At 37.0% G+C, this 64,410-nt stretch overlaps 4 protein-coding genes across 5 annotated transcripts; 3 read left to right on the top strand and 1 right to left on the bottom strand.

The window, feature by feature from the left end:
• The first annotated feature begins 10,874 nt into the window (after positions 1 to 10,874).
• LOC113307658 (multiple myeloma tumor-associated protein 2 homolog) lies at positions 10,875 to 13,942 on the top strand. The gene is made up of 4 exons (XM_026556107.1): positions 10,875 to 11,061; positions 11,836 to 11,925; positions 12,663 to 12,930; positions 13,341 to 13,942. The coding sequence occupies exons 1-4, from the start codon at positions 11,019 to 11,021 to the stop codon at positions 13,654 to 13,656; spliced, it is 717 nt and encodes a 238-aa protein (XP_026411892.1). The 5' UTR covers positions 10,875 to 11,018; the 3' UTR covers positions 13,657 to 13,942.
• Positions 13,943 to 16,866: 2,924 nt separating this feature from the next.
• On the top strand, positions 16,867 to 20,011 carry LOC113313493 (uncharacterized protein At2g38710-like). Its single transcript, XM_026562275.1, has 5 exons — positions 16,867 to 17,165; positions 17,528 to 17,647; positions 18,355 to 18,469; positions 18,954 to 19,047; positions 19,508 to 20,011. The coding sequence occupies exons 1-5, from the start codon at positions 17,059 to 17,061 to the stop codon at positions 19,702 to 19,704; spliced, it is 633 nt and encodes a 210-aa protein (XP_026418060.1). The 5' UTR covers positions 16,867 to 17,058; the 3' UTR covers positions 19,705 to 20,011.
• A 24,578-nt stretch (positions 20,012 to 44,589) lies between these two features.
• LOC113310390 (vesicle-associated membrane protein 727-like) lies at positions 44,590 to 49,108 on the top strand. 2 transcript variants are annotated; one of them, XM_026559053.1, is made up of 6 exons: positions 44,590 to 44,745; positions 45,571 to 45,827; positions 45,919 to 46,114; positions 46,205 to 46,325; positions 48,593 to 48,655; positions 48,784 to 49,108. In XM_026559053.1, exons 2-6 carry the CDS (start codon positions 45,638 to 45,640, stop codon positions 48,925 to 48,927), a joined length of 714 nt encoding a protein of 237 aa, XP_026414838.1. In that variant the 5' UTR covers positions 44,590 to 44,745; positions 45,571 to 45,637; the 3' UTR covers positions 48,928 to 49,108. The 2 variants fall into 2 exon arrangements, with proteins under 2 accessions (XP_026414838.1, XP_026414839.1); XM_026559054.1 differs by lacking the exon at positions 44,590 to 44,745 and adding an exon at positions 44,782 to 44,801.
• A 183-nt stretch (positions 49,109 to 49,291) lies between these two features.
• LOC113310389 (origin of replication complex subunit 2-like) lies at positions 49,292 to 52,012 on the bottom strand. Its single transcript, XM_026559052.1, has 6 exons — positions 51,876 to 52,012; positions 51,679 to 51,785; positions 51,270 to 51,402; positions 50,883 to 51,177; positions 50,114 to 50,341; positions 49,292 to 50,007 (listed from the first exon to the last, which is right to left on the bottom strand). Exons 1-6 carry the CDS (start codon positions 52,008 to 52,010, stop codon positions 49,811 to 49,813), a joined length of 1,095 nt encoding a protein of 364 aa, XP_026414837.1. The 5' UTR covers positions 52,011 to 52,012; the 3' UTR covers positions 49,292 to 49,810.
• Between the last annotated feature and the right edge of the window lie 12,398 nt (positions 52,013 to 64,410).

Genomic DNA, 64,410 nt, shown 5'->3' with positions numbered 1-64,410 from the left:
CCCCACCCCCCGCAAATAACCCTACATGTGATTTTCGTTTTGATCAAAGATCAAGGTGAGGTAAGAAATGGATTGAAATAGACAAAGTCTAGCAAACCTCAAAACCCAGTCTTATGGTTCCTGAAGAACAACCTAGATTATCATTCACCTCACAAGTCGAAACTTGTGGAATCATAAAGTCTGAGACGAAGATACTTTGTGATTGCTACCTATCTTTTTTTTGGAGCAAGCTCAACAAATAAAACAAGATCAGGATACACGAATTATCAAGATAAAGATAATTGGACCTAGCTTCACAAATCCCTAGGTGAAGTCTTTTTAGTAACTAAACCTTATAATGGTTTTAAGGAGAGGATGACTCTAGTTTACAACTGGGACACACAAGAATAATGTTAGGGATTCAAAAATCCCAATTGTTTGAGGTTCTCCTTATATAGACTTTCAATATCAAGGTTGGTTTAGGTTTAAGCTAAGATAGATTTGGAACCAAGCAATTAACAATTACCTTTAGATGAAAAACTTGACTTGAGATTAACATGGTAGAATATACACTCTGGTTAGGATGGACCATAACCGAACCGTGTATAATGACATGTTCATGAAGGTTAGCCGAAACTAGCCAATTGAACGATAAGCTTAACCATTTACGTATAACACTTTAAGAATTTTCTTGAGTCACACATATGATCAAAATTGTCTAGATAGTGTTTTTAGAGAGTTGTTCAAATGCAGATTATCTCATAGAAATAATTCTGATGCATCTGGAAATATTCGACAGGGAAAGTGTGTGTACCTGGTACGTGCACTGTACCTGTTCGTGAATATTTTTGTCATAGTACGTGTACCGGGTATGGATACTCTTAAGAAAAAACCTAGTTCAAGAACTCACAGATCTTTTATGATTTGCATATTGGATATGTGTATCTAATTCGGTTTTGAAACCAACAAATCTTTTCCGGTTTGCATACTAGGTATGTGTACCTTTCCTGGCTCATGATCAACAGACTTTTTATGGTATATATATCGGGTATGCGTACCAAAAAGTCGAAGTCGAACTATAGCTATGCTGGTACATGTGTTGGGTACATGTACTGCGACTTTGGACTTATAACAGTTCTCCTAGTATGTGAACTGGTATGCATACTGTCATGTATCCAAATAATTGTAGTTATGTCTCTCTAATAATCAATATGAAACATTCTCGGATAACATTAATGACACATATCACTGTTCCAAGCTATTTTCAAATGATTAAATCTTGAATCATGATTAGGTCATAAACAATAAATTGTTCTAAACCAAATTCATCAAGTATGAACGAATGTTCTTAAGCCTAGTCATATTTCGAGAATGATATTCAAGATAAACTTGACTCGAAATTTCTACTCCCTCCGTTTCAAAAAGGCAGTCCACTTTGATGTTGGTTCAGTCTTCACTTACCTTTTGATGTTGAAGTTCTCCAAAGCTCCTGTTGGTCTTCTCCTTCAAACGGTAGAATGCAGTGATATCTGATTCTCAACTACACACTTATATCCTAATCCGAGACCTGACTAAATGTAGACTAGAAATCAAGATATAGTTTTGACAACAATCTTGAGATAGCAACACTTGTGAGTTCGACCGAGCAATGCTCTAACAACTTCTCCAAGCTCAATCCAGCACCCTTGCTAATGCTTCTAGTCAGCCGAATAGTGCAGAGGAGATGACCGACAATGCATCTGAATAATCTATTCTGTAAACACAATTGGATATGCATCTGAAGAATTGTTTGCACCAAGAAATATTTACAGGCACTAAACACGATTGATGAAGATGATTTATGTGTAATTAGGGTTAAGTTACTAATGAAGAAAAATAAAGAAGACAGATTTAACGTGGTTCGGCGATTGATGCCTACATCCACGGACGAAATCCCCTTAGGGAGAAATATTTTATTAATAAGTATTACAATGTTTTTCTCTGATTCTGAAAACCACCCTCCCTTTCCTTCTACCAGGGTGTCCCTATTTATACAGGTGAATAATTAATTTCAAGATAAACTTAAATGGCATTAATCTCCCCGCATGCCTCCTGGAATTAAATGTGCATGAAACTGCCTGCATGCCTCCTTGAATTAACTCTGCATGAAACTTCCTACATGCCTATTGACGTACCCTGCATGCCTCCTGACATTAATCTGTCCTGCATGCCTCCTTGTATTGATTTGCAGGCCTCCCGTGTATTTTATACACGGTACAAACATCGCCCCCTCTTAACCTCCAACTTGTTGGGGGTTAAGAATTTTGTTTTTCCTTCGCGTCGATCGTCGATGACGTAACTCGCTAGTCGCCCCCAAGCGTGAGTAGAGATATTACAAAGACGCCCCAAACTGTGATAACCTGCAATAAAATTTGCTCACGTGCTAGGCGAGACTTTTTGCCACGTGGTGGACTTGTGATGCTCGATAGTTAGTCGAGTCTTGAGTAGAATGTAGTGTGTACTTGCGGCTGGGGCAAGGATTTTTGCTCACAACGTAACAAGGCTAGCGCTTGCTGCTCGAGCAGGATGGCTGTTGCTTGTGTTAAGTACGAGTCTTTGGACCAATATCAGGCATTAGGATCGTGGTTCAGACGAGACTTTATGCTTGCCAAGATGCAAGTCTTTCATACTCGCGTGCAAGATGAGATTTTATGCTTGCGATAAAAGAAAGACTTATATGCTCACGTGCAAGGTGAGGCTTTAGGTGCTTGCGAAGTGATGCAAGGCTAAATATTGAAGGGTCTATGCAATACTCATCTCCAACTTGATCATGTCGCCATCCACGAACCTCGAACTCGATCATATTGCTGCTCCAAGTGCACATAAAAGTTTTTCGAACACAGAAAATTTTGCTTCCATGTTGTAGGGAATTTAAAGACGATTCTAACAAGCCAAAAATCACCCGAAGTTATTGACGAAACAAGTTTTTCATAAAACACGCGTGCTGATGCTGACGTGGCTACTGGTTTGACTCGAACGATCGGGACCAGATTGGACCGAAACCGAACCTGTTTAACTGAACCGAATGGACCGGATCTGAATCCGATTGGACCAAAACAGAACCGAACTGGTTGGACCAGTAAGTGAACCGGGTTCTTGGCTTGACTCAGCTGCTGGCTTGGATGAAGATAGCGGCTCAAACATCTCAGCTCAGATGAAGCATCTTGAACAGATCGGCTTGGATTTGTGAGTTGAGTCAGTTGGCGGCTTGGATGGTGGTGTGAAAATGAGAAGCACACAAAACACTTGCAAGTATACAAGGTCAAGATTTATAATATAGTGATGAGTGGGGGTTTGTCCACAGGGAGAGGAGCATACAAGAAGTCTACCTAGCTAAAGTGTGTAGTGATGATGCAAGGCAAAGCAATATGGCATACAGACAAGAACCACAGCAGCAAGGAACCACAGCAAGGAAAGAAAAACAGACAAGAACCAAGGCTTGGAAGCCAAGGGCAGAGGTGAGTTTGTGCACTGACTTCAGTGCACAAAAGGCTTCAAAGTGCAAGAAAAAAAAGGCAAGAAAATAAACTGAATTTCAAGCACACAGGACTGAAAATGTAAGTGACTGAGAGGGAATTGGTGGGTAAGCCAAGGCTTAGGATCCACCTTGTGTCCTAATCAAATGACATGTTTCTAGGTTGTGTTTGATCCTATGCATACATCTAGAAATAGAAGAATACTAAATTGCTCACTAGCTTGCCCCTAGCATTGGCTGTCTTTTGACAGTACAGCCAATCACAGGCTCTATGAGCATTGGTATCTCCCATTTGCTCAATCAAAACATACAAGGAAATAACTATCCTAGCAACCTGTCAAAAGACAATACACAAGGCTTCAACTGAGCCTTAGCTTAGTGCTATTTAGCTCATGCTAAACATGGATAAAGCAATAACATTCATCATAAGTGATAATTCAAACACAACTAGCAACATTTGAGATAACTAAAAACATATGCAATTTTCAACTGTTAACTGATAAGCACTGAAATTGAAATTCATTAAAATTTTGTGACAAATTCTCTACTGGCTAGTCCAGAGAGATATACAGTGTCCTTCACACACTCCACATAACACCAATTTATACCCAATTACACATTTAGGGTTTTCCCCCAATTTTCCCCAAAATCAGAAAATCAGGTGAAATTGATTTACCTAATGTTGATGAGATACTCGCTCCATCTCGTCGACCCACTCTTCTTCTGCTTCTTCTCGTTCCTCTCATGCTCCAATTGTTGCTTTAATCATCACTTATATCCCCAATTTCTCACCTAGGGTTTCAGTGAGCAGAGAGATGAGAAATTGGAGAAATTAGTGATGTTAAAGAGATAGTACGTGATGGTGATGATGGGCTTAGGTAGAGTAGATTTGGGGAGAAGATAGTGGAGTGATTTGGGGGAAGGTAGTGGTGATGGAGACGGACATGGTGGTACTGTTGCAGAGAGGGGGGGGAAGATGGTGGAGAGGGGCTCGACTGTTTTGGGAAGAAGGGGGTGTTTGGCTAATGGGTGTAGGGTTCGGGTACTAGGGTGTTGAGCAGGTGTAGAGGATTTTGATGTTTCGCGCAGCTGGACCGATGGATGGGAAGATGGTAGGTGGATCTGACGGCGATGCGGAGGCAGGCGATGAGCGACCGTCGGATGAAGAGATACAACGAAACGAACGGTACTTGATGGAGTTAGGTACTGTAGTGTAGGGCGGAGATATCAAACTTCGATGCACAGCAAGGGAGCGACCGTCGGATGCTTCTGAGAACTGATCTGACGGCTGAAGACGCAAGCGGGTATGGATTTGGGTTTTAGGCTTTTGGGTATAGAATATGGGTTTGGGAAATGAGTTTGGGATTGGAAAACCTTGAGCCCACTTCTTCTTTAAGAACAACTTTCTTCTTCTTGAGCCCATTTCCAGCTTTTTGGACGTGCGCTCCATTCTTTGCGGCCTCCTTGCGTAATTTCTCCCGGCTTTTCACCACTTTTCTGCTCTTTTTGCTCCGCAACTCATCCAATCTTTATTTATTACCTAAAAATGCAAAATTAAGTAAGAAAAATATTTATTCTTGAAAACAATGAAAATACAGAATATGGGATAAAATGTAGAATTAATGCACAAAGGATGAGTTAAAATGCCAACGAAAAGGGATAGATATATACATTATTTGGCACTCATCAGATGGATAACAAAAACTTTTGGTAACAGTTTCTTTAAAGTTTTCGCCACGCTTTGTTCAACCCTCACAACGCTTTCTTCAACATCTTGTCACGGTTTCTTCAAGCTTCGCAACGGTTTCTCCAACCTTGTAACGGTTTCTTCAACCCTCGCAACGGTTTCTTCAACCCAAACTTTTATTCTCTTTTTTTCTTTTCTTTTTTGCTGCTGAATTTCGCATGGAACTCGTGCATGATTTCTTCCGCGCTTTTCTCAGTGGTAAAACACGATTGTTTTCACGAATCCCCTTAGTCGGCGCCAATGTTTGCACCAAGAAATATTTCCATGCAGTAAACACGATTGATGATGATGATTTATGTGTAATTAGGGTTAAGTTACTAATGAAGAAAAATAAAGAAGACAGATTTAACGTGGTTCGGCGATTGATGCCTACATCCACGGACGAAATCCCCTTAGGGAGAGATATTTTATTAATAAGTATTACAATGTTTTTCTCTGATTCTGAAAACCACCCTCCCTTTCCTTCTACCAGGGTGTCCCTATTTATACAGGTGAATAATTAATTTCAAGATAAACTTAAATGGCATTAATCTCCCTGCATGCCTCCTGGAATTAAACGTGCATGAAACTGCCTGCATGCCTCCTTGAATTAACTCTGCATGAAACTTCCTACATGCCTATTGACTTGCCCTGCATACCTCCTGGCATTAATCTGCCCTGCATTCCTCCTTGTATTGATTTGCGGGTCTCCCGTGTATTTTATACACGGTACAAACAAGAATCTATTCCAGAAACACAATTGGATAATGGGAGGAATGCTAATGTTAGTAAGATTCAATATGGAGAGACCCATATTTATTAAGCAAATTCTGGAAAATTTGGAATGGGATAGTCATGTTTGATTTAGCTAATGTGAAGGTTGATTCTAGCAAACAAATGGAAACCATATAAAATACAATTGAACTGCTTATGGAAGTGAGTTTCAATTTTAGGACTCAAAATTTAAGTAAAGACCAACAAGTTCAGAGGATTTTTACAGAAATTATTGTGAGGCATAAAAGGATCATGATCAATGTAAGGGAAGATCAGGTAGTGGAAACTACAGTTGCAGTCTTGTAGGGGGCTAACAGGTTAATGAATTCCCTAGTCATAACATGGAATTCTAGCGGTTTGAATGCAATAGAGAAACTTAAATATTTGAAGGAGATAGCGAAGAAATCCATGCTAGTGGTTGTGGTGATTCTGAAAACAGGGGGTACCAAGTACACCACCAACTTTTTCGTTCGACAAACTATATGGACAAAACCTAATATAATTGCAACTAGACCAACTTAATGATCCTTGACATTTGAGTTTATGTCTCTATATGTTCTCAATCAGAAAGTCTTGACAACGGAGTATGTGAGCCTAATTATTAAGAAGAGTACTTGCACATTCTCAAAAATCAATATCCATATTAATCTAGTCGTATTCAAATAATCCAATCGGTTTTGGAGTCAAGTGGAGCTCTTGGATTCATTGGAGTATCTCCTCAGCTCAATCTTCAGTACTAGTCAATGAAAGCTCCACATCAAAATTCAAGCACCTAAAAGGCTTGAGGCAAGGTGATTCTAAATCACCATTCCTATTCATTCTAGTAACAGAAAGTTTTACAAAGTTGCTAAAAAGAAGTGAGGAGTTGAACATGATTAGTGGATTCAACATTCATCCTCAAATATCAGTGTCACATCTATAATTTACAGATGACACTTTAAATTTTATGGATGTTAAGGAAGAGGTGGTATAAAATTTTAATTAATGACTTTGCAAGTCTATGAAGCTATTACTGGTCCAATAGTTAACTTTGAGAAAAACTTTGTGATCAACACATATATGCCACTAGGAGCATCTTTTAGGCAAAACAACATTTGGGATCCAATACTGTATAAGTTTAGCAAGAAGTCAGCTCCTTGGAGAAGGACATTTCTATCTAAAGCTCAAAGAGTAATTCTCATTATAAGTGCCCTCTCCAGCTTGCATATCTACTTTATGTTACTACTTCAACTTCCAACAACAATTGAAAATAAGATGACTCAACTCATGAGAAATTTTCTCTGGGGATCTTCAACTGTTTACAGAAAAAATTAACTAGGTTGCACGGGATAAAATTATCAAACCAAAGGAAATGGGAGGTTTAACTATAAGAAGTCTCAGAGGCACAATTAAAACTCTTATGGTAAATGGAGTTGGAGATATGCCAAAGAAAAAGAATCTCCGTGGAGGAAGATCATTCAACTGAAATCAAAGTCAGATGCAGTAGATTTATGTCTAGAAAATTACAAATCAGTTCATGAAAGAGGTTTTTGGAAAGGCATCCAACAGGCAAAAGACTTGATACAAGGAAATGCTAATTTTCAGCTGGGAATGAAAGAGATATCAAGTTCTGGCTTGACTCTTGGAAAGGTAATACACCTCCTTGTCTTGCTTTCCTAACGCTGACAAAGCAGCTATTGCAAAAGGGCCAAATAGCTGATTTAGTTTTTCAAGGGAGATGGAGGATAAGTCTGAAAGGACATCCAAACACTAAAATGCTTGATGATTTCAACAGGTTCATTACTTTCTTACGTGATCCAACAGTTCTAAAATATGATGAAGAAGATGCAATTAGCTTCATTAATTCCGTATACACTGCAAGATAGTGTTATCTATGCTGGTTATCACGTTCTCACCTCAACAGCTTATTGTATGACTTCAAATATGTGTGGAAGAAAAATGTGCCCCCCAAAGCTCAATTTTTGTTCGGCTAGCTGTGCAGAATGCCATTCCTATACATTCAAGAAGTGTAGTGCTGCTTCTGTGATAGCTCCGAGGAGTCTGTGAACCACACTTTACTCAAATGCTCTTTCTCTTATGATATCTGAAGATATTTCACTTCCATAATGGATACCTCGTAGAACAATCAACTCACAGTTATATGGCAATTTCAGCTCTGGCATATAAGCAATGACTATTCTCTCCTTAGGAAAGTGTGGTAAGGCCAAAGAAGAGATCATCAGTGTGATCAATAGATGGATCTATCATTGGGGGACCATTAGGAATTGGTTTAGTTTTAGTTCTTTTAATGATTTAATCCTAAACCGGAAAGTCGTTTTTGGGTGGTAACCGTTTAGCGTGACTGTTGTATTGGCCTGACGTCGGGCTTTAATTTTTCTTTTCCTTAATAAAATCTTATAGGTTGTTTGGATAGAACATCAGAAATAGCTTTTGAACTTTTAGAAATCAAAAAGTCAGAAGTTAGTTTATCTGTCAGATTTCAAAACGACTTCTAGAAAGTCGAAAAGTTAACTTTTTGTGAAGCAAAATAGTTTTGCTTTTGACTTCGATTTCTGGAAAGGCAGAAGTTAGAAACAGATTTGTATCCAAACGTGCTATTAACCTTTGTTGATCGCAAAAAAAAAGTAAAATATTTCCTATGCAGCCTTGGACAAATATCGTATGATTTTTGTTAAAGGGAGAGCAAATAGGGATCTGAGAAGAGCGAAAATTGTAACCAACTCGCTGACTAGGTTAATTTAATAAATTTATTTTGACTCAGAACAAAATAACCTCATTGGGACACGCTCCCTTCACACATTTACAACCGAAACACATTTGTTAACCTAAAATGAAATTTCATAAATCAAATTCACAACAAACCTCCATTAGAATTCCTACTGTTAAATTTCTACAAGGATGAGAATTCCATCTCCTTAATTTGTTGATGACTTGATGCACTCCTAAGAAAAACGATGTGAGATGATCTGGTATACAAAGAATAATAAGATCAATAGAGTTCATCGATGCAAACCTAGTAGTATGTTGTAACATAATAAAATTTTAGCAATCAGTACGGGTAATTTGGCATTCCTCAAATGACGTAAGGGAAATTATGCCCTACATAAGTTTCCTTCCATGATAAAATCAACACAAGGTTTATTCCCTAAGAGAAAAAACGTCAGGACAGAACAAAAGCCGTACACAGCCAATAATAATTATTGATTCTAACATGCCCTAATATTTCCATTTCATACTAAGTCTTCATTGCAATTGGAGCTTTCAAGGTGGATAAAGATGTTCATGTCTATTTAACAGGAAAAGTAAAACACGTTCTTTTCACCTTTTTTGATCAGAACGTCAAACTGGTTCTTAGAGCAAGTCTTATGGTGGAATCCATCCATCTTCCATCTTCCATGTCACCTCAGCACTCGGAACTGTGGATGAAAGCGCAAGTGTAATGGTGGAATAGTAGAAACGCTATTCTTAATGGAGCTAAAAAAACGCAATTAAGAATGGAGCTAAAAAAACACTATTAAGAATGGAGCTTTTTTCTCAGCCGTTAGATTTCAACAACTCATGTTAAATCTACGGATAAAAAAAACGCAATTCTTAATGGCGTTTTTTTAGCTCTATTCTTATTAGCGTTTAACGCTATTTTTATTGGCGTTCAGATGGATTCCACGAACCTTTCCACGAAATCGTGGAACCTTGCTTGGATTTTCTGCGGAAGACCCCAACTTGGAAGCCACTAGACTTGACATTCCATGGTTTTTCCACACTTGGAATAGTTTGGATTCCACCATAAGACTTGCTCTTACAATAAAATACACAGATTCAAAATTCAGGAGATAGGGATATTTTAGGAAGGCTGTTATTGGAGCGTCACCATCCAATAGAGGGGCTTCACTTGGATATTTAGTGACCAAAAATCTGGTTATGGGGTACTTTTGATTCCAAACTACCCTTCAATTAAAATTAAAACTTAAAAACAGAAACAAAACCTAATTTATATTCTTCATTCTTCACACTTCAATTGCTCTTCTTCTTCCTCTCCTCTTTCTCTTCATCCTTTTCATCGTAAATCCATTTGAATTCATTTCATCGAACAAACCCATGGTGTATGTAAGGTACTAATCGAACATACCCATCTTTGTTTACTTGTTTTTGTGCTTAAAATAGGTTAGATCGAATGAAATCGAAGTAAAATTAGGGTTTTAGTTACTTTTTGCTAGTGTTACGTCTGGGTACGTTACTAGATTTTTCAACCGTAATTTAGTTTTTGAAGAACTTACGTCTAGGTTTAGTTCAATTCAACCGTAAACTTTGATTTGCATGTTGTATTACGTCTAGGTTTAGTTGAATTCCAACCGTAATTTTCAATTTTACGTCTAGGTTTAGTTGAATTCCAACCGTAATTTTCAATTTTACGTCTAGGTTTAGTTTACTGAATTTTCCTTTCGTCAACCTAGCCGTAAATTTCAATTTTACGTCCAGGTTCCTTTTAATTCCAGCCGTAGAAATTGATTTTACGTCCAGGTTTGGGTTGATTCCAACCGTAGAAATTGGTTTTACGTCCAGGTTTGGATTGATTCCAACCGTAGAATTAATTATTATCTAATGAAATTAAAATTAACTAAAGGGTTGTTCGGTCATTACAAAATTATTTGAGATAAGGGGTTTTTGATATTACTTTTGGGTGATCCGTTTTTGTCCTATTAGGTGACGCCCCTCTAATAAAATGTGACGTCCCAATAATAACCTTCTATTTTAATCTCATGAAAACAAAAAACTGACTCACCTTATGAATCAACCTGGTCAGCGAGTTGACTATGATTTTGCGATCCTCGGATCCATTATTACTCTCACTATAACAAAAATCATATCGTATAAAACGTTCCATTTACACTAGAAGTACGCGAACTTACAAAGTAAAGTGTATACAACCGGATGAGCATGACACATCCCCCTGATTTAAACTGAGAGAGGAGACTTAAAATTCTGTTCTATCTCCCCAAATTCTCAATTTCGCAATTGCAGTGAAGCATGTATCATCCTTCAAGAGGAGGTGTTCGTGGTGGCAGAGATCGTAAGTCCTCTCTTTCTAGGGTTTATTTTATATTTTATCTCCCCATGTTTGTTAATTTTGTTAAATCAGTAAAGAGTTTTTTGATTTCTCTACCTTTGATGATGCTATGTGAAACCCTAATTTTAGTTCATGATTAATTTATAAGATCGTCTTTTGATGAACAAGATTAGGGCGTTGTCTATTGGATGCAAAATTAGGGTTTGTTAAATGGCTCAGATTCTATATGTAAATCTTTATTCTTTTCTTTTCTTTGCACTTGCGTAGTTTGCACTTGTACCTTTAGAAATAGTTTCTCTATCATATGAAATGATCATTCGTACTGTTTCAAGATCCGAGGAATGATAAGTTTGGAATTGAAGTATAGTGTAGGAGAAGGAAACAATCCGACCAGAAATTTAGATACCTTGCAGTGTTGTACTGTTCACAGAATGTTTAGGCTATGACTAATTCGAAGCTCCTTCACTTCTCGTTGTTGTTTCCCTACTGTTTTCCTTTTTATGAAAAAAGTAGAACTGACGCCGGTATTACAGTAATGAGTGGATATTAAGAAGCAATAATGGAAGTTCTTGTTATCGATAAAATAAGGATAAGGGAAATTCTGACTTGCTTTTGGGCCCCTAAAGGTCAATGGGTTAGGGTGTTTTTTCTCCTGTTGCCGCTAATAGAAATCTACATTGTTTGAGATATGAAAGTGTGTTCCTGTGGTTTATTCTTGCTTGTTTTTCTTTTCTTCTGCGTTCTAATTTTTGTTTGTCTCTAATTGTGGTTTTGCAGAGTTTAAATGGGATGACGTGAAGGTCGACAAGCATCGTGAGAACTATCTTGGTCATAGTATCAAGGCCCCAGTTGGGAGATGGCAGAAAGGTAGTATACTGAATCCTGACTTTACTCTCATGCAATTGACGCAGTGGCACAAAGATTTTGTGCAGTTTTTTTTTTTGTGATAATATATCCAGGTTCCGCTTTTAAAATTGTACCAGGAACTGGAAATATTCAAGTGTATTTACTTCGATATTGCCGGGATTGAGATTTTAGCTCTCCTACAGTTGCATCTTGTGTGCCACAACCTACAAGTAGGCAGTAGATATGATACCTGCCTCAAAATAGAAAATCTTGTCTCTGGAGGCCCTTGAGGGGTTTAGCAGTAGTATTTGATATGAACTACACAATTCAATGCTATTTCTTTTTAATAAGAAGTCTAGTTAGCTTGTGCACATTTAATGTTTTACTCTTCTAAAAGTATTTTTTTTTAAATGAGTTAGAGACACCAATGAACATGAGTTTATATGTGATTTTTCCACAAGAAATCTAGTTGGGTTTTTTATATGTAATGTTGTACTTATTGAGAGGATCTGTTCTCCTTTTACCACAAAATCACACAAATTAGTATACTGTTACGTTAAATAGGAGCGACGAAGGTTTCCACAAAACCTTTTTCCCTGACTTTTGATTATCGGAGCAACGAAGGTTTCCGTAACCACACATGAACTCTTAGTATAATATTGCCACCAGGATTCAGGTTACAGTTCTAGTCACATATGACTTATCAAAAATTCGTTGAAGTTGGCTAATTTGTATTCTGTTTCATTTATTGATAACAGGCAAAGACCTACACTGGTATGCCAAGGACAAGAAATCCCAGGAGGCAGATATGGAAGCTGCAAAAGCCGAGATACAAAGGATCAAAGAAGAAGAAGAACAGGCAATGCGTGAGGCTCTTGGTTTAGCCCCTAAGCGTAGTAATAGACCTCAGGGTAACCGATTAGACAAGCATGAATTCTCCGAGCTCGTGAAGAGAGGGTCTACTGCAGAAGATTTGGGTGCTGGTCATGCTGAAGCAGCTCAGGTTCAAGGTCTTGGCTTTGCAAGGTATGGCTCTGAAAGAAAACTACCCTCGTATTAGTGAGTAAAGTTTAGTTGTTTATCTTCAAACTCATGGCAAATTGGCAATCCTAAAAACTGGTGGTTCAGTGTGGTGGTACCCCAACTTGGGCCGCAATGGTGCATGAAAATCTTTCAGTGTTGCTTCAGATAACTATTTCTGATTGAGGGTTATGGACCTTATGGTTATCCTTTATCAACCGGATCGATCAATCATTTCAATTTGAAGTAGCTCTAAGCATCACTGTAGATTTTTTTCCTTCTAATTTTCATACCAACATATCAGTAGTTGCCAAGGACTTAAAAATGTGATTGGCCTTTAGATCAACACCTGATGATCAGGTTTGTTTCTTCATCTCACCGTGTTTTAACTGATGTTATTTCTCTGTTAATTACAGACCTCCAAAAGGCACTTTGGAAGAGTCAAGCTCTCTTCCACCCAGTCAAAAAGTGGTTCCCACTGAAGTGGTGAATGAAACAATGCAAAAACCACCTGCCCAAGAAAGTGAAGATGAAGATGAAAGCCGAAAGAAAAGGAAACGAGAAGAGAAGAGACAAGAAAAGCACGAGAGGAGACATGAAAGACACGAGAAAAGACATGATAAACATGAGAAAAGACACGATAAACATGAGAAGCGAAGGTCTCGTGATTCCGATGACAAAAACAGTTACAGAGGAGACAAGGAAAAGAGGAGGAGGCATGATTCTGACTGATAAGAAATTGTACCAATCTCCTCCACCCAGTTCACCACTGTATTGTTCATGTCATTCTGTCTTCTTCAAGAATCTTCCAATTGTTGATCTGAACTAAATTTTCGAATCTGTTCCTGTACTCCTCAAAGTTTAGGTCTTGTTTAACAATCCAAATTGGGGGAGTCTGAAGCCATGTTCTGGTTCACAACTTTGCTCTGTAAGTTTGTTTACACAAGAACATAAGCAAAATATCGACTTTGTATAGTAGGTTGATCATTTATGACATTTGAAAATTTTGGGAGACCTATAAGCTAGTTTTGGCTGAACTGATGAACATATTTTTATCTCTGATTATAATCAGTCATCCTCTGATTCGAGGTCTGCTGCGGCGGGTACTTCTGGTTTTGCATAGTAGTACCTGTACAAGTCTTTAGTCTTCGAATCCTCGAGTTCATTATAAAACCATCCCTTTTCTTCGTAGAACTTCCCCGGGGAATCTGCTCTCCACACTTAAAGCGTGGAATCCCAGTCTAAATCTTCTTTACAGTTCTCAAAATACTTCACACTCCCACCCTTAAAGCGTTTTTTTATGGGATCGAGCGAGTCTAAGGGAATCGAGTTGATTTGAACTGGATCACGCTTGAAGTCCCGAAAAACGACAATCATATCTACTTCCCCAGTTTTAAGCTTTGTCAGATTAACAAGCTCAATGTCGAATAAGTGAACCACAAGGTAAGGTTCATCTACAATCCCAACTAGCGAAAAACAATTCAATGCGAAGACGGTTGATGCCTTGGAGGGAAGCTTTCCATGAAATTCTTCCTCCTTGCGAAGCTCAGCACCAGCAAATGGATAACAACAACTGAATCATCATCGTAACATCTCCTCTCCAAGAAATGGAATTGGATATCCTGTCTCTCTTCTGCACCAACCTTGGTGGGGTGATGCAAGTGGAAGTGCAAGAGAGGTGGCATCTTCTTGTCTTGAACTCGAAAGAACGCTTTCTTTATTACATTCGTGTATAAGAAATGGAAATGGAAATCGGGACTGGAGGTTGCATAGAAGTAGAACCCGTTTGCCAACAATGCCTTGTTCCCCTACTTTGGGATAGAAGATTTTGAGGCCAGTTAAAGTTATAACATTGGCCTGTTTATCCATCTGCAGGTTTTTGCTTTTTGATACTACATGTTTTGTCTCAGACTGAAGAAGATACTCTTCCAAGAATCTCCATTTAGCGTTTCTATCTAATTTGACACCGAGTCTTGCCTGAATAAGCCTGCGCGAAACATCCTGTACAGACCTGGAGATATCCTCCTGCACTTCCTCCTCAGTACGTTTATCCCCGGGTACCTTTCTCCGGCTTCCTTTCTGGCCTTGGCAAAACATTCGGTTTCAATTGGGCATTCAGGCAATGTCATCGACAAGTTATGTAAAGCTAATTCTGAGTCTTCTGGATTTTCATCCAACTCAAACCAATTCCAATCCTTAGTGTAATCAGAAAGCATTCCGATACTGTTTTTATTTATTTTTGAAGGCATTCTGATAATTATTAACGTACTGAAAACGTAAAGATCCAAATATCTAGTGAATAATAAAAACTAGTGCGAAATCAATAGATTCGTAAAAACAATATAACAAAACTAAAAGAATAAATAAATAAATCAAATAATAGTGGTTGTAGAATTCTATAATTCTAGGCGATCTATATAGGCTTCACTGTTTCCTAAAAGTATTATAACTGGAAAAAAGAAAAGCAACTTAAACTAAGAAATAAACCAGGAAAAAATAAAGTCAGGAGTTCAATTCCCACATCAAAAATTTGTATTAGGGCCTATTCATATGCATATGGCAAACATCATGTTTTGCCATATATGCACCCACTATGGGTATGCCAAATTGCCAAACTCATATGCCTATATGTCAGGAATAACATATAGGCATACACGACAGAGTTTCCAGCGAGCGATAGAGTGTCCATCGCTCGATGGTTAAGTCAGCGCTCGCTGGTCTTTAAATCGCCAGCGCTAGTCAAGCTACCGCTCGGCTCTCTGATCATCGCTTATCAGATCTTCATCCAACGGCTATTATTTCTCCCCCCCTATAAATACCTAATTTCAATCTCATTTCAACTCAGACTAGAATTTCTAAATCTCTCTAGAATTTCTCAATCTTCTTCTTCAAATCTAAAACAATCACACCTTCTCTATAATTCTTTATTTCTTGAAATATGGATTCACAATCTCAAAGTCAAGACAAAGGCAATGCTAGAAAAAACAAAGTCCATGGTGCAAAATACAACCTGATATAGGATGAATGCATTTGTCGTACTTATGCAAGTGAGCATTATCTTGTGCATTTCACGAGGACTCAACCCACGATATGGGTCACAAATGATAGCGAACTTGCTCTTCAATTATCTTTCTCACCAGATGCCGAGGCATACGGGATCGACCTTGGAAATCTCGATCAGAGTACACACAATTGGGAAGAAAATAATCGTGCATCAGCTTCTAATGGTAAAATTCCCTCCCTCGTACGTACACCTTCTTGAGAATACTTCTTGTGGCTCTGGAACTCTAGATATTTGGCCCGTATGTACTAGCATCAAAATGTCCATGAGTTTATTATCTTCAGCTTCCTCATCGTCAAGTTCTTGCAACCTCCTTCGATGCATTTCTTGTTGTAATCTAAACCGATTCATAATAATATTCCTCTCTTCATTGGATCTCACCATTGATGATTATGAAATTTAAAATGAGAATAGGGATAGAGAAATTGGTGAAATATAGGTTGAAGTAGGTGTGAGTACCTTGGAGAAATACGATGGCGTATATATAGGAACCAGTAGGGGGCAAATAGCCGTTGCAAAATATCCAGTGGTCGATATAATTAATATCGCCGGTGATACTATTTATATCACTTGTTTTAATGTATGACACAAGCGATAATCTCAATATCGCCAGCGTTATTCACAATATCGTTCGTTAGAATGTCTATCGCTTATTGATTTTCCCATAATGATGCAATTGGTTTGTCATGCCATCTAGTATGCCAAACAGCCTTTTTTTGGCATGTGCATGGAAATAGGCCTTAGTCTAGTTATAGTTAGTGGCAGGTTTGGCCTAACAGTACAGCCAGTCCGACCGCCTGGATTCAGGTAGAAGCCTGGGTCCAGCTTCTGCATTAAACAAAGAAGCGAAAAGAATATTTAAATTAAAAAAACAGATTAGAAATTTAGAACTAGAAAATAGGAAAGAAATAGAAAAAGAAAGAAAAAAAAATATAGAAGTCTCTTATATCCGGACTAGATTGCTTTAATTCTCGTCAGTCTCTTCAGTTTCTCCGTCCATACCAAAAAACAAAACCCTAGTTCCCTTGATCAATTTCAGTCTTTCAGAGAGCGTGTTTAAAGCTAATTCAAAAATGGTGTCTGCAAATAAGGAAATGGCTGTTTTTTGCTTCGACACTCTGCTTGCACATTTCAACAACAGTGAAGAAGCTCCTGTACCAGCTTTTCAGGACGGCCAACAGTAAGCAACTAATCAATTTTTCAAAATTTCGTTTCATTTTGGGTTTTCTTTTTTAATTTTTTTTTTAGTATTTGATACTTGATTCTCAAATTGCATGTCTTTGTTTCAACTCAAACTGGTATGAAAAAAATTAGTACCTATATTATTTTTGATTGGTTCTCTAATGTGATTACGTTATGGTATTGTTTGAACATGAAACTGCAAATCATAAATTTTATGGGTTTTGCTGGATTTGGGTCTTTTTAAATTCATATTTTCTGTTGTGGGGTTTGTTCAAAATTTATAATGCTGAAACTTTAGATTCATGATTTTGTTCTTGTGAGGTGACTGGTTATCTGTAACGTTGCTTCACACTTTCACAGCCCATTGTTTGTCACTTGGAAGAAACTGGTTAATGGCGGGGAGCCTCGTCTTCGAGGGTGTATTGGAACTTTAGAACCACATGCATTGATCGATGGGTTCAGGGACTATGCTTTGACTAGGTAATTTCTTGAAGAACTGTTTTCTTGTTTTGTTTGAATTATTTTGTGCATGTTAAGGTAAGCAAGAAAAGTTCCATCCCCTTCGTAGCTGGTTTTCTTGATGGCTGTGTTATGTATTCTTTTAGCTTCCTCTTATACTTTTGATTTAATGTTGCGTTGCAATTTGAAAAGGATGTCAGGTACTAGTGACTAGTCTAATCATGGCCGAGTTTCTTTTACAATCCCGTCCTGTATTATCACCATATCTTCAGTGCCTAGGCACATCCGTACATGTTAAAAAGTGCTGCATGCTGCAAATATTTTTCTCCAGGATTTTTACATGAGATTCAATCTTTTCTGTCAAACTTCGTTATATCTGTGCAAAATTCTCCATAATAGGAGAGGAAATCTTTTAGAGAAAAATGCTGGTTATAAGGAATCCCATAACCATCTATCATTTGCTAAATTTTCTTGCCTTGGATTCTATTTCAAGAGAGAGTTAGGACAATTTCTCGTCTTATTTTGCCAAAACTAGGCTGGGCACTTCGTTTCTTCGAGAATTTGGCTAGTATCATACATTTCCTTTATTGCTTGTACTGAAAATAGGTAGTCTCTTAAATTCCTTCCATTGAGGTTGTATGTGATTGAAAACATTTGGTCACCATTTTCATAACCTTTGCTATTTACATTATCAGCTTGTGAGTGATATTGTCTGTCGTCTCTTGCAGTGCTCTTAGGGATCGCCGATTCTCCCCGATACAGCCGGAAGAATTACCTGTTTTGGAATGTACAGTTTCTGTTTTGACGGACTATGAAACTGCTTCAGACTATCTTGATTGGGAGGTCTGTTATTCTACCCTTAGAATTTAATTCCTTTTACTAGTACCAAATCCCTGTACGTTACGTACAATTACTCGCACAACTGGCAAAAAATAAATAATCCCTGATCGTTTTTATTTGATTTTCAGGGTTAGTTATGCTTTTACTACGGTTAAACCTCGTAGGTTCAGCTATTTGTGGCCTGGGCTAATTCTATATGCTTGGCGCTATGTTCTACCTTACCCTAGTTGCATCTAAACATAAAGAAAGACTTGGTATATGCGCCTGGTGCAACCAAGATTAAGTGTTAATAGCTACAATGGTTATTATGAAAATTTTCATTTTCTCATTAGTGTGATTGAAAATCTACAAAACATCACAGAAAATGACGTGGAGCTGTTATAATTTTGAAAATGAGTTGACTATGTACTGGAAAGTTGGAGTCCCTGATTGATGTTTTGTTTATTCAACCTAGTTAGTTTCTAATATCAGTTGTTTTTTGGTTTAGGTTGGAACCCATGGTATTATTATTAAGTTTGTCGATGCTGATTATAACGTGAGACGAAGCGGTACATACTTGCCTGAAGTAGCAGAGCAACAAGGTATGTGTTTCCTTCCTTAAAAGCTCATGTCTGTTCATTTGATCTGGTAAATTTATCCAAACAAAGTGCATGTTAGTTCGTGGTAGCATTATGAATCACTGTTTGTGAAAACAAGTTACATATGCAGAACATCTGATAATGTCCTTGCTATTAGGTTGTCAAATACAGTTCTGGAACATCCCAAACAGTGGTGTAAGAAATAAAATTTTGTCGGTATTCTAGTGATGCTATGCTTGTTTTTAGAATTCGTTTACGTCCAGAATTACGTTGTTAGATTCAACAGTCAACATCTGAATTTGAATATAAGCCATTGAAACTTGAAAGTAAAATTCCTATCTTTTTTAATTGATCTGAATCTTGAATAGAAGACGCTGAAAATGAAGTTCAATCTTTTTAAATTGACTGGTATTGGGATCTCCTTTTTAATTAATTTTTCATGTATGGCCATTTATGATTTCAGGATGGACACAAACTGAGGCAATCGATTCTCTGATGCGTAAAGCTGGCTATAACGGTGCAATCACGGAGCCATTGAGGAAGCAAATTCAGCTGACTCGTTACAAGAGCACGATTTACACCATGAGCTACAATGACTACATGTCCTACATTAAGACAACCAGAGGTGAGACCCCTTCAGCAGTCGGGTCTCAAACCTAGTAACCGTTGATCTTTCCCTACAGCTGCATAAATTCTCAGCTGTTTAGGTTATTTAAACTAATCAATCCGATAGTTGGGTCGGCAGAGGATTTTAGTTTCTCTCCTTCCAACTGCTTTAGTGCTTTAACCATTGTTAAACTATTTCTTCATCCATCACTCGTCCCAGTCGAAACTCACAGGGATGAAACTGGTTAGTGAGATAGACCTCTTTGATTTGTAGTTTAATAATTGATTCTTACCCGATGTTATCATTTCTTGTCAGCATCATGTTATATGAATTGTGGCTTAAGAGGCCGCCTTACCTGCAGGGTTGTGGTTCTTATGTCACTAGTTGAAATCCAAGTTAGGTGCTAACTGGAACCAGAAAAATGTGCATTCTAGTTTGCTTTTCCCAAGTAGGTTGAGCCGTTATGGTGTAAAAGTTGGCGAGGATACTTCCTTTTGCCTACGTGCCAACATCACATTTCCTTAAATGTCCGGCCCTAACTGCAACTTGGAAGTTGGTTTGGAAAGCTCTTTTTAACTACCGAATGGTCAAAGTTCCTAGATCCGTCTTCCCCACGTTGTACCCACATTTTTTTGTACTATATTCCCGAAACACCCCTTGATACTTTCTCTTTTTCCACCCCAACTTTAGTTGACGCATCCCCCACTGTCACTTGACTGGGGTCTCCAGAGGAAAGTCTGATTTTGCTCGTCCACACAGGGGATGATACAAGTGTATCCATACTCCTTTAAAGAATTTAGTTAATCTCAAGCTAAGTTGAGGGAAGAATCCTATTCTAGGCAGGAATTCTTGTTTAGGCAGAATTCCTAGTTAGGGAAGAGTTTGTTTTAGGTAATACTCTTAGTTTAGGAAATAGATTCCTAATAAAAGTCGTTGGTCGGCTGAGTACGATGAAGACTATAAATAGAGGGCTTTGGCTAATAGCTAAGGACATATACTAGATATAGAAACCTAGAGAAAGCTTGGAATAATACTTGTGCAAGCTTAACAAACAGTTTAAGGTTGATCCACTGTTTAGAGAAGATTGTGAGCGTAACAAAGAGAGAATTGTAATCGTTTTCTTGTTCATAATCTATAAAAGATATTTTTCTTCGAATTACTTTCTTGTGTCTCTATTTTCTAAGTGTTTTTGTCTATTATTATTATGAATTCCGCCTCTATAATAATAGCCACCAAGGTACAGAGATCAAAACGTATCAAGTTGGTACCAAGAGCAAGGTTCGTTTCTAGGGTAGATCCATGTGGTTTATGGTTTTCAATAGATCTCTCTACATAAAGGTTGGTGAGGTACTCGAGAAGCTAGAAAACGTTAGGAGAACAAAGGGATCAAGGATGACAAAGTCAGATGATGAGGATCCTAAGCAAAGTGAACCACAAACTATGAAAGAAAAGGTGGCTACGGTACAAAAAGACATGAGGTCGATTCAAACCACCTTGAAGTATTGACTGAATGTATTCGTTCTCATACACCCAAGCCAAAGATGAAGAAAAAGATTACACTTTCACCTGAAGTTTCAGAAGAAGAAGAAGAAGAAGATGAGGATGAAGAAAAGAAGAAAAGCGAGTTTCTTAAAAGTCCTACATCAACTAAACTTCATGGTAAGAATCTGAAAATTGATTTCCGTGTTGATATTCCACTTTATGATAGAAGTGTTGACGTAGAAAAAATTGGATGATTGGATTGAACGTCTAGAGACCTATTTTTCTTTGTTTGAATACGATTCAAAGGAAAAGCTTTCTTTCGCGGCATTGAAGCTACAAAAGCATGTTCTAACCTGGTGGAAAGCTTATCAAAGACAAAACCTAGGTAAGGAGTATTGTCGTGGAAAAGATTCAAGGCAGTTGTAAGAAAACTGTTTTATCCGGTTGGCTACCTTGAGGAGAGATGGTTCAAATGGTACAACTTGAAGCAATCATACAACCAAACCGTGCAAGAATATACTTCGGAATTTCAGAATCAAGCTATGGTTTTGGATTTAAACTTGGAAGATCATGCTATCTATATGAAGTATATTTCTGGGTTCCATGAGTATATACGAAAGGAGTTGTCTTCAGTTGATAATATTGCTGAAGCAAGTATAAAAGCTAATGCTACTGAAGGCATGCTTAAGAAATCTGACTCAAAGGGAAATACTAAGGGAAAATCTGGAGGTACCACTAAGAAAGGAGGTGAAAGGAGCAAAGAGGATGGGAAGTCTAGTGACAAGGAAGGTTTAACTTGCACCCATTGCAAACAAACGGGTCATGTTATCGACAAGTGTTGGGTAAAGAACCCTCATCTAAAACCCAAGGGGTTGCAGAGAAAAGAAGCCAAGAAGGCAGCACTAGTCGCTCAAACTCCAAAAGAGGTCCAAGGACTAACTGAACCCAACTCAAAGCTCTCTATGCAACGCCAAAAGAGTGACTAAAACACGACAAAGAGAGAAAGAATCTTTTCTAATTGGATGTAAAGGTCAAGTTCCTAGCAAGGCCAAGTGGTTTAAAAAGGAAAAAGGGACTCTCGAGTTCCCTAACATTCATTTTTAACTCTCACAGGAGTTCAAGTTCTTAAAAGGGGTACCCATGATACAGGTGTATCCGTACTCCTTTAAGAAACTTAGTTAACCTCACGCTAAGTTGAGGGAAGAATCTTATTCTAGGCAAGAATCCTTGTTTAGGCAGAATTCCTAGTTAGGGAAGAGTTTTGTTTTAGGCAATACTCTTAGTTCAGGAAATAGATTCCTAATAGAAGTCCTTGGTCGGCTGAGTACAATGAAGGCTATAAATAGAGGGCTTTGGCTAATAGCTAAGGACATATACTAGATACAGAAAACCTAGAGAAATCTTGGAATAATACTTGTGCAAGCTTAGCAAACAGTTTAAGGTTGATCCATTGTTTGAATTGTAATAATACTTGTGCAAGCTTAGAAATCTTAGAGAAGATTGTGAGCGTAACAAAGAGAGAATTGTAATCATTTTCTTGTTCATAATCTAGAGAAGATATTTTTCTTCGAATTACTTTATTTTGTCTCTGTTTCTAAGTGTTTTCGTTTGTTATTATTATTAATTTCGCTTCTATAATAATAGCTACCAGGGTACAGAGATCAAAACGTATCAGGGGAGCATGATGCATTTGTAGAAATGTCAGGAGTTTGTTTAAGCACATAGTTTTAGAATTGGTGTAATGGTTCAGACAGGGACGGGCTTTTTTAATATTGCTCTCGTATGGACGTGCCATTTCATATTGCTGAAATAAGGAACTCTGTACTGTTAGGGGTTAAAAGAAACTTTGTAATGACCCGTAAGTCCTTTTGGTGTACAGGACAACAATGAGAATATCAACCATTAGTCATAGACTCATGGCAGGAATATCAGCGATAAGAAAATCCTTCTAGAAAATACAACCATGTGCGTAGACACCTGAACCCCGAAAAGTATAAGGAGTCTCCCTTATGTTCCTCCATCCACTCTCGTCTCCTAGAGTGTATATTTGAACTATACCATCCCTGTAAATGCGAACTACCTTGTACGAATTGGTACGTTGGCAGTAGCCGAAACCCCCAATTACGTTGTACCGCAGATACCATGAAAGTATTGGATCTCGTGCAATTGGGATGCTTAGTTGTGGAAGATGGATGTGCTCCTTCGTTGTTGGATTCATAATGTAAACAAGATCTTGTATGCCGTGGTGTGAAATGTAAAAACATACAAGACCATTGCAGGATCCAACTATTGCGTGTGAATTTTTCCTGAAGAAGTTCATGATGAGATCTTTCTGAAGTTACCAGCGAAATCCATCTTGGCATCGAGGTGTGTATGTAAGTTTTTTAATAATCTACTTTCCAAACCTAGTATCATCAAAAATCATGTCAAATCGCACCAATCAAAGCAAGAACAACAACCCTAAACTCCTGATTGTTCATCACCCTTTATGTAAGCACCCAATGATTTACTCCATAGGTATTGATTACGATGTTTTATTATTACCAGCACCATCATCCTCATCCACAACAACAACATCAGCTGAATTTGATGGAGCTGGTATGATAAATTACCCATTTGAATCTACCATACATTATGTTCTTGATTATATGTGTTCATCTAATGGCTTGATTTGCTCAAGAATAATGAGGATTAGTAGACCTAGTTGTGAACAGGAATTTACTGCGGAGATTAGATTCTGTGTTCTGAACCCATTGACAAGAGAATTTAAGGAATTCAAATATCCTGGAAAGTATTACGGCGAAGTTACCTGTGGATTTGGTTATGATAGCAGCATTAGTGATTATAAAATGATATCAGACTATGAATATACTTGCTGTAAAATTGATATTTATACAGTGAAATCAGATTCATGGAGTAGTAGTATTCAGGGTACCTTCTTATTCCGCAGTGGTAAAGGATATCGTGGTGTGTTTTTCAATGGACGTCTTCGTTGGTTGGGAGGTGTAACCTAGCATAAAATGATGCATTAGGCCAGTTGGGTAGATGGCCTAGAGCCTTGCGGCGCATCCTTTGCGCATTATGAAGGCTACTGGCCTAGAGCCAATATTGCAAAATGATTGTGCAATATCCAGAAAGAGTACTCCGCAACCATTGTGCATTACAGAATAAAACTCATCAATCATTGCCAATTATTCAGGGATACATGGCAACGTCCATGAAAAATGAAGCAATCATGTCAATCCTCTCCCCTTTTCTAAGTTGTAGAAATGGTAAGTTAACATATATAGGGAGGGATAGTTGGTTGAAAGTGTATATCCGGTAAAGGATATCGTGGTGTGTTTTTCAGTATCTACGAAGACGTCTTCATTGGTTGAAAGTGCATAGAGGGCATAACTCACTTTCAATATCTACGCATATGTGAAGCAACATGTATCTAGTTGGAGGTGAGTTACGAAAAGAGCTCTTGAAAATTGAATATATTGATTATTTTTCCACACATAGATCGTGCAGATGATCAACTATATATATTGATAACAAAGAAGACTCTAGAACTTTACTTGATGTCCAAGTATTGAACTATGTTTAAGTTTTCTTAATACGCCCCCTCAAATTAAGCGGCCATTGGTGGACGGTTAACTTGCTCCGAAAATCCGCATGACGAGCAGGTCCAAGACTATGGGTGAAAATGTCAGCGAGCTGATCTTTTGTATTGATAAAACGAACATCAAGTTGACGACGTGTGACCCTTTCTCGAACAAAATGATAATCGATCTCAATGTGCTTAGTGCGCGCATGGAAAACTGGATTAACTGTGAGGTATGTCGCTCCAAGATTGTCGCACCATAGGGTGGGTATGGCTGTAGAGATTCCTAATTCATGCAAAAGATATTGAATCCAAATAAGTTCTGCGGTAGTAGTAGCAAGGGTTTTATATTCGGCTTCGGTACTGGAACGTGATATCGTAGGTTGTTTGCGAGCACTCTCGATGCTGACAGAAGATTACCTCTTAAGAAGTAGCAACGAAACCATTCGGATACGTAAACGATATGAAGAAATGTCCAGAGTGCCAGTACGCAAGAAGCTATCAAACCGGGTGAGCAGTAGTCTGCAAAGCAACATGAACCAATAATCGTATACCTCAGCGCAGACATATAAAAGCAACAGGGAATTGCTCACCAACGCACACGATTTTTCTCCATCTGAGAAAAATAATTTTAACCGTGTGGTGTAATGTCATTTTCTATTTTCTTATATTTAAGGTCTGTGGTGTAAAGTGAATCACAATACGAGTTGTCGATGTTGTAAAACCATTAAAATAATAATATATGTTTGGTGTACAGACTGTTGTAAACTTTGTTGTGCTAGTGTAAGAGAGAGCACGTGGACCTAAGAACATAAGGACGGGTCGTGCCAACCGGAACTTACAATTCCAGAATATAGACTAGATAGTTGTATACTTGGTTGTGACAATATTGTGGATGTTGTGTATACGTCCTATCTACGGTGTATGGCGTAATGTCCAGGAAAATAAGTATTGTAAACGTTGTCATACAGCGTACTGTCCAGGACAGTAAATATTGTAAACTCTGTCATATACCGTATTGTGTCGTTGTCCAATAAAATTCGGGAAAACGAGTCCAACGACGAAACGCAAAGGAAATTTAGGACACGCGTGGTATTTACGAATTTGTCCGAGAGCGTAATGACCGAAGTCCCTTAATTCGGAAATTTAATATTTCCGCCCCTTATTTTGTCAATCGAAATATAAGTGTCCCCCAACACGGTATTACCCCTTTAGAATTGCTTCAAGAGTGAAAATTTTAATGTTTTACAGCATTTTGCTTCACATTGTATAATATGGATTTTTCTGCTTTTGGAAATAATTCTTCTTTACTCAATCTTTCTCTTATTATTTAAGGGTCGAAAATCTTAGTAAATTAGGTTCGTAAGAACCATGAAGTCCTGGCTTTTCGATATGGGATTTTCTTTAGAGCAGTGTTATCCCACACAATTTTGCGGGATGGCTTCTCGTTCAAGCGGCTTCGAAAATGTAAGATCATATTTTTCCCACATCTAATAAAAACCAGATTCGGAAGCTTTGAACCCTTTGGGGTTCGTGGTAGGTTCTGGACTGAATGCGAACAACCAGTGGGTGAGCGACGTGTTGTGCACACAATATATTATTCAAATTTAGAAAAGATATAAAACTTTTAGTCCAACCGTTTATTTGATGATCCAACGTCTTAGAAGCCGTTTGAGCGGGAAACCATCCCATAAAGTCATGCGAGATGATATTTGTCTTTTATTACGGCGGATTATTCGGTTACAAAATTTCTTTATTTTCAGAATTTATCCATTTTAGTTATAAGGTGTCTAAGTTCATCTCGAGAAATTGTTTTTCGAATTAACTAAATCGAAAATACGAGAAGTAAGTATTAGGGGCGGAACTACAGCTAGGCTTCCCCTGGCTGAAGCCACCCCCAAAAATTCAAAAGCCCACATTTTTGTTACCTAAGTTGATTTGGGTCAAAAATCAAATGTCAAGTTTACGCTTAAGCCAGGGGTTAAAAATTGTCCAAGCCCGGGGTAAGGGAGATGTCTAGCTCCGCCACTAGTAAGTATGACTTCAGAACAATTTATAGATAAATTTTTTTTACCAAATTTGGTATATAAATTTTATTCCCAACCATCATAGTGGGCTAAGGATTGTCTAATGTGTATAAAGTTACCTAATTATCCATCTCATAATAATAACTAAAATTACTCTCTTTCCTCTGAGATGGATTCAAAATAATAAAAAAAAAATACTCTCTTTTTAGTTTTATATCCAAACACCAAACCTTACTCAATTGCTTTTATTTTTTTATCAAAATCAATTCTTTTTCCCTTCTATATTTTTCATCGTCTTGAAATGGAAGAAAATTTTCGATTAGATTTTTTTATTGTCGATTTATTTTTTCAAACTCTATCCAGTACTTTTTTTTGTTGTTTAAATGGAATATTAGGTCATAAAATTTGAAATTGTTGAATTGCAGATATATGGTCGTCATGGTATTTCTTGGTCGAGCATGACGACTTTTTATATTTATTTTTAGTCGTCAAGATTGTAGGATAAATTACGTGACGATTTTTCAAATAGTTTTATTTCTGAAAGTAATATTCACAGAGTTGTCATGGTCTTCATCCCTAAACTTTGACGACTAGTAATGTAGCATGACTAGTCGTCAAGTTCTGAAAGGCTAAACCTTGACGATTAATAACTCCCAGAAATAAGTTTTCCAGCAAACAATTTTGTTATTGCTTGTCATGGTCTTATAAAAAAATAAGATGACGACTAATAGACAATCGTCAGTGTGATGCATTTTCGACCATGACGATTGTAAATGCAGAAAACCAACGTATAATCAGCATGTTTTATTTTGATCAATCATGTCTGCTAAACTTGGTCGGCGTGCTTTGTTTTAGTTGAGCATGCCGACTAAGCTTGGTCAGCTTGCTTTGTTTTAGTGGAGCATGCCGAGTTTTCATGGACTGAATTCTGAAAGTGAAAACGCAGCGGGTACCAAAATACACCACCAACTTTTTCTTAGGAAACTTGTATGGACTAAACTCGAATACAATTCCGAGAGTTCAACCTAATTAATGAATCTCAATCAAGGAATTATATGAAGAGCTTATATCTCTTTCTCTCACAATTAGAATGTTTATAGAACCAAGTCCGTGAACCTAATTATGTGAGAGAGTACTTAGACGATTCCAAAGATCAATATCCAAGAATCAATCAAGTTGTATCCAATAAATAGGATAGATATATCTACTTTGATCGATTTACGTACAACCTATGATATTTCAATTACAAAGATAAACAATATAATGCGGAAAAAGAAATAACACATATACTAGAAATTTTTTTAACGAGGAAATCGCTGCAGAAAAACCCCGGGACTTAGTCCAGACTTGAACACCAAACTGTATTAAGCCGCTACAGACACTAGCCTACTTTCAGAACTTCAGAATGGAATGTAGTTGAGACCGGATTAAATCGCCACAGCAATTCAGTTACTGTCACGCTCCTTACGCCTCTTGAATTCCAGCAGGACTCTGCGCAATTGATTCCCTTAGCTGACGTCCTTTACAGCCTAAGTGTTGCTTCAACTCAATTGAAGACTTTAAACCAATCTTTCTCCCACAGATAATCCTATATGTGATTTCCGTTCTGATCAAAGATCAAGGTGAGGTAAGAAATCGATAACAATAGACAAAGTCTAGCTAACCTCAAAATCCGGTCTTATGACTCCCGAAGAATAGCCTAAATTATTATTCACCTCACAAGTAAAAACTTGTGGAATCACAAAGTCTGAGACGAAGATACTTTGTGATTTTTATCTATCTTGTTTGAGTGAGAAGCTCAACAATCAAAACAAGATCAGGATACTCGAACTATCAAGATGAAGATAGTTGGACCTGGCTTCATGAATCCGTTGGTAAAATATTTTTAGTTGCTAAACCCTATAATGGTTTTAAGGAGAGGACGACTCTAGTTTACAACTAGTACACACAAGAATAGTGTCATGGATTCAAAGATCCCAGTTGTTTGGGGGTTCTCCTTATATAGACTTTCAATACCAAGGTTACTTTAGGTTTAAGCTAAGATAGCTTTGGAACCAAGCAATCAATAATCACCCTTATATGAAAAACTTGACTTGAAATTAACATAACAGAATGGTTAGCCGAAACTAGCCAATTGAACAATAAGCTTAATTATTTTCATATAACACTTTAAGACTTTTCTTGAATCACACATATGATTAAAAAATGTCTAGATAGTGTTTTTAGAGAGTTATTCAAATGCCGATTATCTCATAGAAATAATTTTGATGCATCTGAAAATATTTGACAGGGTAAGTACGTGTACTATGCCTGTTCGTGAATATTTTTGTCATAATATATGTATACCGGTTATGTGTACCCTTAAGATAAAGACGACTTTAGACTCACAGATCTTTTATGGTATGCATACACGTACCTTATTTGGTTTTGAAACCAACATATCTTTTTCACTTTGCATACTAGGTGTGCGTATCTTTCGTGGTTCACGAGTTCACAGAATTTTTATGGTATGGATACCGGGTATGCGTACCAAAAAGTCGCTGCCGAACTATAGCTACGTTGGTACGTGTACTGGGTACATGTACTGCGGCTCCGTACCTATAACAGTTCTCCCAGTATGTGAAATGGTATGCATACTGTCCTGTTTGCAGATTTACAGTAGTTCTATATCTCTCTAATAATCGATTGGAAACATTCTGAATAACATCAGTGACACATATCACTGTTCCAAGATATTTTCAAATGATTAAATCTTGAGTCGTAATTAGGCCTTAAGCAATAAATTGTTTTTCACCAAACTCATCAAGTAAAAACAAATGTTCTTAAGCTTAAGTCATATTTCGAGAAGATATATAAGATAAACTTGGTCCGAAATTTATGTTATCCATGTATGTCTAATTTAGTTATGCTACAGTGTCTCAAAGATAGAAAGGTGAAAACTTGATATATGGGTGGTTCAGTCTTCACTTACCTTTTGATGTTGAAGTTTTCCAAAGCTCCTGTTGATCTTCGCCTTCAAACGGTAGAACGCAGTGATATCTGAATCTCAACTACACACTTTTATCGTAATCTGAGACTGACTAAATGTAGACTAAAAATCAAGATATAGTGTTGCCAACTAAATTTGACAACAAGCTTGAGATATAAACACTTGTGAGTTTGACCGAGCAATGCTCTAACACTTAATCGACGTTTTTTTTTTGGTCGAGCATGCCGACTTTTCATACACTGAATTCTGAAAATCTGAATTTCTGCGATCATTTGATGAATTAAACCAACAAAACCATGTTCAATTCCATCTTGATAAGTGTTTGAATAGAGTAATTCATTTCCGCTAAGAAATTCTCAACAACCAAAAATTTGTCAAAACTTTTTCTAATAGGATTCATACGTTAAACCTAACAAAAACAGTTAGTCTTTAGTTTTTGTTAGATTTAAATTTGGAAAATGTACAAAACATTCCTAGTATTAGGACCCGATTCACAAAAGCATTCTATTGTTACAAACTATTAACAAAATGATCATACTTCCATTAGGAAGAGAGTTAAGTGGTGACCCAGAGTTAAATATGTAAATGAAATTACCTAGATGTTCTTCCTATTTATCCATCCATACACAATTTTAACTTTTGCCTTCATTATATTTTTTTTGATGGTGGTGTTATTTATAGATGGTGGTGCCGCCGCTTACGTATCGTTACACCTCATTCAGGAACGTAAAACTGCATTCAGGTTCGTTACACTGCATTCAGGATCGTTACACCGCATTCACCCAAATGGTTCACCGCTTCCCCTTTGGGGTTTAGCGAAGATTCTTACCTCTGGGGTTTAGCGGAGATTATTAAGCTTCCAAGACCAGCACCGCCACTTCATCACCACCACCTCAACCAATTAGTTAACTAGAAAGGGTATTTTTGGGAAGGTATTTTCGGAAAAGATAACACTGTTTTATTCAAAAGTGTTAAATCGGATGGAAAAAGACCATTTTGTAAAACAACAAATAAAGTATGATCATTTTGCAAACCAATTATAAAAAGTATGACCATTCTATAAATGACCCTTTAAATTTTTTCTAACAAGATTCATAAGTTTAAATTAGTGTTAACCACTTAGAGGTAATTTAGCCATTTTCAAAAATATTTATCTAAGACTCTTTTAATTTTACTTCCTAATGACCTATTTTGTTTTATTTGTTATACTCCAATTAATTTGGATATGCCCGGTCTCACGAGTATAGAAAAAGGTTAATGTTTTGTGAAGTAAATATCTTTTTACTTTTAAATTTCGTGATTCTTTTTTTTTAATTTTCTTGGAAAACAAATAAGCTTATATATTAATAGGATCAAAGTCTGGATAATCAGTTACATCCCCAAATTGGCTATTAACTCAAAGATCATACCACTTCTCATCGTTGTTAGCATTCAGGTTTTCCAAATCTCTTGGAACTAAGCTCAAAGAACCTTTTTCATAATTTGAATTTCTAAAAAATCTCTTTCTTGTGGAGCACTCGTAACACAAGCATGCAAAAACCGCTGACCCCATTCGCAAGAAGCTTATTATAGGGGCTCAAAAGATTTGGTTTTGAGGGCTCCTATGGATTCTAATATCCTAAACGTGGATGAGAGGGGACCTATTCTATAATAAAAACACAAAAATACAAAAATACCTTTTGACAACTTACCTAATTACCTAATCTAATTCTAATTAAAATCAAAAGCTAAACCTAAACAAAAAAAAACACGTCTTTTCGTCTTCTTCCTATTCTACCATTTTTTTCTTCTTCAAATAGGTTTGTTCACAAAATAAAATAGATGATTATCTTAGCCAATAATGACTTTAACTGGGTAAGAATTGGAAAACCCACACTTATTTTTTTGCTTTTGATTGCATAAATAGGTCAGATTTGATTAAATTCGGGTTTTAAAAATTAGTTTCAGAACTTAATACGATTAGGAAAACATGAATTCCCAACTGTATTTATGGTTTATAGTTAGGAAACCCAGCCGTATTTTAGTTTTTCAAGAAAATAAATTATCCTGCATTTGTCTACGGTTGGGATTCCCAACCGTAAGTTTAATTTTCAGAAAAATAAATCAAAATTTTTTTATCTTTGAATTTCGAACATTAATTATAAATCAAATTATTAGTCTAATCAAATCACTAACCTTAATTTAGTTAATCAATCATGTAGTGATTGATAATATTCTAGCCATTAGCAAAATTAGTAGGATAGGGGATTTTGTTGATTGCTATTTGATGACCCGATTGCGTCATCTTATGAGCACTCAAAATCGAATATTTGAAGCCCTTATAATAGACTTCATTTGAAATTGGCATCTGTGATTTTTTTTTGAAGCATGCATATTAAAAAATCTGATTAAATTGTTATTACACGTGGAAATGGGATTCTTATAGAATCGCTTAACAGAATCTGATTAAGAAATGTTGGATTAGTCTGGTCTCAAACCGAGGTTGAAAGGTTTCTGTTTTGGCTGTTGTCTGCTGCAAAATTCGCTAGACCTTCAGCTGCCTGGTTTCCTTCCCTATAATTGTGCTGGATAGCACAATATGGGATTTGATTCATTCGATGTTTGATTTCTTGAATCATTTTGAAAAAGCGGGGGTCTAACAACCACACCCAATATTTCTCTTAGCAATATGTATGGACTAATTCCAATATACTTTAAAGATAATCAACTAGACAGTCAGACTCAATCTTCTAAAAAGTATATCAAAGAGTTATATCTAAATTTCTCAATTCAATCCGCAATCAAACAAATAGGAATTTGAGAGCCTAATTGAATATATAAGAAATAACTTGAATGGTATCAAAAACCAATATCCAAGTGTCAATCAATTTAATCAACAACCAAAGGTTGGATTCACAATTGATTGAACTTACGCACAACCTGTGATATTTCAATTATATAAACAAATATAATGCGAAAAAGAAATAACACAGACACCAGAAGTTTTGTTAACAAGGAAACCGAAAATGCAGAAAAACCCCGGGACCTAGTCCAGATTTGAACACCACACTGTATTAAGCCGCTACAGACACTAGCCTATTACAAGTTAACTTCGGACTGGAATGTAGTTGAGCCCTAACGAATCTCACAGTGATCAAGGTATAGTTGCGTTCCTTACGCCTCTTGAACCACGCCGGATTCTGCGCACTTAATTCCCTTAGATGATCTCACCCACAACTAAGAGTTGTTACGACCCAAAGTCGAAGACTTAATAAACAAATCTGTCTCACACAGAAAAGTCTACAGAATAGATAAATATGTCTCCCACAGATATACCTACGAGTTTTGTTCCGTCTTTTGATAAATCAAGGTGAACATGAACCATTTGATAAACCAGACTTATATTCCCGAAGAACAGCCTAGTATTATCAATCACCTCACAATAATCTTAATCGATTAACGAAACAAGATATTGTGGAATCACAAACGATGAGACGAAGATGTTTGTGACTACTTTTCAATCTTGCCTATCGGAGAATAAATCTCGAGCAAATCTTAAAGAATATAGTACTCAATCACAATAGAAAACAGGAAGATCAGAACGCGCAACTACAGAGAAAATAGTTGGGTCTGGCTTCACAATCGCAATGAAGTCTTTAAGTCGTTAACCTACTGGGTTTTGGAAAAACCTAAGGTTAAAGGAGAATCGACTCTAGTCGCAACTAGTATCACACACTAGGTGTGGGAATTAGGTTTCCCAGTTGCTAGAGTTCTCCTTTATATAGTCTCCAAATCAGGGTTTGCAATCAATGTTACCTAGGTAACAAAGCATTCAATATTTACCGTTAGATGAAAACCTGATTATATTCAAGCTAATATCTTTCAAACGTTAGATCGAACTTAGCTTGTTATATACAAATGAAATGTACCATCATTTAGATAAAGGTGACCGTACCTAAACGTGTACACTTAGTTGGTTAAATAATAGTTAACCAATGGTTAGCCATATGAGTACTTTCATATCAACCTTATTCATCTTTATCACAACTAGTTCAAATGACTCAAATGAAACTAGTTAGAGAGTTTTTCAATTGTTTATATTCTCATAGAAGTATACAAGACACAGTTGAAGCAAAATAGATTTTGATTCACTCGAATCATTTCATGTACATTGTAAACACGGTTTGCAAAAGATTGCATTCCTTATTATATAAATGTATTAGTTCATGAACAAACCAATTTTAGTACACAACCTACTTAAGTATGCAAACGGGTACGCATACCTAAGTAGTCGGACTGAGTTTGGTTTCGCCAGTATGCATACGGGTATGCTTACCATATTACTCTTCCAAACTCTAGAAGAAATTCACGGACTTGAATTTTCGCCAGTATGCGTACGCATACTTAGTTCCCGAACTTCAAACAACCAACCAGTACGCATACGGGTACGCATACCATGGTTCCCGGTTTTGGACTTTACAAAAATGTGAATACACACTATGTTTATATTCAATCATGGTTACATGTTCTAAACCTTCATTTCAATCATTGAAACATTCTTGGAAGACGACAATAGATGTCCCACAAAAACTATTAGCTTCAAAGCAATTTTCAAGTGATCGAATGATCAATACGAAACATTCCGAGTACTGTCTCACAAAAATCATGTAAGATGTTACAAGGCGATTTTCACATGATCATATTTTGAATTTCGTCAAGAATAAAAGATGAACTCGGTTAAAGCGAAAGATTACCAACACATATTTCAAGAAATAGATAAGCGAGATAAACTCAGCTCGAAATATCAAATGTGTATAATTGAAGTCTATATAGCAATACGACTTTTGTCTCAAATAGGAGATAGAGTAGATAGACTTTTGAGTGATAGATGAGTTCAAGTCTCCACATACCTTTTGTTGATGAAGTTCCACAAGTTCCCTTGAGTAGTTCTTCGTCTTCATTTGATGAACGCCGTCAAGTTTAAAGCTCAACCACACTTACTATCCTAATCCGAGACTTAGCTATAAGCAGACTAGAAATCAAGACTTATAGTTTTGGCACCTAAACTTGACAACCAAGCTTGAGATAGCAACGCTTGCGAGTTCGACCGAGCAGTGCTCTAACAATTTCCCTCTTTGTCAATTTTAGTGACAAAACTATCAATACATATGGATTACAAAATAAATAAACTTTGTAGTTTCTCATCCAAATGCTTGATCTCCTTGGTTCTTCAACATGACTCGAAATTTTGTCACTTCCAAGTACTCCAATGATTCTAAATGTGTTCAACTCAGCATAATGGTTGTTCAAGATCCGTAGCTATAACAATGAGGAAACAATAGATCTCAATAATTGTTGTACAATGTCATAGTATTATTACACAACATCAAAGTTCAATTGTATCACAACTTTGACAACAATACTATGGTGATGTGTATCACTATCCCTTAGTCAATACTCCATCTCACATGAAAACCACTCCCCCTTACATAATGATCCGTAAACCATATTAATTCTCCCCCTTTTTGTCAATATAAATTGGCAAAGGTACGAAAACTAGTGGGATCCTAATGAAATTTCCATAGAGTACTTCATGAACAAATTAAAGAGAACCACATATCAACTTTGTTTAGATGCAATCATATAGCCGAAACTAAATGCACTCATCAAGGAGTTTATAAAGATACAAGATAACCCCTATAATATTCCATAACCGCACTCCCCACAAAGATTTGGCAATTAAGCACAAGTTCAATTAAGAACTCTCCCCCATAAAATGTCATCCCCAAAGGAACAACAAGAGCGACCTTATTTTCACAAGAAAAAAAGGATTTCTTTGGACAAAAACAAATCTCATAAGACATGAATTTGTATCCAAAATACTCAATTAAATTAACCATAAGAGAAACTATGATTAATTTAATCAGAACTGCTCAACATAAGAAAACTTACGGAACCGCACAGTATTTACACAAAGATGTGGATCAAGGAAAGACCAATACTACGGAATATCCAAAGATTCATTCTATTTTTCATCAATATTTGCATAGAAACATATAATAGACTTAATCTTTGTGATCAAAAGTTCAACCTATCTTCCATCAATATTTGCATAATGATGTAATAGGCTTAACTTTTGACATATATGGGACGATCATAGTTCACAGACGCAAACACACATATCTTATAATAATTTTTGCAATATATAAAATCAATAAAGATTAATATTGCAAAATCATCTTCCAAATAAACTTTAGAATTTAAATAAATAAAAGTAAAAACATTACAAGATGAAAATCGTTGGCAATAGCTATGTGTACTCACAATAATTGCTATTACAAACCCTAGTTATCCTTCTTAAAGCACAAGAATAAATTCTCACAAGAAGTTTCCTAGACATCAAGACAAACTCGTAATGCACATACAAGATGATTTGTCCTTAGAGGGTAGAATCAATCTTTTTCGCACGGATTTACACCAAGAATAGCTACCAAAGGCGTATAAAAATATTTTCTTAACAAAGAAAAACATACAAAGTCACTATCGACCACGCACTATAGTTCACATAAGATGATTGTGAACATTCAAGAATCCCATAACAATGCGTACTACTGCCCATTCTTGAACTTCCTTCTTTGTGATTCACCAACAACATTCTTTTAAAATCTTCAAATGAGATTAGAAGAGTAGTACTCCAAGAATCCAAGTGCCCAAGTCCAAGAGAAGTGGAACAAGTGCGACGAAACTGAGCAAAACATCCAAAAACAAGAGACGGGACAAAGACCAATATTAACTCATCCAAATTCAAGAATTATCTTCTCCAGTTTGGAGAGAATTCAAATAGGAAGAAAATGTAAAAATAACGAGGTCATTCCGAATTCGGACGAAGAAGTTACGGCCAAAACAAGTTTACCAAATATCGACGTCTACGGGAAAGTATGCATACCGGTTTGGAAACGAATTTTCATGACCTGGAGCAGTATGCAAACGGGTATGCGTACTAAATTCCCTGGATTTTGATTTTAAATGATGGTAAACATTCCTGGTATGTGTACCATGAAGTCCAAACATCCCGGACTACTATTTTCAAACCTAAACATTTAAGAACCTTAAACACAGATCAAGTTAGGTAGAAATGAACGATAAGCAAGGTACATGGATCATTATAAAAACACAAATCTTTCTCAAGTTTATAGACATACCTTTTTAGAAGAATCCAGTCGAATTCTATAGCCTTGCCGAACATAATCTGTGTGCCTCAATTCTCGTGTTTCCCTCACCGTATACATAACAGGGCATTCCTTGTTGAGGATGCACTTTCAATACAATCAAATTGTGTTGATGTGAACAATGTCTTGCTCACCACAGGTGACATAAACTAACTTTTCCGCAACAATGGATTTTTCACAATCTATAGTTTTTGGCTTATTTCGTTTCTTCTTCCACCGGTTCTTATGTTCCACTTTTGAATTATCATGAAAAAGATCACTTTTAGAACCTTTCATATCCAAATTCATATTTCCCAAGAAGTTTTCAACTTCCAACAACATGGATACTGCCTTCTCCATAGTCATGGAATTTTTTGGGAGATCATTCCTTTTCAAACTCAAAGCATCATTGACTTTCTTTGGTATCCACATTTGAGCGCGTTCAGGAACAACCAGAACCTTCTTTTAGATTTCTCGAAAGATAATTGGATTGACCATTCTTTTGCAAGTTAGTCTTTCTCCAATTGGGAGCATCGAATCTTGTCTTCGTCTTTACGAAGTTATCCTTTTGATAACCATTACGATTGTGAAAAGGCTTCGTATGACGTTTATAGGCAAATCTAAGTTTATCACAGCAATGATTCCTTTGCCTAGAGGTTTAAAAGTTACAACCTGTAATGTTAAGGGGATTAGCCTTAGCATATTATCTTGGTTTCACAACTTCTTGTGATGCCCAAACAAGGACATCATGAAGTTTCTCATTCCTTATACGAAAAAGACATCTCCTTTCCAGGTGACCTTTATTTCCGCAATAGTGGCAAACATAAGGAGTGTTCTTATCTCGATCTGTATATGCTGACTTTAGAGGTTGATATACATCATTCTTTCGAACTTTAACTGCCGGTGAAAGTATTTAAATTTTGCCATCAATGGAAACCTTTTGTTGAGAAGAATCACTAGCATTGACAAATTTTACCTCTTTGCTAATACTTGGATAGTCTATTCCCATATATCCCAATCCTCGTGTATCACGATGATTTTTACTTGCTCCTAGCATAGTGGTTAATTTGCTTGAACTAGTATTGAAATTTTTCAAGTCATCTTCCAACATCTTGATTTTATCAAGAGCATCAGCTAAATCAGCCTCAAGGCTTTTTTCTCAAGCGAGATAAGCGCTTTCTCTGTCATCCAAACTTGCTTTCTGGGAGTTAATCCTTGCTTTAGTTTCTGCAAGTTTCTCTTCCAACAAGAAGTATTTTTGATAAACATTATCAAATTCAAGTGACTTTCTACTCAGGTTTTCCTCGGAATCTTTGAGGATCAATTCGCAAGAGCGATTCCAACCATAAAGACCTCCGTAAATCCTTTTCAATTTCTTGTTTTCTAGACAAAGATGAGTCAGAAGAGGTGTGACATGAGAAGTTGTAATCTTCTTAATTTTAAATGAATCCAAAAACTTAACATACTCTGAGACTTCCTTATCAACATCTCTATCAATATATGAATCACCTTCATCAGAAAGTTCATCTAACTGTTCTTATAGGTGTGTTTCCCAATCAACAGTTTTTACATTCAAAGAAATGTTTCGGTATTCAAGCTTTGAAAATCATCTGGTAATTTCTGACCTGGAACGTTATTAGAGATAGACTCGTCCATAATAATCAGATTGCTACAAACACAGACATATGAGGTCTTTAATGTTTTTTCCTGCTCTGATACCAATTGAAAAAGCGGGAGTCTAACAACCACACCCAATATTTCGCTTAGCAATCTATATGGACTAACTCCAATATACTTTCAAGAGAATCAACTAGACAGTCTGATTCAATCTTAAGAAAAGTATATCAAAGAGTTATATCTCAATTTCTCAATTCAATCCGCAATCAAACAAATAAGAATTTGCGAGCCTAATTGAATATAAAAAATAACTTGGACGGTATCAAAAACCAATATCGAAGTGTCAATCAATTTAATCAACAACCAAAGGTTGGATTCACAATTGATTGAACTTACGCACAACCTGTGATATTTCAATTATATAAACAAATATAATGCGGAAAAGATGTAACACAGACACCAGAAGTTTCGTTAACGAAGAAACCGCAAATGCAGAAAAACCCCGGGACCTAGTCCAGATTTGAACACCATACTGTATTAAGCCGCTACAGATACTAGCCTAATACCAGTTAACTTCGGACTGTAATGTAGTTGAGCCCTAACGAATCTCACAGTGATCAAGGTACAGTTGCGTTCCTTACGCCTCTTGAACCACGCCGGATTTTTCGTACTTGATTCCCTTAGAGGATCTCACCCACAACTAAGAGTTGCTACGATCCAAAGTCGAAGACTTAGTATACAAATCTGTCTCAAACAGAAAAGTCTATTGAATAGATAAATATGTCTCCCACAGATATACCTACGAGTTTTGTTTCGTCTTTTGATAAATCAAGGTGAACATGAACCAATTGATAAATCGAACTTGTATTCCCGAAGAACAACCTAGTATTATAATTTTAATTGATTAACGAAACAAGATATTGTGGAATCACAAACGATGAGACGAAGATGTTTGTGACTACTTTTCAATCTTGCCTATCTGACAATAAATCTCGAGCAAATCTTAAATAAGATAGTACTCAATCACAATAGAATACAACAATATCAGAACACGCAACTACAGAGAAAATAGTTTGGTCTGGCTTCACAATCCCAATGAAGTCTTTAAGTCGTTAACCTACTGGGTTTTGGAAAAACCTAAGGTTAAAGGAGAATCGACTCTAGTCGCAACTAGTATCACACAGAAGGTGTGGGGATTAGTTTTCCCAGTTACTAGAGTTCTCCTTTATATAGTCTCCAAATCAGGGATCGCAATCAATGTTACCTTGGTAATAAAGCATTCAATATTCACCGTTAGATGAAAACCTGATTAGATTCAAGCTAATATCTTTCAACCGTTAGATCGAACTTAGCTTGTTATACACAAATGAAATGTACCATCATTTAGATAAAAATGACCGTACCTAAACATGTACACTTAGTTGGTTCAACAATAGTTAACCAATGGTTATCCATATGAGCATTTTCATATCAACCTTATTCATCTTTATCACAACTAGTTCAAATGACTCAAATGAAACTAGTTAGAGAGTTGTTCAATTGTTTATATTCTCATAGAAGTATACAAGACACAATTGAAGCAAAATCGATTTTGATTCACTTGAATCATTTCATGAACATTATAGCCACGGTTTGCAAAAGATTGCATTCCTTTTTATATAAATTTATTAGTTCATGAACAAACTGATTTTTGAACATAACCTACTTAAGTATAGAAACGGGTACGCATACCTAAGTAGTCAGACTGAGTTTGGTTTCGCCAGTACGCGTACGGGTACGCCTACCATATTACACTTCCAAACTCCAGCATAAATTCACGGACTTGAACTTCCTCCAGTATGCGTACGGGTACGCATACTTAGTTCCCGGACTTCCAACAACCAAACAGTACGCGTACGGGTACGCATACCATGGTTCCCGGTTTTGGACTTTACAAAAATATGAATACACACTATGTTTATATCCAATCATGGTTACATTTTCTAAACCCTCATATCATTGAAATATTCTTGGAAGACGACAATAGCTGTGTCACACAAACTATTAGCTTCGAAGTAATTTTCAAGTGATTGAATGATCAATACAAAACATTCCGAGTCTACATCAATTGATTGTCTCACACAAATCATGTACGATGTTACAAGGCGATTTTCATATGATCATCTTTTGACTTTTGTCAAGAATAAAAGATGAACTTGGTTAAAGCGAAAGCTTACCAACACATATTTCGAGAAATAGATAAGCGAGATAAACTCGGTTCGAAATATCAAATGTGTATAATTGAAGTCAATTTAGCAATATGACTTTTGTCTCAAATAGGAGATAAAGTAGATAGACTTTTGAGTGATAGATGAGTTCAAGTCTCCACATACCTTTTGTTGATGAAGTTACACAGTTCCCTTGAGTAGTTCTTCGTCTTCATTCGATGAACGCCTTGAAGTCTAAAGCTCAACTACACTTACTATCTTAATCTGAGACTTAGCTATAAGTAGACTAGAAATCAAGACTTATATTTTTGACAGCTAAACTTGACAAACAAGCTTGAGATAGCAATGCTTGCGAGTTCGACCGAGCAACGCTCTAACACATTTCATACATATACCATTGACCGTCTGACGAAGATGTAATGAAGTGCATGAGATTTTTGAGTCCGTCTCGGATATAACTTAGGTCCAATTTCTTTCAACCGTCGTCCTGGTCGCTATTATGGTTGCCCAAGTTTCCGATGATAGCGCCGTGGTGATTCCTAGAGGTTGTGCGAGTGCCATCACCGTTTGCGCGTCCCAATCCCTGCAGATGCAACCTGCTCCCGCCATACTTGGGTGGACTCTTGTCGCCTCATATGTATATACTTTTAGCCAGTTTATTATTGTGATTTCCCAACCTATTTGAACGGTTGTAGATCTTCTGGTTATATTTGTTGATATTCTGAGAGGTGGCTCCCCGGTGAGAACTGGAGGGGAAATTGTTTTTGCCAATTCGAATTCTTGTTGCTGAGCTAGACATCTTGCAAGGATGTCTTCATGGGTGGATTGTGTCTGATTGAACATGAGTTCATTCCTGAACATCCATAGTGACCAGAAAAGGAAACAATACGCTTTGATAGACGAGGTGTGATCTCTTGATTGCAGGATTTGTGAAATTGTTACTTGGTTGTTTGGGGTAATTGGTTGGTGGTTACCTTGGGTTTGATTTATTGATATGCGGTTAGAAAGGCTGGTCCACGTGGACATAGTTATGGGACAATGTATCAGCATGTGGACTTCAGTTTCTGGCTCGAAGTTGTATCTGTGGCACAGGTTGGAATCTGATAGATTGATGTGATGGAGCATAACTAAGGTTGGTAAACCTTCATTGATAGCTTTCCACAAAGAAAGATGGATATTTGGAGGACACGGTAAGGTCCATCAGAATTTGGTTGTGGGGTGGGGTTAGGGGTGCGTGAGCGGTTTTATTGTTTTAGTAGACAATTGTACCCAGATGCAGTGGTGTATTTACCTGATTTAGAATGCGTCCAAATTATTTTGTCTGGGGTTATGTTATGGGGAAGGTTTATAATATGATGGATGGCATCATGAGGGAGGTTGTTTAGCTAATCATACCTTCAGTTTTGAGAGAATGGGTCAATTAAATCTTCTACAGAGCGAACGGGGTCACAATGTATAAGATCAAGGTTTTGGAAGTGGGTATATAGTTAGCTTGGATAGGTGTATCTAAACCATTTCCTATTTGGTAAAAATATGATTTCAGAGAGAAGGTATAAGAGATGCCATTTGTTTCCATTGCGGGCTGGTAGAAGTCGGTATTGTGAGTGTACCTTGAAATAATGGTTGATTTTGGAGGTACTTCTCGTTGATGAGGCTGGAGAAGATGGAATGTGGCTGGTCTTGAATGTTCCATATGCTTTTCATGAATAAAGCTCTGTTGTGGCATGAGGTGTTTAGCTTGTTCCATCCCATAGGGTGAAGCTTTATGATAGACGAGTCATATCCCCATAAAAAATTATGTATGATCCAAAATAAATTTGTTTGTGCACATGTGTGGGAAAGATTTGTGTTTGCATGAGGTGATTTACGGTTGGCATTAAGGAGGTTTTAATGAGAACTAGCCTGCCTTCCTGGTTAAGGAATTTTGTGATCCAACCTTGGGCTTTTCGTGCCAATATTTGGAGTAGAGGTTCGAAGATATGACGAGATGTTCTTCCATGTTTGAATTTAACTCCTAAGTATATAGGTGGTATTGATGTGGTTGGCATGCCGTAGAAATGGTGTAGAGCTTCTATGTGATGTTGTTGCAGCCTTGGACGGTGAATGATTGTTGATTTTGTTGTGTTGATAATTTGTCCAACTAATGAACTGTAGGATTGTAACAACTGATGGAGGTGGTTGTTACTTTCTTGGGTAGATTTGTATGTGATGAGTATATCGTCTGCATACATTAGATGTAAAATTGGTGGCGCCTTTTGTGATATCCGTAAACCTTTTACCAGATTTTTCGCCTTAAGATTTCCAAGATTTGTTGACAGAATTTCAGCACATATAATGAAAATGTAGGAAGATATGGGATCTCCTTGTCTGATACCTCTGGTTGGTGTGATGAATCCATGGGATGTACCGTTGAGGTTGATTGAGTAAGTTACTGATGTAGTACATCTTTATCTGTATCAACAATGATTGTTGATCCTTTTCTTCTGTATCAACTGCAACAGTTGACCTCATGCTTATGGATCAACTATGACTGTTGATCCCTTACGTCAATTTAAGTTAGTTTGCTTCGCAAGTATTTTCTTTTCTAGTTTACGTCAAACTCTTTCCTTTAATCAGTTCATGTAAGTCTATATAAAGGCTGAGACTCTTGTTTACAAGACACATCTTATTATCAATATTATTATCAAGTTTGTTTATCAATCTTTTACTTTAGAATCTGGATCCTAGAATCAGTTTTCTATTAAGTTTCTGAAGAAACTTAAACCTATCCCTGTTACCTGTGCTACACTAGTTACTGTTTTGATACATAACATGATATATTCCACAAATATGGATGGAAAACCTAGTTTTGTAGAGGCTTTTTTTGATGAATCCCCAGTCTAGGCTGTCATAAGCTTTTTAAGATGTCTAGCTTGAGGGCTATTTTAGGGTTTTTAGTGGTTGATGATGTTTTGATGTGGTGGAATAGCTCACCTGCAATTGCTATGTTATCATGAATTGATCTCTGGGGAACAAAGGCGCTCTGATATGGATTTATTAACAATGGGAGAAGGGGGTGTAATCGGTTGACTAGAATTTTGGATATGACTTTGTAGCAGACATTACAAAGGCTTATAGGTCTGAATTGGGATGGTTTTGTTGGGTTGTCTACTTTTGGAATTAGTGTGATGTTTGTGTGGTTCATGAGAGGGTGAATGTTTAAGGAATTGAAAAAACTTCGAACCATAGCTATTAGCTGAAAATGAGTAGTTTCCCAGAAAACTTTTAAAAACTTATTGGTATAGCCGTCTGGACCAGGCGCACTTTCAGAATTAATAGAAAACAATGCTTGCTTGATTTCTTTCACTGTTACCTCCGCAGAGAGTCTGTCACATTGTGTCGGTGTCAACCGAGGAATGATTTCTCTAAGTAGTTCTTTGTCTATTGTTGTATTTGGGGTTGTATATTAAGTGGTGAAGTAATCCAGGATGATTTGAATTACTTGATCTTTATCGCTGATCCAATTATTTTGATGATCCTGTAATTGTTTTATGTTGTTCCGGTTTTGATGGATAATTGCCTTTGCATGGAGAAATTTGTATTATTATCTTCCGATTGGATTCATTGAATTCTTGATTTTTGGTTATGTGATTCTTCTAATTCTACACATGTTTTTAGCGTTTTCACCTAATCTCTTCATTTTGTCGATTATTTGCTGCCATTATTTACTTTATATCCCGGGTGAGACATAGGGAACTGCACCATCTTTTAGAGCATAATTTTGTCTCTTTTGCAGTCCTACTAAGATTCCTTTTCATAAGGGTACTGTCGTAATTAAGAACCATATTACGGATATTTGTCAACGAATCCGATTAGTTTGTAGTTAACTTGAACGCAACAATTCAGCAAAATTACAGAAAACCGACGTGTTTCATCAATTCCCTTCTTTCTTCTTTCTCTGGGCGGAGATTACGTATACTTACAGACGAAGCAAAATAAATAAATAAATTAGGGTTCCAGGTACTCTCTTTTCCCATTCTTCTTCTCCTAATCTTTTTTTTAATTATTTAGTATTGGTAAATCTTGATCTTATTTTCACCTAATTCTCTGGTTCATCTTCCATTCCTTTTAACCCTAATTGTCGTTTAATTTGTGTCTCAACCATGGAATTAAGTTTAGGGTTTAACTTTGTTATGCTTTTTTTTTTTTTTTAGTTTTTTGATCATTGTTTAAGAGAATTTATATGTTTGATGTGAATTATGTGTTCTGGATACGTGAGGTTTGGGGAAAAATTAAGTCATTAAATGCTTATACACTGACAATGATTGGAAATCTGTGGATTTGACTGTGTGTCGGTGATCTTGTTTATTTTGCTTTGGAATGCAGTCATTGTAACTAGTATGAATTTATATCAGTGACAAGCTGTTGCTTAATGCTAGTATATTATTGGGGATCCTTGTTCTTATCAACTTAAGAAGTACTCAGTTTCTTTAATTTCAGTAGCAAAAAAATGTAGACGCTTTTTGGTTTTGTACTCGTACCAAGTAGTTGTAGCTATTCTTTTTGTTGGTATTGAGTCCTACTTCCTTAGTCCATAGAACCCAGACTAGCTTCCCCTTAAGTGATGTTTCTACTGTGTCATTTAAAATCAGACATCCCCTGCAATGTTTGACATCACTTAGGACTTGGCAAAGCCATTGAGAAGGGACCTAGGTATATAATGGTATTATGTTTCGGTAACTGAGCAGTAACAAGTGCTGATAATTTAGAGGGTTTTATTCGTTATTTTCTACCTCAGTACTGGAATTTGGTTATGCACATTAACCCAGTTTTGTGATTTCGCAGATTTGCAGTTTCTCAAAGACAAGATCAGTCTTTGTACATCTTGACCAGTCGAAGTCACACCTGAGTCATGAGTCAAAGAGGGTTGATATATAGTTTTGTTGCGAAGGGGACTGTTGTTCTAGCAGAGCATACATCATTTTCTGGTAACTTTAGTACCATTGCAGTCCAATGCCTACAGAAGCTTCCCACTAACAGTAACAAGCATACTTACTCGTGTGATGGTCATACATTCAACTTCCTTAATGACAATGGATTAGGTACACGTTTTACTATTATAGTTTCCCTTGACCGATGCTTCTTTTATTTTGCTAGTTATGCAATCTAATGTGTGATTTGTTGGTCATGCAGTTTTTCTTGTTGTTGCGGATGAAGCAACTGGAAGGAGTATACCCTTTGTGTTTCTTGAGCGAGTGAAGGACGATTTTAAGCAGCGATATGCAGCAATAATTGGTAATGGGGGGCCGCACCCTCTTGCCGATGATGATGATGAAGATTTGTTTGAAGATCCTTTGAGCATTGCGTATAATCTTGATAGGGAGTTCGGGTATGGCTAACTATTCAATGAACAATTGATGTTTCAGTTTTATTTATATATATTGGTTGCAAGTGTGTGACAAGGATTTTCGTGAAACAGACCAAGGCTCAAGGAGCACATGCAGTATTGCATGAACCATCCGGAGGAAATCAGTAAGCTTTCCAAACTGAAGGCACAAATGTCTGAAGTCAAAGGAATAATGATGGATAATATAGAGAAGGTATGTATTCATAATTCAATGTACAATAGTTGATCTTGTGCTTTGTGGTGGCTATGAAGTCGAGGCTTTATATTTTAGGACTGAAATTAACCTGAAGGTTAAGCTAACTGTTTGTTATTGTTTTCGTAACAATGATGTAGTACGAAATATGATAGATAATTGAAATAGTCAAATAAACATACAGAATTTATGCAGATAGGAGTAGATTGTGATAAGCGAGTGCCATATATAAGCTCATAATTATACTGGAAAATAATTTTTTTGGAAACTTGCTTAAGTGAGCTCCCTTGAGCTTAAATCAGACTCTGGTGCGTATATGTGATCTTATGGATCTTTCGCGCATTATAAAGTGTTTACTTGTGAATTCACTATGCCCCCTAAACTTGCCGTGTGGCAGATGGATACCCTGTTTTAGGGTGTGGTGAATGGTGATGCAGGAGCATTTAGGAGTTCTATTTATTTAGCTTTATTATCTAGTTTCTTTGAGTGCACATAATCTGTTTATTTAGCTTTACTTACTATTATCTATAGAGGGGGCTTTTGATTAGCCTCAATAAGTTGTATTTCTTTTCCTAGAATATCCTTTAAACTCTAATATGGAAGTAGTTATCAGGTGCACATTAAGTTAGGAAAATTAAAATCTTTGTTGTGGTATTTTATTATAAAAATTTAATAGTGATTCAAATGAACGTTACCAAAACAGTTTATCTGAGAAGCTGTTTTTATAATGGAACCTACCCACGTGGTATGAGAAAGACTTTTAAGAAATGGTGAGATTCAGTCGATAAATAATGGTTTGCAAAATTACTGCAATGTAGCTAAGGCCTGTTTTTGGTTTTTTCTTCACATCAATGACCCAATAATCCAAATAAATGAAATGTTATTTAAGGTTAATGTCATTTTTTGGCCTCAAAGGAGAACATTGCAATAAGTTTGCGAATTACTATTAATGCCTTAATCTCTACGATCCTGCCAAAATGTTTCTCATCCAACATAGGTTGGTCTCACCCGAGAAATTCATTTTTAGGCAAAACAAGGTTTTGGAAGTGTTTATTTAGAATATTTGAAGATTAAATTTCATGGAATCCGCAGCGCACTGCGCATACTTTAAATTCACCTATCGGCGAGTTTAAAGGGTTGCAGTTGCTTTTGAGCACCTCCATTCATGTCCTTGCTGCTGTAGCGTTTTCCTATCAGATGACAGGTCGATGCTCTATCAAGTCTGTTTGTTTTTCATCACCTCTTACACGACCTCTACCTCATCCAACCATGGTATTGGTTGAGGTTTTGGAATCTTCGTGTCCTAGCAATTTATGCAATATCAAGGAAACACCATAGCGATAAACTTACACGAAACAGAAATAAAGAGCATAGAACACAAGAATTGAACTGTAGAATGTAGGATAATCGGATTCTAGTTGTTTCACTGTTCAGTTATAGTTGCCAGATCGGTTTGGTTATACTCTTTCTCCTTCTATATGGTTGTTGCTAACAAACCGTATAAGAAAGTTCAGGTAGGTTAGATTTTGCTAGCATGTAAGTTCTATGTACTGTTTTTTTCTAATGGTATGACCTTGTGCTGTTCATATGTGCTTTCCCCATACTTTTAAAACTAATTACCTTTCTCTACTACTTTTTATCTTTGTGTTATGTAGGTTTTCCTTATTTGTACATTAGATACTTTTTTGTGTTATTTGGTTCATTTTTGCCCCCCAAAGGAGGACATTCCTATAGAACCATTCAGAGCAGATGTGGAGATTGAGTGTTTTGCTAGTTTTAGCTGCACTTCAAACAAAATTTTTAATTCGTTAGCTCATTCCATTTGATAACCCCAATGTACTTGAACTTAGAACTTCACATGGGTGGTAGGTAGGTTAGCCAGATGCTTTAGAACAGGTGATGTTTTAGGAAGGTATATATGGCAGAGTCATCATCAATGGTGTAAGATTCAGTTTTCCAACCAATATCAGCACATTTCCATGTATATACTTCTTTTGGTCCATTAAGAAAGTGTGGTTCTCAGAAGTATATGTGGACTTAGTAGAGAAACTCAGGCCCAGATGATAAATAATGGAACAAATAGGGTGCAAAGGATACTGGTAGATTCACTTGTAATCATCATAATGTTGCTTGTTTTTAACGAGTTTTAAGTTTAAAGACACAAACCATTGCATGCCAGTACTGCAACATCTATCCTCCTGACAACCCATTCGGTAGCTCACAAGTCTAAACCTTTCTTATGCAAATAATCAATATTTGTTCTTCAGGTTCTGGATCGTGGAGAGAAGATTGAGCTTCTTGTCGATAAGACTGAAAACTTACAGTTTCAGGTAATATTGCATCCCTCACAAAAGAAAAGTATTAGTCTCAGTATCATATTTGAGTATGTGATATAAATTTCTTTAGTGTTACCTCATTCATGTCTGTAATATTCATTAATCTCTTGGTTTTTGTTTAGGCGGACAGCTTCCAGAGGCAGGGCAGGCAGCTCCGACGGAAGATGTGGCTACAGAACTTCCAAATGAAGCTGATGGTAGGAGGGGGAATCATCGCCCTTATCATTATTTTGTGGTTGATGGTTTGCAAAGGATTCAAGTGTTGATGTTTAAGTTCGTGAAATCCAGATATAGCTTGATTAATATTTCTATTTTCTTGTTTCATGTAAAAAGAAAAATAAAGTAGTTGTAGTACAAGATTGTCGTTTAGTCGATGTAAATGGAGTTTGGTGTCCAGCTTTTCTAACTATTCTATTTGTCATCCTTCCACTTTTCTTTTTCCTTTCTTTAAAGGCTTTATATAGTGCCGGTATTCAAGATTCAGACCTGATTGATTCATACCAGTTTCAGAACAAGGGTGGAACACATGATCCTCTGGCCAGACTGGCCTCAATGACTCCGTGAGCTCCACTATTCCTTTGCACGGTGCAGGCATTCTTCTAAAGAGGTTAATAACAAAACCATTTCCCACAATAACTATCAATTTCAGCAACAACCACAGCCCAATGGCAACCCAAGCTCAAAAGATTTGTGCCAGTCTCCAGGTTGATAAGCGGGTTACGACACACCCTGTTGTATAGAAGGAACACAGTACTAAATAACAGTGTCAACTTTTGCCTCCATTTCCATTCTGTTCACCTCAGAAAGATAAGTTCCACCACACCGAAAGCCGGATCTAATAAAACAGTCCTCTTATATGCCGATTGCCATCTCAGCGAACGGCAATGACATATACCCATCTTTATCTCTTTACAATTTATCATTTTTCTCACTCAATAAAGCAGCATTTAGACTATGAGGATCATATTTAGTTATTTGTTTTCAGTAAGAGATGAGTCAGACAAGTATAGCAGTAGAAGATGTATAGTTGACAAACACTAGTCTATCAACTAGTACTTTGTTCAAGTGTACATTATCAAGTTCCATGTTTCGACTACTCCTTGAAGAACCTGATTACACTGTAACAATGTACCATCACAAATAACAAATTCAGCCAATCTCCTCTAACAGCTTCGTAATTGCTTCAGATGTAAGAGGAACGTAAACACAATCCTGCCCATCTGAGTGTCTTCTAGTCTTAATCAACTCATGATCTTTGAATTCCGTCAAGTGGGAATTCAGAGTCATTTGGCTGCTGACTAGAAAACGTTCACGGCAGGTTGTATACAAGTTGTTTATCGGCATTCCTGAGAAAGAAAACACGTATATTGGAATCGATCTAACATTAAAACTCAATCTCTCCCTTCTATAAAAAAATAGTAGCATAGAAGCATTATGCATAAAAATGCTTACCTTCTTCATCGGAATGGGCCAGTTGATGTTGCGCAAGAACCTTAAACACACTCTGTGCATTTGGTGTCAAACTCTGAAGTACGATTGCAGCGGTTTTAGCATTTTGTGCTGTCCCGCTACAGGCAAGAATCAATGGGAGAAACACCCCTTCAACTTTATATGGTGCAAAGGTCGGGACATGATACCAGCACCAGTTGAACTGTGTGTGGACCATTTTCTTGTCCCATACTGGAACCAAAACAGACATTTACTCAAGTTAACGAAGGATTAATAGAGACAATTAACACGTTAAGAACCAAAAACTCTAGGTGTTAGTTAGACTGTACCCTAAGCTCATGTACTAAGTTTCGAAACATCATTAAGTAAATGTTCTGGCTTGTTGGGAAACCAAAATAACCCAATACAACATTCTGAAACAGGAAACACTGATTACCAATAATGATAAGATCCACTATACTGTACGAATGATGAAGGCCACCCAAACCAACAGAAGATGCTATGTGTACAAACTTCTGGACGGCAATTAATCTATGCAATGGAGTAAGAAAGTCAGATTGGAGGTAGTACCTACAGCATCACCTTTAACGGGATTAAAAAGACAATTGTCGGAGACTCTTCTAGATTGTAAGTGCATCATCTAGATTACAATGAATATATCCGGGATCCAATTCCTAGTGCTTGCTAGATTTGGAACAAAATGAATTATAGAACAATGGATTCCATATGGGATATGCAATCAGATACGTGGTGAAGCTAAGTGGATACTTACATAGTGCTGTATTGACATGGTCTATAGATGCAACCACACGGACATTGGAACAGCTTGCAAGTCGTGCAAGATACTGTTGTGATTCACTGTCTCGCAACCCAGGTCCATCAATATTGTGTATAACAACACAGACAAAGCAATCATTTTGCTTTGCATCAGAACCGTCTAAGAATGCAAGAAGATCTTCCATGGATTGGAAACTGGAAGGTTTCTGAACTTTAGATGTGCTCCCCGCAGAAGACCTACGTCTGGTCTTTAGCTGTTCCCACAGTATTTCAGCTAGGGTGGCCACAACCTACACATGAAAGAAGTGCAGACATCAAATGAAAAATCCTTTTCACCAAACAACAAACATACTATTGGTTCTTAAATGCTCAATCGTAATACATTCTTAACATTGATTGACTGAAGGTAGCCATTGATAACGATTACACCACAATTTGTCAACTCTGTAGAAGCAAAATCTTCAAGCAAAGCCTTCTTAGAGCCAAACCCATACATCAAAAGACCAAAGCCACACCTACAACATTTTAACCAATTTCATACAAAAAAAAAGTTAACAATCCCCCCAAACCCAAGAAAGAAATACAGGTGCACCAGCGCAAAACAGACGAGAGGAGGCTAAATCAAGGTGCAATCTACCCCCTCTTACCAGGGAATCTAGGATGGCACTATGCAATTTCTTGTTTGTACATTCATGGTGCAAATGGGGATGAATGGCATTGGCAACCCATAAAACTCAAAATTTAAATCAAAAATGTAGAAAATTAAAATAAAATAAATTCAGGCTTGATACCTCAATTCAAAAACCCATTTTGGGTATAAGCTTTTATAACTAGTGAGCAAAGTATGAATCTCTTTCTCATGTTTAGTTTCAATGTTAGACACTGCAACTCTCAGTTCCTGCACAGACCAAAAATCACCAACATTAACCACAGATAAAAACATCAGCGAAAAAACAATTAGTTGAGAAATTATAAAGAGGGTAAAAACCTGCTCATCAACTACATCAATGTCAGATAATTTTTGGGCAGATTTTTTCTTCCCAGATCCACGCATTTCTTTAGCCAGGAAGTAGTTCCTGGAGAACCCGAACTCCTCATCTTCGTCTAGATCGTTGATATCCATGATTGTGAAGCAGAAAGAGGGATTCAGCGACGAGTGATTATAAAAAGGGGGGATTGCCCTAATTAGCTTTTTATTTTCCCGCGCGTTTTTGAAGACCCGATGGGTGAGCGTAAAACCCGTTCGAAATGTCAGTAAAGTGGGTGGGTGGGAGGGTTAAAATATGAGCTATAAATATTGGGTTCAGTTTCTGCATAGAAAATTTATTCCGGTAGGGAGAATTAGGCTAAGGTCCAATTCATGGATAACCCATAATATGAGGCCCTTAATTAAAAGAAGTTTAAATCTAGGCCCGGAGTTATTAAAAGACATCCATACCCTTTTATATGAACGATTTTTTAGGGACCATGGTTTTTTTGAGGAGACCATGGTTTTATTAGGCCGTCTTCCCTATAGTTATAAGGGGTGTCGTAAAACATTGAAATGACTAACCTACCCTTAACCTAATTTAATTTAAAACCAATCCAATAACCACACATATATATATATATATATATATATATATATATATATATATATATATATATATATATATATATATATATAACCACCACCTCCTCCCACCACCACCAACCACCGATTACCACCGCCGATTACCACCTCCGATTATCACCACCACCAACCACCGATTACCACCACCACCTCCGATTACCACCACCACCACTATATATATATATATAGCTTAATTTAAAACATTAACAGAGATATTCTCACAAACCCATTACTTGTCATTCGTTTTTGGTTGAATAAATGAGAAGTAATCATTAAAATGAGTTGAAAATGGAAGTTGCTGAGAGGTTTAATGGAGGTTTTTTTTTTTCAGAGAAAAGTTCGGTTATCACGAATTAATTTTTTCTTAACCGAACTCAGAGTTCGGTTGATTCGCAAAAAAATACTTTTAACCGAACTCCTTGTATTAGAACAACACAAGTCCATAAGTTCGGTTCCTTAGCAAAATAAGGATATCACCGAACTTTAGTTTACGAAAATAATGAGAAGTCCACAAGTTCGGTTCGTTCGCAAAAATGTTAAGTTTTCTTTGTAACCGAACTCTATCTTTGAAAATTCGTAACCGAACTCTACCTAATTCGCCAAGAAATAAATTTCGTAGTAACAGAACGTTTGCCTAATTGCATATATGCATATATAAGCCCAGTTCGGTTGATTCGCAAAATATGTTGAAGTTTGCGAACCAACCGAACTTCTAACACTAGGTTACTTTTAACCTGCAGTTCGGTTGGGAACTTGGTTGCGTTGAAGTTTGCGAACTAACCGAACACACAAGATGTACCCAAATAAATTGCTAAGTTCAAAGTTCGGTTACCTACCATTTTATCCTAGGTAACCGAACATTACACTGTACGACCAAAACCTCCATTAACGAGCGAGTTCGGTAACTTGCGTGTTTGGAAAACGTAACCGAACTACACTTTCAGGTGTGTTCGGTTACATGTTCTTGACATATGGTAACCGAACTGGCCCAAATCTACATAAAAAATTTCATTTTTTTTGAAAGTTTGGAGCAATTCAACCAACATTATCTAAGTTTGAAGCATACCTGGGTACCCAAATACCCTTCCTCCGGTTGTGGTTGGTAAAATCCATAGTTTTTCATGTTTTCCTTATTCATCTTCTCTAACTTTACTCTCTCAATAATTCTACTTCTTTAAATAAAAAAACCATCTGATTTTTTAATCTCACTAATTATCTTTAACTTAATCATCTCACTAATCATTACACTAACTAATCATCACCCAAAATTAATCAGGAGGGTAATTTAGGTATTAATATAAATATCTAAATAAGGGGTGACCTGGATTTACTTCTAATGTCTTTACCCAAAATAAAACCAGTGGTCCCCAAAAAATCGTTCTTTTATATATTGTCAAGCCCCAAATTAAATAAAATTTAAATTTAAGTCAAAATCATTAAATCTAGGCCCAAAATTATTAAAGTATAGTGTGAATGTTTAAACCGAAGTTACACATGCATATGCCATGTGTATCCAGAAGTTACACATCCTTATGACATGTGTAATGCAAAGTTACATATCAAAAAATAGACATCAAAAAGAACGCATAAAAAAAATACATGTATTACTTTAATATTCATTTATAATAATTTCTTAGCATGTGTAAGTAGAAATTACACACACATCTGTCTAGTGTAATTGAGAGTTATATATGCATCTATCTAGTGTAATTGAGAGTTACACATGCGTCTGACTTGTGTGTTCGGCATCAACTCCAGTTCCATCAAGACCTAAAATATAACGACAAGCAATTAGTTTTTATAAGATTAAATGAAAAATAATGTATATTCAATTTCACATACATCTGAGTTGTGAAACTAGCAGTTACCCATGCAATTGCCCAGTGTAACTAGGAGTTACACATCCATACTGGAATTCAACACACGAACCAATAAAGGAAAGAACATAAGCATGATTACCAAGTGTATAATGTTCAAACCACTGATTTCTGCGGTAAAGCTATGAGTTAAAGGTTCAACATTTCTGGGAAAACGAAGAATATGAAACAAAATATAGGCTGAGGCATGTTGGACTAACCTTGCAGTAGTATCAAGCGCAATTTCAGTGCTGGCATTCACCAATCTACCATTCTTTTCCAATCGATAAGTAAGTTCAGCTCCATTTAGACTTGCATCAGTATACACGGTAGAGTTCTCGTCAATCTCTTTGACAACTCTGTCACCACCTTCTTCTCTATCCACCTCCTAATTAGCCTAGCGCCATATACCTGTAAAATCGACAAAGAAGATTTTTGAACTTCTGTAAGCAACAACAGGAACATAAGAATAACCTCGCAAAAAACTTTATAATCCTAATTTATTTTATGTGTAACTAGCATCCAACTTACATACAAGTTTGGAGGAGCAATTATTATAAAGTTAGGACACTCACATTCCATCTGAGCGCTGTAACACATTTCCTTTTGACGCCTATTTTGCATCTTAGAGCCACGAGTACAATCCAAAAATGTCGAAGTCCTTATTATTCAATCTGCTGACCTGAAAATTAGAATAAAGCAACACAATTTTATTCAGAAATGCACTTAGATTCAAAAATGCAAAATCAATTGATGCAAAAACAATTTTGTTGTTCATTTTAGCATGTGTAACTAAGACTTACACAAGGATAGGGGTAGTGTAACTGAGAGTTACACATGCATAGTGGCATGTGTAACCAGCAGTTACACATACATAGTGACAAGTAAATCAGAAATCTCTTTGTACATATACAGCAAAAATACTAAATATTTAACTTATAATGCCATTCCAATCTGAAAGATATACATTCCCTTAGACAACTCAAAGTGATTACCGCCACTCTTGCGGTGCTCCAACACAATTTCTTTTTGACGCATAATTTTGCATCTTAGAGCCACGAGTACAATCCGAAAGTGTCGAAGTCCTAACTGTTGAATCCTGCTGACCTGAAATAAGAAAACACAATTTAATTCAGAAACGCAAAATCAATTGATGCAAAAAACAATGTTGTTGTTCATTTTTAGCATGTGTAACTAGGACTTACACATGGATACGGGTAGTGTAACTGAGAGTTACACATGCATGTGTAATTAGGAGTTACACATGCATAATGGCATGTGTAACCAGCAGTTACACAAATTACATACCAGAAACGCGGGAGAAATGTAAAGTTCAACGAGTTATCTTATTGTGGAGCAACTTTTGGTGTTTTTATAATGTTAGATAGGCTAATCAACAGACGACATTATAATAAAAGCTAGATCATCATCGAATTTTAACGATGTAAAAAGGAAAATGTTTTCTAGTATTTTGGCTAGGAATGGGATAATAATTGGTCTATTCAATTAGGGCCTTACAATCCTATCTCAGCTGTCATCTAGATGAATTACAACCTACTGCTACTAACACTATCTCGGTTAGCATTCCAAGAAACCGACCCTCAGTAAACAATAAACCAAAATGCCTTTCCTTCTTTCTATGTATAATGAATGCTTCGACATAATAAGTGTCTACAATAACTACTTGCATCTAACTTGAACGTGGAATCAGGTAAAATTACGGAGACGACTAATGATATGCCTGGTCAGATAGAAATAAAAGTTTTAGGAATCACAATAAAAGCTAGATCATCATCGAATTTTAACTAGAAAAAAGATTCTCGACCATTTAGGACATACTGATCACAGGATAGCCTAAATAACAGATAAACAAGAATACAATAACTACACTTCATACTCCTACTGAACCGACATAAATCAGACAAGATTAACTACAGATGCAAATGCAAAACTGTTAGATATGGAAAATCTGGGTTGCTGCCGCATAAGACTACAAGGTATACCAGGATAGGGCAGAGGCTTCTACAGATTCAGAAAACCCATATGATTGCAGAAGTTTATTAGCATGTATCAAGTAAAGTAACTTGACAAGAATACTTCCTTTTAGCATGCTACAGGACAAGTCCCAACACTTACCGTTTCCACCCGCTCTGGAATCTCCCACATTTGCAACTAGCAAACGGTCACCAACGAGAATTGATGTGATGTTGAGCCAACATCTCTATTGAGTATTCTCTGATTTCAAAAACTTTGAGTCCGTATGGCTATATGCATCCACTGCAAAGGCAATTTACATATTAAATAAGCAGTATGTAATAAACAGTAAGCGCACAGAAAAATAAGCAACTAAGAGAATCTTTAAACGGACACAAGACAAGCACCTATAGCTGATTTCGTATCATAGATGAACTTCTGATGACTGATCAAATTACTGAAAAGGTTTTGTTTAACATACTCATCTGCCCGTGCACCCCCATGACCTGAAATAACCATAAGACGGATAACATAGAAGTGATCATGTCTCTGCATTACCCAAGGGAACGCTCCAAGTTACATAGATAAAGATAAATGATTATTGGTACACCTCAGCTCTATTTGATAGTAATCTAGTCAAGTTGTAATCATAAAAAGCAAAAATGAACAATAGTGTAGGGGTAAAATTTTGCCATGTTTTGTGAAACAATAGAAGCTATCTTTAATTGGCATGTGTATCTATAGTTACACATCTAATTAGCATGTGTAACTGGTAGCTACACATCCATTTAGCTTGTGTACCTAAAAGTTACACATCTAATTAGCATGTGTAACTAATAGTTACACATCAAAAAAAGGTCAGATAACTTACAAAAAATAAACATTTCTCCTCCTAATCCCTTTTCTGAAATCATACACATTTTGGAAAAGGTTACCTTTATTTTAAATCAAAAAAAGGTCAGATAATTAGGGATATGCTTTGCCGCAAAAATCAGTGGTTTGAACATTATACACATCTGTATACATGTATTTGGTTGTTGCATCTACCATGTTCAGTCCATAAATACAACCCCAGTTCAATCCCTGTAAGCATTCAATATATATTCACAGATATAAATGCTTACTAATCTATATCAAACGGCAGACACACATACACACCACAAAATCTGTCAGATTCTTAGCTGATAAACACGATAACATAGTATAAAGTTCTAGTTTAAGCAACACCGATATTGAATTAAACATACTAATAATCTGAACTGAGAATCATTTCAAAGATTACTAACACTAAAAAATGCTTCACTTAAATATCACACATCCAATTGGCATGTGTAACTAGAAATTACACATTCAATTTGCATGTGTAAGTAGCAATTACACGCCTAATTAACATGTGTAACTATTAACTACACATCCATATACCTAGCGTACTCATAAATCAGCTAAATCTAGTAACAACCATGATAAGTTAGGTATTCTTTAAACCAACTAATAACTAATTTTTGACGCCTGTATATGATGTTCAAGTAGAGGGATGGACATATAGTTGTATCAAACCTGCCTGCACCTTTGCACCTTTTCATCCGGTAATTGTGCTCCAGAGGTAATAACTTTCAGTTTATTCATTTCTGTGCATCCCTTTGACCTACACAAAATCAGTAGTGTAAGCCAACAATTAACGCAAAATGGATACATAATCACCTAAACTGAATGGAGATAACAATCACATTCTTTGAGAAACTCAATCACAATTAAATATTAATCAAATTCTTTGTAATTGCTCACCAGCACCAGCAACAAAAACTAAACATGGTTCATCCTCTTTCTTCTCATATTCTCCTTCAATTTTATCCACTTACTATTCAACCTCCCCATCAAAATTATCACCACCACCATTAATCAACCCTGTAAAATCAAATTGAAATGTAAAAACAACAAATCGAACCTAAAACAACAACAAATAACAACATCAACAATAACAAACAAAATCGTGCCTGGATTCAATTTACTTATTTCTTCACCACTCATACTACCTACAGCTCCAGCACCACCACCAGCTCAAAATCCTTCTCTAAGTCCTTCACCTCAACTAAATTCCTACCACCATTTCATGTAATCTATCATGTATAAATGAAAATCAAAAACTAAAAGTGAATAAAATTCAAATCAAATCTATGGGTAATAGAGAGGATGATTCACTGATATCGAATCTCAAATCAGTTATTAGATCGAAGATAGAAATAGAGGTATACAACTATTTTGTCGATGAACAGATCGGAAATTTTTGTTCAATTTTTGTTTTCAAAAACTCTACATCAAAACAACCAGAGTAAGTAGATGATTGTGAATCTAAGCTCTGATTTCGATTCAGATAAGTCAATTGAAAAGCATCTGAAGATTTAGGTTTTGAAATACTTTTCTGAAATTTGAATCCAAAATAAATCAACTAAAATCTCTAAACTGAAGCATCATCACAAAGAGAAGAGGATACTTACCTGTATAATTAGCTTGTTGATGAATCTGAGTTGAATCTGCAGCTTAGTTGATTGAAATCTTTTCGGATTCGTTTGTTCTACTGCAAAATCATAAAATGAAAACTAGAAGAAACGTTGAATTAAACGTCATCAACGGATATAGATGGAGCGAGAATCTTTTTCTTGCTCTCTGCAATCGTTTTCTTTCGGTATGATCAAAAAAACCTAATTTTCTTCAGAGCAGAGACGAGAGAGAAGTGAGAGAAAGTGAAAATGAAAATGAATCTGGAAAGGAAACCTATGGCCTATTTCATTAGGTATATATAGTAAAGGGTATTTTTCGTATTACAAATTTCCCCCAAACCCTAAACTTTATTACCAAGCCCTGAAATCTACAGTTTTGGGCCTAGAAATATTAAAAAGTGAAAGTATGGAGTTGATATGGGAGGATCCATTTAGTAGGGATTCTATATATTGAACCCGTATAGTAGGGGGTTATAGTATTTTTCACATCCGGTAATACCCCATCTGTGCAGCAACCGACATGTCTATTCTCAAGTATGCTGCATCTAGTTGTCTGACGATGTTTGAAAAAAGCAGTGAAAATGTAGTTTGGACAGTAATCAAGATGAACTTTCCCCCTACCTTTTGTGTAACAAACGAAGTTCATAAACCATGAAATCAACTTACCTTAGTTTTTCCGTATAAAACAAGATCACAAATACTGATAAGTATTAAACCATAGAGTTGGGCATAAACTCATAACCATTAAGTCCATTCAAACCAAAAAGTTTGCACGAAAAGTTCATTTTAAACCACTTATACTTAGAAATTACCATGGGTTTCATTTCAAATCAAAACTCAATAAACTTTAACATCTTAGAAACTAGAACATACCTTCATTAATACAAAAATTTCTAGTAAATATAAAGAATTCATTAACTCCATCGACAAGGGAAACATAAGTTTGCTTACGATTAATTTAAAAACGTAATTAAAAGACATATGATAAAATAAAAACCAGTCATATAAACAATCATCCTCTATGAGGGAATCCCCGTCTGGCTAGAACCTCATTTTGCATAGCCAACATGGCACCCCTCTCCCATTCTGGTAGTGTCTCGACATCAACCTCCAATATTTTTGAGTCGGTTTCTCGCATTTTTGCCTCTGCGGCTTGTTTTTCTGTCTCGACAAGGCGTTGAAATAGCTGAAGCCTTTCATCATACTTAGCCATACGCAGTGCATTTTGTTCTTCAAGATATGAAATAACATTAGATAATCCATCATTTGCAGATAATGCCCCAGCTTTCTCTCGTTTTTGTCCACTTGTTGCTTTTTGTCTCTTTTTGCCCTTTTCATAAAAATCTTCGACTACCTTCATCATATGGAACTTGAGAAGCCGATGTTTGAGCCCTTTGAATCACATGGGGGTCGTGTATATCTTCAGGACTATATCCTGGCATGTTTTTCTTGAAAATTTGGTGTACTTGTTAATGACAAAGTTAATATAATGTTTCATAATAACAAACAATGAAATATGTTGTTTTTAAAAGAATGCTTACGACGTGTCGTATCGAGACTTGCTCCGTTTGATGTGACCGATGTGCTTCTTGTTTCATGTATTGACATAATATCAATGCGGTTTGAGTATCATCGTCAGATGACTCAAATCCAAGATCTATTCCGTACTTCATAAGAAAAACCATCCGGATAGAATCCACCATATTACACCTAAATGAAATATGAAAACACGATCAATTGACCGTCTCAAAAAGAGGGTACAGAACTTACATAATAAACATGTTACGTAAACAACGGAACATATATGATTTTCTAATAATAAAAAGTTCCAGAGAAAGTAACACTGTAAAAGCACGTAATCATTTAAACCGAAAGCTTGCAATAAACTAAACCAAGTGTATGTATTCATAGTATTTTTACAAAAAATCATCATTGTCCTTAATTGGAGTACATCTAACAATTTCTTCATCTACATTAGTAGGGAGATATGGTGGTTCTTATAATATTAACATGGTGGTTGGCCATGAAGAGGGGTCGTGGCTAGATATTTACGAGGCTATTGAAATTGGGAGTCAAATCCTCCAACCAAACTATTTTGGTCCTGTCTTGGTTGAGAGGATTCCAAAAATTTACCATATCGTATTTCGAAGCATCTTCCAGTGACAAATTTGTTCTAAATGAAAAGCCTAACATGCTCTAAACTAGACCTTACAAGGTCTCGTTATGTTTTTATGTTTTTAGCAATCAGGGTTCAATGTAACAAAATTCTTGGAAGACAATGTAACAACATTCTCCATAATATATTCAAAGTAACATTATAACTATCAAATACAACGCACTAATCTAAATCCATACAACACAATCAATTATACTTATCAATTTTACATTAAGATACCCTAAAATTATCAAACCCTTCAAAAATAAAAAATTCATGGATTTTTTCACAACACATGTTTACTGATCCATGCATTCAATGTATACCATTCTGTATTATGCCAAAATCAAATACAAAGTATCATCAAAACATGAAAAGCATGAAAAATGGAATAAACGAAAAGAAATGAAATACCTAGGATTGTTTCCAAACTTGAAGAAATGAAAGGAGGAGTATGCAGATGATCATAGTAAGATGAAGTAAAAATCCATTTGAACGATCGCAACTAAACAACCCTAATTTTTTCTCATGTGGAGACTGAAAAACTATGGTTTTTGAGGTTTGGGGAGTACAAATGAAGGAAGAAATAAGAAAATAGAAAAGAGCTCGACAATCGACACTCTTATCAAAATTGTGAGCGACTGAGCCGGAAATGATTTTCCGTTCCCACTTCCCGTCAACCAATCTAGTTGCTCCAAAACTTTCCACGGCCTCAAAAAGGTCGCCATACTAAGTTGGCTTCCCAAAGCACGCCAGCTTCCAAAAAACGCGCCAGCTTCCAAAAAACGCGCTAGCTTCTCAAAAAACGCCAGCATGCCGCACGCGCATGCCGCACATGCCAGGCGCGCATGCCAGACGCGCTTACCAGATGCACATGCCAGACGCGCTTACCAGACGTGCATGCCAGACGCGCTTGCCATGCCAGACACGTTTCCCAAACACACATACCAGACGCGCATGCCGCACGCTCATGCCAAAAAGCATGCGCAAACTATGCCAGCCACGCTACCACGCCTCCGGCCACCAACGGAAGGTAGCCATAATCAATGGATACCCTTCCTGCTGAGGTGCGGATCTCAGTCGTACAAGTTCGCCACCAAGCCTGTGGCAACTTTTGGCCGCAATGCCAAATTCCACGGTTTGTGTCAAACCCTAATTTGGCCACGCCAAAGGCATGCGCAAGCCATGCCAGTACCACGGCCACGCCACTGGCCGCCAAACGGAAGGTAGCCGCGATAAACGGCTACCCTTCCTCCTAATATGCAAAATCTCGGCCGTCGAACGTCGTCACTGAACCGGCAAACCTCTCTATCTTAACTTGCCGTACATAGCAACATGCTACACGTTTTCCAATGAAAACACTCGAGACATCAAAACATGTCACAAACTAGGGGATGCTCATCAGGGTATTGGTCTGGCGGTTTACAGCGTGCGGCGTGCAATAAGCCCGTTACAAGAAAGTGTCGTAAGAGTGAGGCGGTTAGTAATGGCAAGAAATAAGTGGTGAAACACATCTTCATTATGGAAACATCAATTCCAGGCGTTACCCGTTACCACTTTTCCACCACTCAACCGCTTCCACTTCTTACGAGGCCAGGGTACGTTTTATTACGACTTATACAAATAGGTTTCACCTATTTCCACCAAACGACAAGTTTTGGGTCAGGAGAACAATACACATCCAGAAATCACCTGGTAGCTTTCCATTCAGCTTGCCAGTTCAACTTTCGGATACAAGTTGCAAAACACCCACACTTCCAGAATCAACTATTTTGGCCTCAACACTTTCTTCACTTCCCTCACTAAGACCAACCCTTCTTCTTCACTTTGTGACCGAAGCAAGCATGGAACGGACATTTCTTGGTTTAGGCCAGGATTGTACAGATTGATCTCTCGAATCAAAAGTACTCTCGTGCAGTATATTATTTTGGGTTTATATTTGTTTCTCACCCGTACTCACACGAAATTACCGAAATCATCAGAAACGGTTTTCACCCACAAACAATTGGCGACCACAGTGGGAGATTAATCTCTCGGTTACAATATCAATTTTCAATTCCCAATTTCACTTTTCGATTCAATTTTCAGAAGATGGTCGGTCTTGGAGCTGAGTCCACAATCTCAAACTCCACTCAGGCTCTGGGGAATGGCAACGCTCCTCCTCCCAACACGACACCTAATGGCACAACCAATGGAGAAATTCTGAAGTTGGCCGAATTGGCATGAGTCCAGGAGATCCACGGAAGAAACATGGACCTGATGAAGATGCAATCAACAACATACTCAACTTTCTTATCAGCCTGACATCGGATCCGAATGATTCACCCACCCAGGAAACTCAAAGATTGGGGACTGACGTCTCAGATGATTACTCTCAGGTTAACAGCTTCACCACCAATCAGAAACCGGTAGACCAGGAAGCAGCTGTGTTGGTGGAAAATTTATGTGAACTTTTACACCTTTCAAAAGACCAGCAAGGAGAAACATTTGCTGATATCAATAAACTAGCCCTAGACGGATGTTTAGTTCCCTCGCGATCAAATACTCCAATATCAGAGATGTCCGTCAACAATATTACATTTACTGAGGACGACATGATGGCAGAAGAAGGGCATAATCGGTCCCTACACGTCACTAATCACATCAAAGATTCGGAGTTCAAAAGGGCCCTCGTCGATACAGGGGCGTCCTCCTGCGTTGTTACTCTCAGAACTCTCAGGATAGCCAAGGTGCGGCCAAGAAAAATCATACGTCAGTCTACCATGATGACGGATTTCGAAGGCAACCTAACCAGCACGTATGGATACATCAACCTGAATCTGTCGGTAGGGCCAATCCAGTCAAAGGTAAAGTTCGAGGTAATTGAAAAGGAGCCAGACTACCACATGATACTGGGGAGACCGTGGCTCCACGATAATAGGATCATTCCTTCAACATATCACCAGTGTCTGAAGACCATGTTGATGAAAAATTTATTCGTATCCACGCGTTGTTATCTCCTTATGCTCCAATCTGCGGTATGGATATTTGAACCAAGGGAAAATTCGTGAGACTCGTTAGGAAGATTCCACTGCAGTCCACTCTCGACATGGATATCAATTGAAGAAAAGGACAGACTCACATCGCTGCACCAAGAGACCCGACCTCATGTTCTCCCTCCAAAAGAAAAACACGCCAATCTCCTCTCATCAAGTGAAAGCATAACTCACACTCATACCAAGAGGGAGCGGGCTTTTATCGCAGGTCATGACGAAAAAGGGAAAACCGTATATCGACGCCGTTGTTAGCAATTAGCAGGGGAGATTACCATCCAATCTCTCCGCCCAATGGAATACAATCACAGCAGTGAGCTACGAGAGGAGGTGACAGGCGCACCAAAACAACTGCAGGACGGAACCAACTCCACCACAGACGAACTCGAAGTCGTC

Source organism: Papaver somniferum, chromosome 9 (genome assembly GCF_003573695.1).
Source record: "Papaver somniferum cultivar HN1 chromosome 9, ASM357369v1, whole genome shotgun sequence".
NCBI lineage: Eukaryota > Viridiplantae > Streptophyta > Magnoliopsida > Ranunculales > Papaveraceae > Papaver > Papaver somniferum.
The sequence above is the reverse complement of the archived record's forward strand: the minus strand, read 5'-3'. Positions and strand labels throughout refer to the sequence as shown.

Coding starts and splice junctions, on each gene's coding strand:
- LOC113310390 (XM_026559053.1), top strand. CDS start 45,638: ATGAGTCAAAGAGGGTTGATATATAGTTTTGTTGCGAAGGGGACTGTT. Junction 45,828..45,918: donor CCTTAATGACAATGGATTAG/GTACACGTTTTA, acceptor TTGGTCATGCAG/TTTTTCTTGTTGTTGCGGAT. Junction 46,326..48,592: donor TGATGGATAATATAGAGAAG/GTATGTATTCAT, acceptor TTTGTTCTTCAG/GTTCTGGATCGTGGAGAGAA.
- LOC113313493 (XM_026562275.1), top strand. CDS start 17,059: ATGGTGTCTGCAAATAAGGAAATGGCTGTTTTTTGCTTCGACACTCTG. Junction 17,166..17,527: donor GCTTTTCAGGACGGCCAACA/GTAAGCAACTAA, acceptor ACACTTTCACAG/CCCATTGTTTGTCACTTGGA. Junction 18,470..18,953: donor CAGACTATCTTGATTGGGAG/GTCTGTTATTCT, acceptor TTTTTGGTTTAG/GTTGGAACCCATGGTATTAT.
- LOC113310389 (XM_026559052.1), bottom strand. CDS start 52,010: ATGGATATCAACGATCTAGACGAAGATGAGGAGTTCGGGTTCTCCAGG. Junction 51,786..51,875: donor TTGATGTAGTTGATGAGCAG/GTTTTTACCCTC, acceptor TGGTCTGTGCAG/GAACTGAGAGTTGCAGTGTC. Junction 51,178..51,269: donor AGTCAATCAATGTTAAGAAT/GTATTACGATTG, acceptor TTTCATGTGTAG/GTTGTGGCCACCCTAGCTGA.
- LOC113307658 (XM_026556107.1), top strand. CDS start 11,019: ATGTATCATCCTTCAAGAGGAGGTGTTCGTGGTGGCAGAGATC. Junction 11,926..12,662: donor AGTTGGGAGATGGCAGAAAG/GTAGTATACTGA, acceptor TATTGATAACAG/GCAAAGACCTACACTGGTAT. Junction 12,931..13,340: donor CAAGGTCTTGGCTTTGCAAG/GTATGGCTCTGA, acceptor TGTTAATTACAG/ACCTCCAAAAGGCACTTTGG.